This window comes from Ambystoma mexicanum, chromosome 3q (assembly GCF_040938575.1).
Source record: "Ambystoma mexicanum isolate Mex_15411 chromosome 3q, UKY_AmexF1_1, whole genome shotgun sequence".
Lineage (NCBI taxonomy): Eukaryota > Metazoa > Chordata > Amphibia > Caudata > Ambystomatidae > Ambystoma > Ambystoma mexicanum.
This window is the reverse complement of record NC_090926.1, coordinates 1,292,885,372-1,292,956,663: the sequence shown is the minus strand read 5'-3', so window position 1 is coordinate 1,292,956,663 and position 71,292 is coordinate 1,292,885,372. Positions and strand designations below refer to the sequence as shown.

The 71,292-nt window shown below is 51.5% G+C and overlaps 1 protein-coding gene across 1 annotated transcript; it reads right to left on the bottom strand.

Annotated features, from left to right (window-relative positions):
* Positions 1 to 25,338: 25,338 nt before the first annotated feature.
* On the bottom strand, positions 25,339 to 47,149 carry RLN3 (relaxin 3). Its single transcript, XM_069652892.1, has 2 exons — positions 46,706 to 47,149; positions 25,339 to 25,926 (listed from the first exon to the last, which is right to left on the bottom strand). The coding sequence occupies exons 1-2, from the start codon at positions 46,878 to 46,880 to the stop codon at positions 25,631 to 25,633; spliced, it is 471 nt and encodes a 156-aa protein (XP_069508993.1). The 5' UTR covers positions 46,881 to 47,149; the 3' UTR covers positions 25,339 to 25,630.
* Between the last annotated feature and the right edge of the window lie 24,143 nt (positions 47,150 to 71,292).

The window sequence follows — 71,292 nt, the reverse complement described above, 5'->3', positions numbered from 1 at the left end:
AACCTGACTCACGGCCCCCTGGGACAATCTACAATCTGCAAAGTTAACTTTCTCCACTGTATGCCCTTTTCAGCGATGCAGCAGACACCAGACCGGTCCACCATCCAATCGACTTCTTTGTCCATTGCTGGCCACCAATAACAATCACACAATCACCTTTTAGTATGAGTAGACCCTGCATGACCTTCATGTGCCATTTTCACTAATCTTGCACATGCAGCAACCGGATCAACACTCCATCTTCCACAGACAACTCCTCCTGAATCTTTGTATACACTTGCATCTCTTAGTCCGAAAATCGCTCTCTCGACAACCCATTCAACATGTTATGTACCACTCACACCAACACTTCATCATGCTCTAACTTACTCTTCAACTCATCACATGCAATCACGTTCTGTCCATCACTTACAACCGCTACCATCTCCATATCTCCTTCTGCATCATCCTTGCCCACAAACTCCGGTAACGGCAAGCGTGATAAAAAAAATCACCTCTTACATTCCTGTTTCCTGGACCATATTACATAGTATATACATACTCATGCAACTGAGAAGCTTGTCGTGCTCACCTTAGAGTCGTTTTACCTGAACATGCAGCTTCTAAAACTTAATGGTTTATGATCTGTTCTCAATGTAAAACAATACCCCGCACGTAGGACTTGAAATGTTGCACATCCCATACACAAGCAAGAGCTTCACAGTCTATTACAGAGTACTGTAGTTCGGCTTTCGGCAATGTGCGCGAGGCAAATGCCACAGTACACTCCTTCCCTGCATTCACTTGCCCCACCACAGAGCGCAACAGAGTAAAAGATCAATGTTATTGAATACCGAACTAAATGAAGGCTTTTGGCAAAGCTATGACCAGATGAAAAGTTTGTTTGAAATACATATACTGCATATTGAAAGCAAAGCACGAACCGTATGAAATTCAGTAGAAAGCAAGTTTGAAACATTGGGAGAATGTATGAAAGCAATGTGGTGAAGGTACAAGAACACCTCAAAGGGAACTTGGTGCAAATACACATTTTGGCAATGTCAAGAGACTGGCAAAGAAAAGAACACAGTGTGGCAAAGCCAAGGCGCTTGCAGCGAAAAGCCAAGTGAGTGTGAACTATCACACAGGTGCCGATACAGAAGAACCTGTGTGGGCTAAAGCGCCTAGGGTTCCTGGTTGCGTGACCTATAATGGGTGGACCGTGTGGTCTGACAACTGTGTCTAGACCAGGGAAACCCTATTTGGGAAAGCCAAAGAGGTTGCTGATGTGAAAAAAGAGAAAGCAATCTGATTGAACTGTTAAGAAACCAGAAGGAGTGTACAGTATATCTGGAGCTGCTTTTGTTGAACATTGAAAGATTGAGAATAAGTACCATTTGACTGTCTTGAAATGGGGAAGGGAACCCCGGAACCTTGTGGAACTGTGTTGAAGTTGGGGAAGGGAACCCCAGAACTTTGTGGAACTGTCTTGAACTTGGGGAAGGGGAGCTGAAAAGTAAGCCAGGAGCTGGAAGAGGATCAGAACTTTTTTTGGAACACTATTCATTTTATTGCTGACATCCCTACACACTGTTTAGCTTTAGTTGTGAGGGCAAGTACAGGTTTTGGACACAGACAGACTTTTAAGATGAACTTTCGGACTCAAGACCTTTCTTAGTTTCTTTAGGTAGGGAAATACCACCTTGGTAAAGGGCAAATTAGGCCTTTGACTATCCTGGCATTTCAGTTAATAAATCATTTCTGTTTGAACTTTGAATCTGTTGTCTGTGTCTTGCTTCAGGATGCCTTCACAGGGGCTACATCAAATATGGAGGTACACGTGGGTAAAATGCAGCATTGGTCAGTAGGCATTTACATACATAATAGGTTGCACGAACAGCACCCGGCGGCTGGGGGCTAAATCATTTGTTGAAAGTCAGTCAGATTAGAGGTGCTCGGATATAATGAAAAGGATCCGGATGGACATGAAAGCAAGGCAAGTGGTGTGTGGACTCCGAAGTGCGTGTGTTGGTGAAGTGGCTGATCCAAGTTGTTATCCCCAGTAGTGGCTTGTGCAGTGCATGATGGGAGGCATATACAGACGTGGCATGGTAGGTCAAAACAAATCAAACCGAAATAATGCATTGCGCAGTATCGGGGGTAGGGTAGGTCTTACCTTGCCAGTGCCATGGGATGGCAGTTAGAAATGTGACCTTTGTAGTCCCAGCCCCTCTCGGCATGAGGCATGATCTGAATAGGCAGTATTTTTACGGCTTTACTCGCGCAAACAGGCAGTGTGGTGTGCCTTGCTACCATGCCTTGAACACGGGACAGCTTCACCTGCCGGCTCACCAGGGGAAGAGCAGGAGGTTCGGTCTTCAGCCAATGGCAATGCAGTGATGCAGCGGCCTCCAGCCAATCCTGCTGGGTGCCGGGGAGGAAAGAAAGGTAGCGGTCGCCATCCTAGAAGGAAGCAAGTGCGCCTTGATGTTAATTGTAGAGAAATCCAATGTTGGGTTCTGCTGGGTGGAGGGGCTCCCCAAGGCACAGTGTGAGGGTGCCTGTAGGCACACCTTCCTTCTACCAACAGGTGAATATAGGTGCATGTAAGTGTGTACATGTATAAAATGTAATGTGTGTGAATAAGTGAGTGCATGATGTACAGGCGGCTGCCTGGATGTGTGTGTGTGAGTGCATGGTGAAAGGATGCACATGTAAATGTATGGGTGACTGGGTGTGTGTGAGTGTATGGTGACTGCTCTGATTACTTATTGGTAATCTTCATTACTTCTAGTTCCACTGTTCCTCATCACCGTACTTGTGTATGAGGCAAGTCGCCTCATAGTTAGGTACTGGGATGAGGTAGAGGGACATGGAGGTAATGGTGTGTGTTTGTGTTTAATGCCTGGGTTACTTATTGGTAATCTTCATTACTCCTAGCCCTACTCTTCCTTGTCCTAGTACATGTATGTGAGACGTGTTGCCTCTGTTGGGGAGAATTCTCCAGAATGGCTAATTTCCCTTACCTACTGAGTCCCTCAGCAGCTTTGCTGGATTTCTAGGATTTATTCTTTTCACCTGGTAAGAGTGTGAGCCTTTTTTTCCCACTCTTACACGTGTTTTGCTGTGTGTGTTTTAACATTCTTGTGTTCATAGACTGTGGAGCCTCACCTACTCCATAGGCATCATCGTTTTACTGTGTGTTACACAGCACCTTCAGTGCAGTGACACAGGGTTGTCTTTTAGACTTCCCAACTCAGACTCCATTTTCTGGGACTGACTACTGTCTCCCAGAGCATGTAAAGTTGCCATTTACTTTATTAGTCTCTTTAAAATCCACAGACCCAGTGCAAACTATCTTACATAGAGTACTGGAAAGGGTTAATACTTATCCCTTTTTGTCTGTTTCTCTTGGAGCATTGTTTCGCTCCCCTTTCATCAGGAATTGGCTGGTGGCAGTGGTAACTATCCTATTTTTCCTACCGCGTTATCTTAAATAACCTTGGTATTGTTTTAGGCTATCTTGGTAGCCTTGAACTTAAACCCGCTGGACCATATACGTTTTTATACGGTTCCGGCTGGGTTTATTCGCCATTTCTTTTTGAAAATGTCGTTCTCGTGTTTTACTCAGTGCTCCAAACCAGGTTTGGCTCCTTTCTACACCGTCTTTTCACAGGCTTCTCTGCAGAAGCCCTCCTTAGGCGACTGAAAGTCTGGGTAGGCAGGATGTGAGGTAACCCAAGTCGCACTCCTGTGTGATTGGCTAGGTGACTGTTCCACCAGGACAGCCACCCTGCTGTGGGATTGACAGCCAGGCAGTGTGAATGGGGGAAAACTGCATAAAAAGCAGGTCTCTGGGATTGTTAAGCCAGAGTCGGCACTGGAACGAAAGAACTGACAAGGAGCTGACAGAAGAGGACCCCTACAATGACTGAAGCACCCGGTGAAGCCCTGCTGCAGGTCCGAATCTTCAGACTCCAACGACAGAGAAGATCTACCAAGAATCTTCTTCCCCTGAGCTGGTGGGACCAACCAGTATGCCCAAACTGCAAGCCAGGACTCCCTCCTCTGGTCGTATTTGCTGTACAGAGCTACAGTGAACCGGATAGCCAGGAAGGTCGGACCCTGTTTGGGTTTTAAGGAGCGCACCTTTTATTTGTTGCTTTTCTCTGCTGCTGGTTTCTTCCCTGGGCAGTGCAGGACCCTCCAGTCTTCCTACTTCATGTTAGTCCGACAGTCGCTTCAGGAACCGTGAGCCTGCAGGACCTGCCAGGAACGTCTGCCTCAGCTACAGCTTCTTCTCCATTTAAAGGTACTGTGCAAATCCGGTTGTTCATTTCGTCCAGCCGCGGTGAAGGTGTGAAAAACCTTTCGCCAATCCGAGGGCTTGTCCTTCTCTACTCTTTAAACTTTCTGCTGACCAACTTCGTCCGGAACTCTTGGCAAAGACTTAACCGCGAACTACCCTGAACTGTGTGATCTCGAGCAAAAGACTTTTGTCCTATTGACTTTGGCCCTAAGCCTTTTCGATTTGATTCCATCACTGTATTTCCTCTTTCTAGATTGCCCTGTTTACCTACCTGTTGTTGCTGCTCAATTTGTATCTAACTTTGTCTTTCCCTCCCTTTTTAAATTGTTGGAGTGCCATTTTGCTCACACTTCATTTTTGAGCTTAACTTGTCCAGAATCTATTAGGGGTGGTGTGGTGTATTAAGAGTATGATTTTTCGACTGCTTTACTTTAGTGAGATGTTATACAAATGATGTGTAAATAACTGTATATTCTTTTACTCAGAAACCTTGAGTCAGTGTTTGTTTGAATCATAGTAATTGCTGTCCTTTGTGTAACTATTGATACTGCTCACTTGCTCACGAGATAAGTTTGGCTGCTCAGCAATCACTACCACTTTTACTGTGTAGTACAGGCTTGTACCAAAGGTGAATTTGTACTGTCACTTGTAGTCTTAATTGTGTGCGGTGTTCCCAAAGGGTACTGCATATAATTCTGCCTAACAGCCTCATACACTAGTACTGGGACGAGGTAGATGTACGTGGATGTAGTGCCTGTAATCTTCATTGCTCTTAATCCTACTCTTCCTCGTCCTAGTACTTACCTATGAGGCATGATGCTTCATAGGTAAGCACTGCGACGAGGAAGAGGGACATGGAAGTAATTCTGGGCTGAGCAGCTGATTTTGGCAGTTGGGGTGGTAGTTTAGGCCAGCACAGAGTGTCGATCAACCCGTGATTCGTTGCAGAGCGTGAGGGGTCCTCCCCACAAGGCCTGCAGGGCGGGCCCCCAAATTGTGTGCTGTGCCACTGCATGACATCCCTACAACTTAACAATTGTTCCTGAATTCTCTTGTTGCAATGTGCCACAATTCAGTCTCTCAAATGCTGGTCAATTAAATGTCCAAACTCACAATCCACTGTCAATATCGATAGAGCAGCCAAATACTCCTCCACTGACTCCTCTGCACCGTGCTGGCAGATGTAGAAGTGGTGTCTCTCTAGAATAACATCTGTCTGCAACTCATAAGGCATCTTCATGTGGAGAACCGCCACCATATATTCATCCAGTTCATCTGCCACTTGCACCACGGGAACATGGTGAAGCACAGTCTGTCCTTCCAAATGCAGGGCATTAAACAACACAGCCTTCCTTTCTGGTTTATAAGTAGCTCCACCCCGGGCTGCTAGCTAAGTTTCAAAAGTGCTGATCCACATCGCCCATTTCACTGGTGACTTGCCTGGGGTAGATTAAACCGGCGTTGGTGGCTGAGCCTGCTGTGATAAATCTGAGGGTATTCTCCCAAGCTAGCCTGGGAAGGGCTAATGCTCCCAGACCCCAACCCTAGGAGAGAACGAGGGAGAGAGAATCACCTGCATGGGGGAAGCCAGGGTTGTGCTCAGGCAAATACCCCAGGTGAGACCCAGTATTATACCGAGGAAGAAAGAGAGGAGGATGATATCCCTGAGACCTTTGTAGGCTGGACGACATCTGCCTCCCTTCCACCTGTTGACTCTCTCGGGCTCAGATCCAATGACCCCTCCGTAAATAATAAATTCCACAGGATCCCAAACTCTGTTTCACCCAGAAACGATCTCTCCCAGAATTTCTGTTTTCCAGTATCCTCCCTGAATACTCCCAGTCATTTTCCTTCCCGTCCTTCTACTTGTTATTTCCCACACCCTCACTCGGCTCAGACAAAACAATACCGTTTCCACAATTCCCCCTGTTCATTCCATGATAATAATCCTGGTCATTCCCATTTATTTCGCAAATGTTATCAATGTTACCCTTCTCACTTTATCAACACCCCTAGGACGGAGAATATAATTTTCCATGACAACCCCCCCTTCCGGCGAGAAAATGTTTGCATATCACCATATCACGAAAGGATGAAGGACCACCTCCCAAACCATTTAATTAACCCATCCCAACACCACGGACAGGCAAAGTCACGCAATTGACCAGATCCAGCACACACCTGATGGCCCTTTCCCTTCTCTACAGGGATAAAAAGTGGAGCACAAGAGCACAATATGAGCAAGGCAGACCGCACGAAGAGAGAGCCAACTCAACATGGCAGTTCAAGAGGAGGAGAAAGACGGTGCATACCAAGAGGGTGACAAGGAGAGAAGTGACCTTGACCTTCCCGACTAAGGTCTGTGAAACCTCAGCAGAAGGAATCGTAAGACCGCGAACAATAGCCAGCGTGTGTTCCAGTATATGTCAACAGTACACAAACCCCCCCTCTGCTGATAACCAAGCCAGGGAGAAACGCATGTCTCTGTGTTTCCAAACTTGACTCCAAACAGAAAGAAAGCCAATCAGTTCATCACAGCCTGGGAGTCGAGGGGAGAGTCGATAAGAAATCGAACTGTGTTAAAAGAAAAGTAGCAAACGGCTAATTGAACCGTTAACGGTTAAAAGAACTATTGAAGAGAAAAGGGAGAAAACCAGCAACAGAGGCATCCGGCACTACGTGGGTGCTCACTCAGGAAACTCTGGCCGATTACCCAATTGTTGAAACTACCATAACCAGAAGGGCTTGGGAAAGGCGAGACGGGTCAAAGTGGTCAGACAGGGGTCTTGTAAAATCCTCTGCACATTCAAAAGTCTTTGACAGACAGATGATTGTGAAACTAGGGGAAGTGAATCCTGCATCATAAGAGCTGAATGAGAAAGGCACAATTGACAATATTGCCAAGAGTGAGCCAGAAAGAAGGATGCCGATAAAAAGGGGACAAAGTCTAAAGTTCCGAAATACAATGTGTTTACAAGAGGGAGCCGGGCCGAGGCATGTCCACAGTGAAGAACATAAAAAGACATTACAATTAGCAAATGTCACCAACAAAAATTGTATTGAAAGGCATAGTGATCCCGGTTGAGGGAGGTGAACAGTCGAGTTGGATCTGAACCCGGAAGAGGGGGATCGAAGGGTGAGAAGCCAACACCCACTGACCCGTGAATGCAACAAAGCAAAGTACAAGAGGAAAAGCCTTTTGAACGCATGCCATGCCAGAGTGACATCAGAAAAAGAAAAGCTAATATTCAAGAGGGGTCTGAGCCTGGAGGAGGAGCAACCTAGGGGTCAAGAACTGTCACCCAAATAAAACCAGAGAAGGACTCAGGAACTTGTTTGCTGAATCTTTAAAGCAGGATAACATAGCTATTAGAGGTCCTGGTATCATCAAGGAACTTTCTAGGGATCTGCGCCTGGAAGAGCGGGGATGCAAGGGTGAAAGGCATCACCCAACGTGCAAGCAGAAAAAAACCTTTGTATATTATTTTGATACATCACGTCTACGTAAGAGATTTGTTTTGTAGAAAAGAGACTTAACCATCGAAGGCCATGATAGCGGAAAGCGGAACTGTTAGCTCGTGCTGGGAAAGCTCCAGCGTGTTCTGTGCTCCAAAGTCCTACCTTGTCCCGTGCTGAAAAAGTGGGGAAGGGAGACCCCCACTACACATCCTAACTTATTATTTGTGAATGCTTCCTTCTTTCCTATGAACATTATCCCACACTTCTTTTTGTATTTAGCGTAAGGATTGGCAATAGGTTTTTCTTAGTATAGGCCCTTTCATTTGACACAACGTCACTAGGACTGCCTTATTATTATTTGATGGTCAAAGCTTGCTTCCATCTTAGATTTAGGTTTAGATTAGGCGTTTCCCTCACCCATTTATACAGTTTAATAAACACCCTTGAACTGTGATCACTTGTATCTGTCTTTACTGTTGTCACCATGAGTTCCTTACACTGCTGGTCATTGTGCCCGATACATTTTGCTGAATCAAATTTAAAGTCCCTTAATTGGTTTTATGCCACCCTCGTGTTGGCAAAGTCTATATTACATGCACCTTTTGCTTCTCTCCGTTCTCTCTCTCTGCTCACTGTCTCCCAAGCTCTGGTTCTCTCTAGGTTGGACTATTGTAACCTCTTTCTAAATCTACCTGCCTCTACACTCTGCCCTCTACAACTCATCCAGAACAGGACTGCAAGACTTGTTCTTGGCCTCAAGCCCTGGGATCGTATCTCTCCAGCTCTGAAATCTCTCCACTGGCTCCCAGTGCATGCAAGGATTAAATTCAAAACCCTCTGCATTGTCCACAAGGCTATCTGGGGCCTGGGTCCAAAATACCTTCAGCTATCCCTCCGCAAATACCTCCCCTCCCAAGCTCTTCACTCCTCTACCTCTAACTCCCTCAGGGTCAGTCATTTTTCAAAGAAACAAGCTGGGGGTAGATGTCTGTCTTCCTTTGGGTACCTCCCTCTGAAATAGCCTCCCTGCCACTCTAAAACCTGAAGAGAACCATCTCCGGTTCCGGAAGCACCTCAAGACCTTCCTCTTTGCTTCTGCCTTTTTTCCCACTCTCCCCTGCTGATCTGCTCTCTCTTGGCACTGTGCACCTGGCCACCCTCTGTCACATGGGCCCAGGTACCTGCTCACCCTGCCACCCTCCTGCACTGCCTCCTAGCCACCCCTTGCATTGGGGACTGTATCTGTACCCATACAGACCCCCACCCCCTGCTTTTCTTTTTTTTCTGCACTTATCAGACTTACCCAGTCCGCTGCCGTAAACACAGCACTTGCCACTTGCTGGTTGTACTACCACTGTTTATTGCCTCTGTTATCTATTTATTTTTAATTATTGTTATTTATCTGTGTCTCCTCTGTTCTGCCCTCTACCCCTCCCATGTACTTTTCCCCTTTCCCATGCACTTGTGCGTTCTGAATGTCACTGCGCCAAGTAAGATCGTTGTTGTGTTCTCCCCTGCTTCCCCTCCCTTGCCTTGTCGCGCTCTGAAACACTTGTCTATGAGCGCGATACAAATAAAATATCATATCATATCATATCTGTTACCAGGCAACATAATCTTCAAGTAGGCACCTTCATGCACAATGGGAGCCCCTGTGTTGTCGCAATTCAATTTTACTCCTCTCAGGGCCTCTGTTCTTTAAACTGGCATGTGCATTACACCTCTTCCAGAAACCCACACTGCCCCCTTCATCTTACTACAAACACTGCAGAGGAACGGGATCAACAGTGCCTCGCCGTAGCAGCAGTCTCCTGTCACCTTTTGCCGACCAGCCTTCATTCAGTTACTACGGGCACAAACCATGGTCGCTCGTCGCCACTTGGGGAGATGAGGAAACCTACACAAGTAAGTTTAGTAAAACCTTTAATTGGGGCCTGTCGCAGGATACAATTCAGCTGCCACCAATACTCTGCATCAACCATCCCCCAACTCTCAAACTCGCCTCGCCCAACGTTCTATTCCCAGTGCTCCATGGCGCCATGGAACAGAGGATCATGACATTGGCATGCATGCAAGACCTTTATCCACATTGTTGTCTTGTGGGGGTCTGTGAGTGATGCTGGAGCCTCCTAACTTAGCTGTTATAATCAAGCCCTTCTTTCTGATCTGCCACAGTGTGGCTTTAAAAGGGAGAGTCAGCTTGCGTTTGGGATTCCTTGTCTTGATGAGGACTTAGTCTTCAACAGACAGTGATGTAGCTCTGGATTCTGCTATGTACGCTTTCCTTTTGGTTGTACGTGACTTGCTTTCTTCTCACATTCCCACCCTTCATGACTGACCATTGTCGCGTTGCCTGTTCTATGGTCGTCAAGGATACCCTTCTGTTCCACACTGATTCCGCTGGGGATACTCCTGTGGCTGCTGTGAAGGCATCATGAAGCAAGACACGGACACCAGATTCAAAGTTCAAACAAAATACTTGTGTTAACTTAAATATCAGGATGCAATAAGGCCTAACTTGCCCTATGCTTAGGTGGGATTTCCCTGCAAGGCGACAACACAACACAGTTTTCAAATGTCTCGGGTTTCCCTTCCCCAAGACGTCAGCTCTTCCAGCTTGCCAACTCACAACCAATTCAAGTCTCTTCATTCGCAAAGCCAGTTCCAGGTCGGCTTTACAATCCTTCAGGCTCTCGAACAGCTTCTGCAGATTCACAAGAGGAGAATTTTTATCTTTACTTCTCTTGGCTTTTCCAGAAAGGGTATGCTCGGTCTAGGCGCAGTTGCCAGACCACGCACGGGGTCCACCCATTACAGGTCACGCAACAGATAACCCTAGGCTTTCTTGCCCACACAGGTTTCTCTCTCACTACACCTGTGCTGTGCTTTACATTTGCTTTGGTTTCTCCTTGACAGTCTCTTGGCTTTCCCTCAGTGTGTTCTACCACACAACTCACTCCGTGGTGCTCACTCTCTTGCACCACTTTGCTTTCATACTCTTCATAAGTTCTCCTCACTTGCTTCACTTTATTCATAAAGATTCATTCTTTGTCTTTAACTGTTCGTTACGTGAGTTTTACACATGCTGTCGCTTTATTAGTAGACTTATCAAAGCTTTCCTTTCCCCATATTCAAAAACCCCAACTTTGGTTTCACCATAACTTGTACACAATTTCCAGTTCATCCGGCAATAACATATGCCCCGTTGCAGCCCCAGGAACATCCCCAGTGTGAGTGTTCCCTTCAATTCACTCACCGGTCCTTGGCGGCTTCTCCGCGTGTCCTTTTCCTTCTCCTGGCTTCCTTCAGCTGCACGCACACTTTTTCGGAGCTAAGGCGAGCAGCGCTCGCATTCAGCAATATTCGTTTTGGGTTACCGGTAGCTCTGCTCTTCACATGCGGACGCTACCAGTGGCCTGTAGTACTGGCAGAGGAGACGCCAACGGCTTTGCCCCACTCACGGTCTCTCCTCTGCAATAGCCGGCATCCTGACTTCCACGCAGGTCTCTGCTCGGCAGCCTCCTTCTGGGCAGGAATTCTCCCCTGTCAGGCCCGTCTCTCCCAGCCCAGCTTCCCACTTGCTGGTTTTTCTGTCCTTGTTGGCAGCTCAACCTTTTATGCACCTGTGACCTGTTAACAGGTTCTAGGTGCAAGCCCTGAAGTCCAATTGCCTGACCATAATCACTGGTGTTCTCTGGACATGCCTCACCCTCACAATAGTTTCCAGGCTTCTTCCTCGTCCCAGTACCAGAGTGGTGTAACTGCATGTCAGTATGTACAACACCTAGTCGCCTCTTCCTCGTCCCAGTACTAGAGTGGTGTAACTGCATGTCAGTATGTACAACACCTAGTCGCCTCTTCCTCGTCCCAGTACTAGAGTGGTGTAACTGCATGTCAGTATGTACAACACCTAGTCGCCTCTTCCTCGTCCCAGTACTAGAGTGGTATGACTGAGGGGAAATAAGAGGAAATGATTGTCAATGACCTATGAAGGTAGGGGGAGGGTAAGGTTTACTGTCACCAGAGAAAGGGATACCATGTCTCACCTCAAGACATCCTCCCCCCCACCTCAAGGACCCTACAAGCAGTTGATCCACACTCGCATCTCCACCCCCAGGGTCAGGATCCAACAGCGATGACCTTTTCCTGGCCACCTGAGAAGAGGATGCAAGGGGTGTAGATGGGAGAATGCCCTCAGATTTTTCACACTGTGTATGGTGGTGTTCGATATGACATCTAGAAAGATGTTAGGGTGTGCTGGCCAGGTTCATTTCTGTAATGTGCAATCCTGTTTTATTCAAAGTTCTCATAAACCTCTGCACGTACTCCTTAGCATGGAGCCAGGAAGGAGTGATTCTTTCATGGGTTGGAGGTGAGGGGTACAGCAGGCAGGCTGTTAATGTCCCTGCTGGGAGAGCACTACACGGACCCAGGACACAAGCCTGCCCTGTTCATATCCAGCTACCTGCCTTGATGGAGCCAATACTCTGCTTAGAGGGCTTTTCAGAAGGCCCCCACCTCCTACATTAGCATCGCCTTGTTAGACTAAACATGCATACACTTTGGCTGGACTGAAAGGGCTGCTTGTTTGCACTTGCTTAATTAAAAGAGCCAGCGATAGCCTGCAGGAGTAGGTGGTTTGGGGGTCAGAAGTGGGGACAAGAGTGAATGACTGACCAAAGGACAGCTTAATATGAGGAGGGAGGACTTGGCATCCATGTAAGGTATTTTAGCGAGTGACTGGGCTCATTTTCTTGTTTTTGGATTTTTTCAGGGCAATCGAGTGAGTGACTCCATTTCATATGAGCACCACTGGGGTTTCTTTTGAAAATCATTATTTTTTTCTTTTTGAATGTTTTTATTGATTTTCAAGATACCATAAAAAACAAAACAAACAAACAGTCAAGCTGTCTGCGCAGTTGCTTTAGTGGCGACATGTATAGAATTACCTCCAAGAGTACAATCAAGGAGCGCGGCTGCATAATACCCCAAGCGAAGCATTCATGTGGGCATTCTACTGAGAAAGGCCTTCTCCCTCAGTCAGTGGCACCTGGGAGAATAAGGGGGAAGGGCAACGAAAACTTGAGAAACAAGAAAAAGAATAAGTGTGTGTATTTTTGGAGGGCCTCAATTTGCCGCAACTGACGGAGGAGGAAAGATTGTCACTAGAGGCCCCCTTTACGGAGGACGAAACGAGTAAAGCGATAAGCTTGTTAGTCAGAAACAAGGCCCAAGGTCCAGATGGGTTTGGGAACGAATATTATAAAACGTTCCAGGCCATCCTAACGGGGCCCTTGACGAGATTATTTAGCCATATAAGGGACACAGGGGGAGTGTTAGGGACCATGGGCCCCTCCACTACAATATTACTGCTAAAACCAGGAAAGGACCCAACTCGTGTTCCAGTTACCACCCAATCTCCTTGCTAAATGGCAATGCTAAATTGTATACAAAAACCATCTCCCTCCGATTGATGGGGGTACTTCCTAAAATCATCCACCCAGACCAGGCAGGGTTTATAATGGGCAGACGCACTCAACAACCACCGTAGGGCACTGAATGTGGCACTCAACAACCACCGTAGGGCAGTGAATGTGGCACTCAACAACCACCGTAGGGCACTGAATGTGGCACTCAAAACAACCACCGTAGGGCAGTGAATGTGGCACTCAAAACAACCACCGTAGGGCAGTGAATGTGGCAATCAAAACAACCACTGTAGGGCACTGAATGTGGTAGAATGAGGAAGGAGGACGGAACAGCGTTGGATGCTACAAGAGCATTTGAAAGCATGGATTGGAATTACCGTAAACTCACGCTGGCGCGGTTGGTTTGGGGTGTGGGGAAACCTTTGTGTGGATGGTCCTGGCCAACTTTCAGACCCCCTCCATGAAATTCCAAGTGAATGGGAGAAGCTCGGTACCCATACTACTGGAAGGGGCACCAGACAGGGGTGCCCGCTCTCTCCCCTGGCACAGGCAATCAGGGAGGACCCAACAATAAGGGAGTAATGGTGAAAGGAATAGAACAGAAAGTGGCATTATATGCTGAGGACGTATTCATCTTCCTGAGGGATGCTGGGAATACCCTACTGAAGGTGCCGGCTCTCATGGAGAAATGTGCAGGGATTTCTGGATTCCGTGTTGATTCTGCAAAGTCCAGAGCACTTAACGATACGGAGGACAGACCAGGCAGAGATGTTGAGGTGGCAGGGGTCCTACCCACTGATTTGGGAGCCGGAACATCTAAAATATCTGAGGGTGAAACTGACCCCCACGCACAAACGGAACTAGGATGCCAATGTCCCAAGCCTCCTGGGAAGCCTCAGGGGGGACTTAAAGAGATGGGATCTGCAGCAGTTATCCTGGTTCGCAAGAATTATGGTGGTCAAAATTACTCTTCTCCCTAGATTTTTATATGTGGTGGGCGCCCTTCCGCTGTGGATTCCCCCCAACTGATAGCACGACTACAGAAAGAGATATCACTGTTTATTTGGGGAGGCAAGAAACCCCAGGTAGCTAGGAAAATCTTGTTTAGGAGTCCAGAAATGGGGGGCTTGGGGGTCCCGGAGATGACCCTCTACCTAGCAGCAGCTCAATTAGCACCAATGCTACACTGGTCCTCACAGGACACCGTGAATGGGTGGGGCGGGGTGGAACAAAAGGCCACAGACATTCCACTGGGGTGTGTGGGGTTTGTAAAGGTAAATTAAAGTGAGGCTTGGGGGCCTCTGCTAGAAGCCACAAGAACCACTCTCTGCTACTGGAATAAAGTGCTACGGGCTAGGAACATGTGCCCTGGGGGAGGACACCTCAATCCAATGAGATAGAATAAAGAGTTCACACCGGGAACAACTCCGGGCTTCCGGACACATTGGGAGGTGCACATTTCTTTCAGGGCGGAGAACCTTTGCAGTTGGAAGCGTGCAAAGCCACATTTTCGGTCCCGGAAGGTGAACAGTTCCATTATGCGCAAATTAGGCACTGGGTCACATCTAAAGAGTGAAGAGAGGCGGCCAGTAGAACCGCGATGGGTCTGGAACTCACAATGAAGGAAGGGGGCCCTGGGAGGGTCATCTCAAGACTATACCGACTCCTGGATGAGGCGGAGGTAGAGTATAAACTAGAGTACATGGGGAGATGGGATCGGGATCTGGGAATAGCCATCTCAGAAGAGGAACGGGGCAGATTTGGAGGCGGGTGCAGAAAAGCTCTAGATGCTCCATGATAAAGGAGTCGGCATCGAGGTATTCTTGCAATAGTATATGACCCTACAGAGGCTGCACATGGCGAATTCAAACATCTCAAGAGACTACTGGAGGGGATGCGGGCAGGTAGCACATGTGGTGGACATGTCCAAAGGCAAAGTCCTTTTGGAAGGAGAACTTGAGTCACATCAGGGAGATTCTGGGGGTGCAGCTACCAATTTGTGCAAAGGTGATATTGTTGGGGGCAGTGGCGGAGGGCCTGTATAATGCAAGTGCGGCAATGGGCACTTTGATTACCCATATGCTAGCGGCAGCGCGGATAACATTGGCACATAATTGGAAATCGGAGCATGGCCCGATATCAGCAATGTGGTGGGTGAGAACGTGGGGGCTCTTGGCCATGGAAAAAGTGTGTGCGTTGGTAATGGGAAAATACCAAAGCTTTGTTCAGATATGGCTCCCATTCCAAGATTTTTTTTGTCGACAGAGACAATCAATTTCACAAACCAGCCATACTAAGAAACGCCTCGGTTCTGTGAACTTGGGAAAAGGCTGAATCGGACATCAGTAAGGAAATCCTTGGATGGATGAACAATAGACTATGCCGGACCCCTAGAGTGCAATGTGAGAATACTGGACAATGGCTTGTTATCCTACTACCAATGTTAAAGTTTCTTTGGGTGTTGGGAGGAATGGGGGGACGGGGAGTGAAAATGGGCACTAATATGTGATGTCGAGGTAAATGGTTTGTATGTCTCTATTAACTGCTGGTGCACTTTAAAATAAAATAAAATAAAATAAAGATTGTTAAAAAAAATGTTTTGAAAAGAAAGCTGGAAAATATTCCTGAAGGTGAATCTTGGGGAAGGGAACCCTGAGGTTCAAACTGCTTATTGACATGAGAACAGAGTCTCAAGATATTTTGTGTTTGGAACTATGTTTTTATACTTGGGGAAGGGAACTCTGAGTGTTGTTTAACTCTAATTCATTTTGGAATTTATGACAATCCAGAGACTTTGATTGGAACTGCTTTATACTTGGGGAAGGGAGCTGAAAGAAAGTTTCGGGCTGGATAGAGCCCTGAACTTTGTGTTGAACACTGCTTTGTTGGTTGCCGACATCCCTACACATTGTATAAGATAGGTTGTGAAGGCAAGTATAGGTTCTGGACAGAGACAGACTGGACTTTGACTTTCCTTAGTTTTGGTAGGGAAATCCCAGCATGGCACAGGGCAAGATGGGCTTAAGTTAATACAGAATATGTTGTCTGTGTCTTACTCCAAGATGTCTTCACAGTATTTAAGTCATGTTACCTACGTCTTGACGCTTAAATACTGGATTCCAATAAGGCTCAAATTAAGCAGAATCTTAAATTCTAAGATAAAGAGAGGATTCCTATTAACGTGCCAGATATTAAGTCTATCCGACCTTGATTTCTAAAAATCGATAATGTCTCTAGTGATCCCTTTCAACGATTGGTTTTGTAGTGTAATAGTATTATCCAATCGGAGTAACCAATAGAAAGAAAATGCACGTTACACTCATATGAACATAATATTCAATGCCTGTGTAATAAGTACATTTAAATCCTGAGATGAATCAGTGAGTAAACCATTACAAAAAACAAACTGGGTATGTGTCTGTGCTTGAATAAGTTTAATAAAGACAATATGTTGACCCCCAGACCTGCTTCCCCTTTTCCTTCCCACTTACCTTGCGGTGGCACACTTCTGTGTGTGCCACCAGCTCCCAGTTATCCCTGCAGCGTCAGTTCCCTTCCACTAACATGGGTCGGAGCTGGCGCCGCAGGGTCTGTTTTCCTTTTTTACTTTTTTGTCCCCCGCTATCAATGTAATGGAAGCGAAAGACACCCCTGCAACTAACTCCCGAGCCCATTACACAGACCAAGTGGAGCCGGGGACACCGCCGCAATCCCCACTCCCCCGATACGGTGCCATGGGATTCTGTCTTCTTTTTGCTGCCGAATGCGCAGTAATTGCGCATTCCGCATTTTTGAGTCAGCCGTTTGGGCCGATACCTAGCCAGTCTAGATATACTTTCTTTCTGTTTCATGCCACCCTTTACTGGCATAGAGGCCTTCTAGGGGAATCTTGGCATATGCTGTGGCAAGCATGGACATGTATAGACACAGCAAGCGTGAACCAGCAAGCGTGAACAGATTTTATATACTAGCAGATAGTACGGGAAAAGGCATCCTGAAATTGTGTTGTAGAATGGTCCAGTGCGCTGTTGGCGACTTGCATCTTTTGGTTTTTTCCATGTGCTACCATACAAAACTGACTCCGAAATGTGCCCTTTTACCCACTTTTTCACAGAAAGAGCTGTAAAATGCACCTTGTAACTGAATTTTGCTCAGTCGCTCCCGCATTTTAGGCGCATAGATTTACGCCCCTCGAGTTCATGCATTCACCAGCCCCCACTGTCTAATGGGGTTAAGGGTCCCACGGCTGGATCGTGTACCCACATCCAATGGAGCAAGGACACAATTGCTTTGGCATATTCCCTTTGGAGGGTCACCCTGCCCAGGAAGGTGGTGGGTCTCTCTACGAGGGGGGGGGGGGGGGGCATCTTGGGCCGAGGCCAGGGGTGCCTTATTACTGTTGGAGATATGTAGGGCAGCGACCTGGGCGTCTCCCAATACCTTCCCCATGATTATAGACTGGCCATTCGGGGGTTTGCCTCAATGTGTTGCAGGCACTTAGTCCTTAAAGTTGGGTTTTTGATTAAAGGTACACTGGGTGTTGCAGTATCCTGGCTCCGCCTTGTTCTTCCATGCGGTGTCCGGTCTGATGAGGGGTACCCTTTAAAGAGTAAGGACTGGGACGAGGAAGAGCAGACACGAGGCCTGATGAATAACCCCTGCATTCCTGGAGTGTAGATTATGCAGCTCAGGCTGATACTGCAGGCCTGGCTGTGGCAGAAGCGGAAGGAAGAGATGATAGAAGATTGCCCTATTATAATGGCATGTCGGCGCTTCATAGCTGGTGCCTTTCTTTGCTGGTAACCGAGTATTGCAGGCACTGGTCTGTGAAGAATTCGGAAGTCTCACTGCACGTGCAGCTGGGATTCTGCAAGTGGTCACCTGATCATTTCCTCAAAACCAGGGAAGGGGTTTTAAATTAAAAAAAACTCTTGGAGCAGGAAAATGGGGTCCGATTCCGAGCATGAGGTACAATTAGCATAAAAAGGCGGCACTGCCCCCTCCAGTTTTCAGCACTGCCATTCTGAAGTGGGTGGAAAGGTTGCAGGGGAGATGTCGAGTGTTTCTAAAATATCTGGCACTTTTCTCATTTACGGATGGTTCCTTGATCCTTAACTAAATAAGAGAAGCGGTGCTGCAGACTGAGAAATGGCTTCATTATAAATTAACAGAGGTGCCGTATTTTAACTACCTTTTTTCTGCAAATAAAACCAGGGCTTTTGGAAGGAGAAACCTCTCACAGTGGCACCCCTGCATTCCTGATGGCTGCTAGGCCTGTTGTGAAGTAGTACATCAGGCACATGCAAAAGTCATGACTTTCGTGACAGGCTACCACATTATCACTTTAACAGAATATGCTGCTTGTAAGGAAAGTGTTCTTCCTGCTTGGAAGAACACTATCCCATGTTTGCATGTGCCTCAGAATTAGGTCATCAGATGCCAGGCCCACTTTTGACAGAATTTGGTTCTTCCTTCATGGAATTGCATTGCTTAACGCTTGCCTTTGGTACTGGAACAGAGCAGTCGTGATGGAGTGTCCATGTGAGCTTGTCCCACTGTTGCCATACGAGTCCTTACATATTGATGTGAACCTCTTGCATCGGACGCTGGCCCATACACACAACCAATGAACTCTGGAGAGATAATACCATGTCTAGGGGTGCTGGTGGCAATCCTGACCACAGTATTCAACGCGACCTGTCGCCGACATCAGAACCTTTGGGAGACTCAGGAACAGTACATGACAGTAGGCCAGTCTCGCACATGCCATCGCTCCTGCAATGAATGCTCAGTTGGTCAATGTTTTTGCGTCCAGTGGCGCTTTAAAGTATACACCCTCCTCTGCACCCCTTTCCATTGTCTGTCTCGTTTCTCTCCTACTCCCACTTCTCTTATCTTCTCTTCTCATGCTTTCCGCACTTCCTTTCCACTACAGCCCATGGTCCAGTCAACCCCAGATGGGGTTTAGAAATGACAGGCCAGTCCTTGGCACGCACGATCACCACACTGGTGATGGGCGCAGTATAAAAGCGTTTAACATAACATAACAAAGACTATTATCAAATGATCTACCGAGCAGTAAAACATGATCCACATCACTGTAACCATGTGGTACATCCGGGTAGATGTGAAGGGGCCTCACATCAATATGGGACGACCTAAAAACAAATGCAGACTCGGACAACAGCACCGCCCTGATTCTCCTTGATCTGCCTGCAGCTTTCGACACTGTCAACCACACCATCCTCAAAGAGATTAGAAGCACTAGGGATAACAGACACTGCCCTACTATGGATCAAATCCTTCCTAACAAACAGAACAGAAACAATATGGATGAAACCTTGTAAATCCAAACCCAGAGTCGCCACGTGCGGAGTACCACAAGGATCATCCTTCTCCCCGCTGCTATTCAACATCTACATGTACCTATTAATCAAACTCATCAAAACACACGGCCTCACATGCTACAACTACGCCGACGATACTCAAATAATCTCCAACATACAAGATACCCGAGAAGAAAACACCACACTAGAGAATTGCCTTTGTGACATATTCAACTGGATGAACCTCAACCATCTCAAAATCAACCCAGGCAAAACAGAGATAATGATCGTTTCAAAAAAGGGAGGAGACATCAACTACATCCCCTGGCCAAGAGAGCTTGGCACCACACCAGAACCATCATCAACTGTAAAAAACATAGGGGTCCTGATGGATAACAATCTCACTCTAGAGCCACAAGTAAACTCTGTAATCAAGAAATGTTTCTTCCTCCTGCGAGCAGCAAAAAGGATCTTACCGTTCCTGTTGTTCACCAAAACACTCACCATCATCGCTCTGATCATGTCCAGAGTAGACTATGCCAACAGCCTATACCTGGGCATGCCCGAAAGACTTCTAAAAAAACTGCATACAAAATGCAGCAGCCAGACTCCTCCTCAAGCTACCCCGAAGAGAACACATCACACCCGCGCTAAAAATACTACACTGGCTACCACTAAAACAACAAATAAAGTTCAAGTCCATCTGCATCACGCACAGAGCAATACACAAACAAGGCGCAGAATTCCTAAGTGACAAACTACGCCTACATCAACCGACAAGAACACTAAGATCAAGCACCGACATATGCCTGGAACCAAAACCCTACAACAGAAAAAAACTTGGAGGATCCTCTTTCTCCCACCAGGCACCCAAAACCTGGAATGACCCATCTAAGAATATACGGAACACAACAAACCACCTAGCATTCAGGAAACTCCTCAAATCATGGCTCTTCACAGGGTAACCACAACAGAGACGCACCAGAATGCGCAGACGTTAAAACAACGATGAAAATAACTCCAATCCCGGCCACTCCCAATCTGGACAAACACTCAAACCAAAGAACTAACCACCCAACAGAGCATAAAATATCATGGAAAATAGCCACAAAAGGAAGGCTCCAGAGACTGAACACATACTTAGACACAGACGAAAGCCCTCAAGTGACTCGCCCATTCGCACGTACCGGACGCACCATATCCTGACCGGCAGACGCATTTAGATAGAATTGAGAATATTAGCATGGCCACACTTGGATGGAGTTGTGTACATTGGCCTGCGTTGCATCTAGAGGGGACTCTGAATGCTAGCATGCCCGCCCTTAGCTGGAGTTGTGAATGTTAACATGTCTACATTTGGACAGAATTGAGAATGTCAGCCTGCATCGCATCTAGATAGGACCATGAGTGTTGGCATGCCCGCACCTAGGTGAAAGCCGAATGCCAACATACCCAGACCTAGATAGATTTGTGAAATATAAGCATGCGTCACATCTAGATAGGACTTCCAGCGTTAGCATGTCCGCACCTATGCGAAACCTGAAGACTAGCACAGGCCACACCTAGAATTGTGGACACTGGCCTGCGTTGCATCTAGATGGGATTGATTGAAGGATAGCAAGCCCGCGCCTAGATGAAACTTGAATGTTGGCGTGTGCCACACTTGAATTGTGAACACCAGCCTGCACAGCATCCAGATGGGGTTGCGAATGATAGCATGCCCACACCTGGACAGATTTCTGGACGCTAGCTTGCGCCGCATCTGGACGGGACTGTGAATGTTGCCTTGCCCACACCCAGATAGAATTCTGGACATTGGCCCGCGCCGCATCCAGAGTTGTGGGGGTCAACTGGTGCCACACTGGGACAGAACTGCAAAGGCTAGCATGCCAAAGATCAGGTAACCCACTAACCAATATAAGCTCAAACTCTGCATACTTATCTTACTCAAACTCACACAACCATCTCTCGCACAACAAGCCGCACACACTTCACAACACTGCAACAACACATAAACCGGACCAACAGCACACGCGGCCTATCACAGACCCGATACCCGCACCAAAGCTCAGCATCTGGCGTATACCGAGTTGAAGCTTCCAACAGAACACCACTCCTCTCACTATCCTACTCCCTCTTCACCTTACTAACCCACCCCACCCCACCTTATCATTTATAGATCCGCCAGAGCGCCTGGGGACAAATTCCGTTGGTGACGGTGCACGGTACAAATACCTTTAAGAGGACACGGAGTATGCTGAACCGGTTCCAACATGGCTGCCTCGGAAACCTGTAACATATGATAAGAGGCGAGGGAAACTGACTACAGGAGCATACTCAGATGCCATCTGATGATCTAGGTAGAAAACGCTATCCTTCGTGGAAAAATGGATCAGACCAGCTGCTGGAGCAGACATCACTACGCCTACGCAAGCAGGCCGCGCGACCGAGCCACAAGGACCACACAGCACAGTCAGTGGATGCACATAACACAAGGGACAACATCAGCTAAATTGATACCCGGCATTGCCATGGAGGGAGGCATCACAGGGTTGGCCTTGCCCATAGATTACACATAGTGCACTTCTGATCAGAGAAGTAATATTGATATGTTGATATCTTTCCACAGAGCTGTGACCTTAGTTCCATCGCCAGGAGGATGCATGCATTGAGTACAAAGTTATGGAAACAAAGAAGGCGACAAGTTTGAAGAAGAGGAGCATTTGTCACCTCAGCATCACCTACAGCATTGAGGTGGGTGCATCAACATTATTCTTAGGTCCTAATAATGGGCATTCCCCTTAGGCAGGACTACCCGAGAGGAATGTTTATTGAGGCGAAACGTGTTGCATACGGAGGGGAAAGCCTTAAGTCCTCTGAGAAGGTAATTAAATATGCACTAATGAGAAATTGGCTGATCGGAACCCGTGCAATTTCCATCTTACTGTGAGTGACACCCATTATATTTTTGCTCGACATTCAAAGGTGGGCCCATCAGCATGCAAATATGAAACAGGAAAATGTATCTCCTGAAGAAGGTCCCCCACTTGACTGGGACTGAAACATGTAGTGCAAACTGTTTCACACAATCGTTTGGAGCACACAGAAGAGGTTTTTATATGCTAAATCTCTGCAAAGAATGTATTGTACTTCCTTTGTATAGTAAATGAGAATATTGATGTATTGAGGTGAGAATAACAGGGTAAGATAGAGTTAAGTTGACAAATACATAAGTCATCCATCTTTAGACTATTAATGGAGCACATATAATAATAGCACGAGGCACTCTGTGCATCTAACAGCACAATGCAAGGGAATCTATTGGAAAGGGGATCTCTTTTCTTGTATTCTATGTGTTGCCTGGGCCATCCCCTGACGATAAGCCAGGTTCCTCTTAAAGATACATGTGAGGCATCCTGGAGATCACTACCATCCGAGGAAAATAAGACTAACCTCAGCTCCATAACTGCTCTCTATAAAAGTGAAATACTTCTAGCCAAATGTGAAACTTATAACTCCAGAATATCACTGGCCAAATCAAGCCTAAAGAAACTCTCTATTATCCTGAAAGAGCTAGAAGCCCCCATCTCAGTGCCGGACACTGCATACAAGTTAAACCATGGTGCTCTAACATACAGCAAGCACCAGCCAATAAAGTTATGACTTTACAATCAAAAATTGCCAAGAAAAAAGTCTCACTAATAGTACCTCTCCCCCCATAATCGCCCCTGTACCATTTACTAACATTACTGATCCCCCTTTTTTTTTTAAAGTTCTCTAAAGTCACCATAATTGAAACTGAAATAATCATATTATCGCTTAAACCCTCTAACTTTCAGGGTGATCAATGCCCTGCCCAACTCATAAAGGATGCTGCCAGAGACCTGGCCCCATTCAACAAGAAACTCATTCATGCCTCATTCTCATCAGGCATTATCCCATCTAACCTCAAGGAATCGTGGGTGCTCCCATTACTGAAAAAACAGACCTTAGACCCATCGATACCAACCAATTACCGGCTGATTACTACTGTGCCATTTCTTCTGAAAATCATAGACAAAATGGCCTATTCACAAATACAAAAACATCTTGAATCCAACCTTTTATTAGGATCACAACAGTCTGGTTTTGAGCCTCAGCATGGGAATGAAACAGCTCCGATAGAACTGAAGGCCCAGATTGACAAACTTAGGGATAAAAGGAAATTCGGTCCTCCTTCTCCTGGACGTTTCGGCTGCATTCGACATGGTCGACCACGGGGTCTTATGCAGCCATCTGGACTCTGCCACTCACTTCTCAGCAGAGGCCATACCTGGATACAATCCTTTCTAAGTAACCGGACTATAAGAGTCTTCTCCCCCATTGCAGCTGCAGGCCCCATCCCATTCACTTGTGGAGTGCCTCAGGGATCCTGCGTCTCACCTTTCCTATACAATATCTTCACAAAGCCCCTTTTCGATGATCTCGATCATCTGGGTATCACCTACACCAACTATGCAGACGATACTCAGATTCTCTTACCACTTACTGGGGATTATGACAAGGATTTGGCCTTGGTGAGCAGGGTATACCTCATCATCCAGGCATGGATGGCCACTCATGGACTATGCCTGAATGATAATAAGACTGAGATCATCATCCTGGGCATGACCTCAACCCTTAAAGAAATGGAGTCCCAAATACTCTGCTTTTAATATCGACAATATCATCATCATTGCCAGGGAGGTGTAAACCTTGGGTTTCTACGTGGACTCTACCCTATCCTTCAACAAGCAGGTCAATGCCATGGTCTCGGCCACGGCATATACTTGTAAATTGATTAGAGCAGGTAAACCCTTCCTGTCTAATAATAGTTGTATTACCCTTGCCAGGGCACTCATTCTGTCAAAGTTAGACTACTCTAACATGCTGTATATAGGGGCTAATAAACAAACTATTAAGAAAATCTAATTCCTCCACAATAATGCCCTTAGAGCAGCACTTTGAATTGCCAGTAGAGAACATATCTCCGAGATTAGAAGATCTAATAACTGGCTCTCAACACATGACAAAATTAAGCTAAAAGTCGCTTTGCCTACTTATAAATGCCTGAACAAAGCATATCTCGCTATCTGAGAGAAAGACTCACCAAGAAATCCTCAACAAGAACTACCAGAGTATCCAACACTAACTGCCTCTCAGTGCCGAGATTCAAGCTATCAAGAGTTGGGGGTAGTAGCTTCCCGGTCAAGGCTGCCCAATTGTGGAACTCCAACCGAGGGCAGATCAATCTTACTATAACTTCCGCCTGAACAAAGACTCTGTCAACTAGGCCTGCTCCTTACACTCACAACTAACCCACTCTGCTTCAATGTATCCATGTAACTAATGTTAGTTATTTTAGTTATCAGCTATATTATTGACTGTCCTGTACATGTCCTCATGTTGGACTATGCCATGCCTATGTTTCCACATTAGCTCTTTGCTTGAACTTTGTCTCTGTTCTGTATATTTCAGATGTATTGTATGACCTTGAAGTGTTACTAAGCTGTGAATTATCTTATGCTCTGCGCCCTGATACCCACGTGTCTGGTGTGCAATACAAATAATAAAACAAACAAACAAACATGGCCTGTGCCAGTAAAGATAGAGCCTTGTGACAGGTGTTGTGTGGGTAAAGCGCTTGTATCGAGCTCAATGCATGCAGACAGTCTAATGAACCCAAGCAGCACATCCAGGAGCTGCCTGTCCATACCGGCATACACTTGTGTATTTCAAAGTAACATGGGGAGTGCAGCTGGTGTTATGGCCAGACCGTGGCAGCAGCATCAACACACACACACACTTTGTTTATTGAAATATTTTTTATTTCAGCTTCTAGAATGTTCAGCAGGAGACCTTTCACATCAGGACAGTTTAGTTTCATAGACTAGAGGTAGGTCCTGGAGCCGGGGCAGGTGATTGCCACCCACGGTGGCCAGAGGTCTCCGGGATCATAGAGAGCAAGGGAGGCAATCGCCCCCCCATAGTGGATGGGATCTCCTGGATCCTTATGAGCACGGTTATTCATCATCCAATGGTGGATGAGATCTTCAGGATCTTAGGGACAGGGACAGACGGTCGCCACCGCGGGGGCGGCAAGGGTCCTCTTAGCATAGGGAGCTGATCTCGCTCTTGCTGCATCCCCACTTGCAGCACGTGTTGGAAAGACCCACAACAACATCACGGCCTCTGCGCTCTGAAGGCCGAAGGGACCCCAGCCCCTCGACCGAGACGCCGCCGGCACCTTGGCTCTGCCGGGCTTGACCCGCCAGTAGCTCTCTCCAGGCTGGCAGGCTCCCATAGTCAGCCAGGTCCTTGTTGGAGAAGGCAGCCATGTTCCAGTCGATGGACAGCCCTTCTTCTGAGTCAGCAGCACCTGGACCACCAAGACCCTCAAGGAGATCTGCTGGGAGAGAGAGAGAGAAAGAGAAAGAGAAGGGCAATTATCTGATATTGCTGATCAACATGTGCCAATGAGAGAGGGGAGGCAGACCGAGAGGGGGAAGGGAGTGCAATTATCATATATTGGGTTTCCCCAAATGTGACAAAGAGAGAGAGAGAGAGAGAGAGAGAGAGAGAGAGAGAAAATGATCAGGCATTCAGTATCAATAATCAATATTAGGACAAAGGGCGGGAGGGCGGCGGGTAAGGGGGGAGAGAAAAAGAGAAGGGGAAAGTGCAATGATCAGATATTGCGTTACAGAAATGTGCCAAAGAGAGCGAGAGAATGAAAAACAGTGAAAAAAAAGAGATTGTATGTGGTGGAGAGAAACAACCTTTGAGGGCAGAAGGAAAAGAAAGAGGGTGAAGAGATCGATGTAAGAAGAGAGTGAGGAAAAGAAAGACGAGGGGCACATTGTCAAAGAAAAAGGGATGAAGGCTAGAGAGGACAGACCAGAGAGAGGAGAAGCTACAGGAGAGAGAAAGGGGAACCAATGAGAGAGGAGCAAATACAGGTAACGCGTTTCATGGATTTATCGGGGAGTAGGAAGATTTCAGCGGTCAGTCTTTTTTTGTGGCCCACCTGCAAGTAAGGGACCATCAGCCTCAAACACTTCAGGACCTAGACTTCCAGTACAAAACATGCACTCCAGTCCTCCGAGCTGAAAGCTTTCAGAAGCCAAGGTGCAGTGTGTGTCTGAGCACTCCCACAAGGAACGTACTGCACATTGACCCACGTGCAATGGTCCGAGATGCTCTGCTAGTCCTACCATTTTAGCTTATGTCCACCTGTATTCTTGTGCAGTACTTGTGATTGTATTCTCCCACTATCAATAGAGGACTACAGATACCAGAATGCAAAGGGAGCTACAGGATTTTGAAAAAAGGCCTGTTTCCAGCGACCTCGCCTTTCTCTCCATAATGGTGGTGCTGGTCCACAGGCATCTCTTGCTTGAAGGGATGCTTCGCAGGTGCGGGCTGCCAGGGGAGATTAGTGAGCCTCGGCAGGTCCCACCTCAGAACGAGATTTCTGAGCCTGCCGGGACCCTAGCCCCAGCCCACTTAAAGTCCTGGAAATGGTTCTGTATGCTGTTCTTTGCGTTATACCAGGTTGTCATTCGTATTTTGATACAGGTGCACAACCAGTTATTCAGGTTGTGAACGGAATTTGTATACTAAAAAACACTGCGTACTGCACGGAAAATTATGCTTGAAATAATTCAGCCTATTTTGTTTTGTTTACTTGGACGAGCATGGGGCTCTGTAGGATTTGGCTTTAGGAAGCTTATTTGTCAATCCCACGGCTAATTAATAAGGCAATACACACGGACTCGAGAGGCGCGGCCTGCTGGTAATGGCCTCCATGTCGAGTTAAAAGGCCTAAATGTAGTCAGACGGGCCTTTATTGAGAGCAATGGCACTGATCCGACAGCGCGTCCAGAGCGCTAAAAATTGGCAAAATGGCCGCCGGGAAAATATGAGAGCTCTTTTGAAAGAGGAAAAAGCCCTCTTTTTATTTCCAATGCACCTCGAGTATCGGCATGGAAGCGAAGGAGCTCTGAAAAGTGACCGAAAGTTCGTTTATATTTCAATCTAAACAGGAACAGGTGTGGGAGGAAGAAGCTGTGAGACCGCCAGAACATGGGCATGTACCAGTAGATGATGCCCCCGCTCTGAGCTTTCTCATTGGCTGAAACAACAGGCTTAGGAGCCAATGGCGCACTCAGTGCGGTTTGTCTTAAAAAAGAAAGGTTCAAAACAAGGCATAAACCCCAGTTCTACTTTTTGGGGGATAAACAATTTTTATATTACTCTAAAAATAAACAGCATGAAGAAAGACTCCTTGAATCCACATCAGGGAGTAAAATAAGTGCTTCCCATCCCAGCTCAATTCTATGCAACATTTATATGACTGACTTGGCAGTCGTTTTAGAAGAGCCACTGGCACCCAAACTGGCCCTAGGGGCCACAAAGATTAGCTGGTCACTGTGTGCTGAGGACCTCCAGTCTTCTGCTGCTGGCGGAAGGCGGCCTGTAGCAAAGCCTGAGCACGTCCGAAGAATACTGAAAATGATGGGGAGCTGGGCATTCACAACACCAAGACCAAAGAGATTAAGGCCCAGAGCCAACAATACCATTCAAGTTAGCCGGGGAAATCATTGAACGAATGTACAAAGAGCCCAGGCAAGGACCAACATTCAAGGCTACAGGAAGGTCACCGAAGCCATGAAACTCCTGTAAGAAAAGGCCAGGCGTGCTCTCTTTGCCATAAAATCCAAGCTTCTTGGCTTGAACCCTCCACCACGTGCCCCTGGAAAGCTTGGATGAATGTATGTGTCTATAATCCTATATGGTGGTCAAACCCACCACCTAGTCCACCAGAAGACATGATGTACCTGATGTCCTGCAAACAGAGACTCGGGGGGCCACAGGACTACTCCCAGCAAAGCTTGCTGAGCAGAACTAGGGCAGCACCCGGTACTGGCTGAGATGGAGGCCACAGATAAATCCTAAAAAACAGCAATAACTCTTTCCAGACCAAAATCTCTCCAAACCACCCGACAAAAGCCACTAACTCTGGAGACACAGACACAGCTCTGTGAAGCATTGTGCAACTGTTATTCTAGATCCCACTATCACCACTGTCGTGCTCTCCTGGAGCCACAGACACAGCTATGTGCAGCATTGTGTGAGCAGGTATTCTAGATCCCGCTATCACCACTTTCCTGCTCTCCTGGAGACCCAGACACAGCTCTGTGCAGCATTGTGCGAGCTGGTATTCTAGATCCCGCTATCACCACTGTCGTGCTCTTACAGCTCTGTGCAGCATTGTGCGAGCTGTTATTCTAGATCTCGCTATCACCACTGTCCTGCTCTCCTGGAGACACAAACACAGCTCTGTGCAGCATTGTGCGAGCTGGTATTCTAGATCCCGCTATCACCACTGTCGTGCTCTCCTGGAGACACAGACACAGCGCTGTGAAGCATTGTGCGAGCTGTTATTCTAGATCCCGCTATCACCACTGTCGTGCTCTCCTGCAGACACAGCTCTGTGCAGCATTGTGCGAGCTGTTATTCTAGATCCCGCTATCACCACGGTCGTGCTCTCCTGGACACCCAGACACAGCTCTGTACAGCATTGTGCGAGCTGTTATTTTAGATCCCGCTATCACCACTGTCGTGCTCTCCTGGAGACCCACACACAGCTCTGTGCAGCATTGTGCGAGCTGTTATTCTAGATCCCGCTATCACCACTGTCCTGCTCTCCTAGAGACACAGACACAGCTCTGTGCAGCATTGTGCGAGCTGGTATTCTAGATCCCGCTATCACCACTGTCCTGCTCTCCTGGAGACCCAGACACAGCTCTGTGCAGCATTGTGCGAGCTGGTATTCTAGATCCCGCTATCACCACTGTCCTGCTCTCCTGGAGACCCAGACACAGCTCTGTGCAGCATTGTGCGAGCTGGTATTCTAGATCCCGCTATCACCACTGTCCTGCTCTCCTGGAGACACAGACACAGCTCTGTGCAGCATTGTGCGAGTTGGTATTCTAGATCTCGCTATCACCACTGTCGTGCTCTTCTGGTGACACAGACACAGCTATGTGCAGCATTGTGCGAGCTGGTATTCTAGATCCCGCTATCACCACTGTCGTGCTCTCCTGGAGACACAGACACAGCTCTGTGCAGCATTGTGCGAGTTGGTATTCTAGATCTCGCTATCACCACTGTCGTGCTCTTCTGGTGACACAGACACAGCTATGTGCAGCATTGTGCGAGCTGGCATTCTAGATCCCGCTATCACCACTGTCGTGCTCTCCTGGAGACACAGACACAGCTATGTGCAGCATTGTGCGAGCTGGTATTCTAGATCCTGCTATCACCACTGTCGTGCCCTCCTGGAGACACAGCTCTGTGCAGCATTGTGCAAGCTGGTATTCTAGATCCCACTATGACCATGGTCGTGCTCTCCTGGTGCTAGAGCAGGAACCATTAGTTCTTTTTATTATAATAGATGTCGAGAGAGAAAGTCGGAGAGAGAGAGACGAGGAGACAGAGGGAGACAGAGGGAGATCGAGAGAGGCGGGCCAAGATAGAGATTGAGAGAGAGTGAGAAACAGGCAGAAAGAGAGGGGCAGAGAGAGAGGAGGGAGGGGCAGGGTGACAGAGAGACGCAGATCGACAACTCTGGAGTTAAAGAGATAGGGAGCGGGGTGCAAAGAGAGAAGCAGAGAGTGAGAGGCAGAAATTAGGAGCGTGTGGCAAAGAGAGAGAGCGTGGCAGAGGATGAGACAGAGAGAGAGAGGCAAGGAGAATGAGATATATATATATTTACACACATACATATATACATACATATATATATAGAGAGAGAGAGAGAGATACAGGGAGAGAGTGAAAGAGAGGGAGATGAGAGAGAGGTAGAGAGGAAGGGAGGGGCACAGAGAGCGAGGGAGAAAAAGAGAGCTAGAATGAGAGTGTGGCAGAGAAAGATATGGAGAGAGAGGTGGTGAGACAGACATACAGAGAGAGGGCAGAGGGAAGAGAGGTATTAGGCAAAGTTTGAATGCAGTACCCTCTAGGAACACTACAAGCAACTCTGACTACAGGTGTAGGCAACCCAACCTTTGGTATAAGCTTGTACTACACAGTTTTTATAGCGTGTTGAGTAACCAGGCTTATCTCAAGAGGGGAAATGTGAACTGTAGTGGAGTTACACAAATATTCACAGTTACAGGTATTCAAATAAAATCTTACACTCAAAGTTTCTTGCATAAACAATTTATTTATCAGTCTGTTATAAAGCCTTCTTCAGAAGGGAGCAATAGAATAGTAACACAAATATACTTCAATACTGTACACTCTGAGTTTCTGAATCAGACAAGGCCCTTTTGGGATGCCCACAGACACAACCTACACCCACAGGTGACTTCAGTAACAACAGTGCTGGGGACATTAATACCTTACGTTGGCATACAGAATACTCTCAATTGTTTGTAAAAGGCAAAGGTTATTAGAACACAAGAAATTACAAATCTTCATAAGCAAGGCAAATACTTTCAGATAGCAAGAGAAGAGTCATTCAATTCAATAGGCTAAGCCAAAGTCATGGGCAAAAGTCTTTGTATAGGATGCAGCACTTCAGGTAAGTAAATGGAAAAGTCTTTGCACAGGTTCTTAGGAGTCTTTGACAAAAAGAAGAATCACATGTACGGCCACAAGCTGATTAGACGTGCGAGTGGTAGAAGTTACAAGCACTTCCACAGTAAGAGGTAAGTTCTCTTAGACTTGTTTTACAGTACCTTGGTAAAGGAGAAACGATGCAGCTGAAGACTTCTGTTCCTGTGCAGCTCTCACTGTTCCTGGGCCTCAGTCATGGGGCCAAGAGGGAGGACGTCGGGGGACTCCTGCACTGCACTGGCACCGTCAAAGCTGGCAACCGGTAAACTTTACTTTCAGTGGCTGTTTCGCATTTCTGGTCCTTGCGGTGCAGTAAATAGCAATAAGCGCGGCTCCTGGCCGTCAAGGTGGACTTTCCTCACATCAGACATCCTGCATTCGACTGAGGGGAGTCAGGCTTGGTCAGTCCTGCTTCCTGGGAGTTCGGAGGATCTTCCAAAAGCTTGAGGCCAGCTTACAAGCAACGCACACAATCTGGTGTCCCTCTCCCTGGCTCTACGGTTTCCAGCAGCAACTCTGAGGAAATTCAACCAGCTCCCAGATGGGTGCCCAGGTGGCTTACTTGGGAGTTGTTTGGTCCCACCAACTCAAAGGGAGAAGTCGTCCTTGCAGGGCTTCTCTGTCGATGCGAACTTGGCGATTCAGACCTGCAGCAGGGCTTCACCGGGCAAACCAACAGTCCAGGAGTTGCAGCAGCCGATCTCTTGAAGCGCTTTTTCAGTTCCTTCGTCCAGTGGTCGACTCTGCCTTCCAAGCCAAAACACTTGCCTTTTATTCAGTTCTCTCCCATTCATTCCAGCATAGCTGTCACTCACCCAGCAGGGTCGCTTTCCTTGCCGGACAGTCAGCCAGCCAATCACCACAGAGTGCATTTGGGTCTCCTAGAGACTAAGAACAGGGAGTTTCTGGCACCTCCATCGCTTCCTACCTACCCCAGACACTTGGAGCCAGAGGTGGGTTTCACTCCTGAAGCCCGCCAAAGGCAAATGAACAAAGAGACCAAACCGGGTTTGACGCGCAGAGAAAAACTTGAGAAGGACCTTTCCACAAAGAAATGGCGAAAAAAGAAGACCGGGGACCATTTTAACAAAGGAGGCTCAGCGCCATTTTGAAAAACATGGCTCCCGCGATTTAATGTTACCAGAGCTGCGAACAGTTTGCGGTCGGCGTAAATCATGGTAGTTCATTACAAAACCACTGCCACCAGCCATTCTGAGAGGAAAGGGTAACATAAATGCTACATGAGTAACTAGACACAGGGGATATTAAGTAACCCCTCCAGCACTCTATTGTAAGATAGGGCGTGCTGGGTCTAGAAATGTACAGGACTAAGTGAATTCAATTTCACTCCACTGCTCTGGGAAACAGTAGTTGATTCCAGAAAAGGTATTTAAACCTTGGGAAGTCTGAACGACTTCCCTGTGCCACTGCACTAAAGGTGCTTTGGACCCAATTTAGAAAAGATGATGCCTATGGAGTTGGCTAGACTCCATAACCAAAAGAAACACAGTGTATAAAATCACATTAAAATACACGAGAGAGTGGAAAAAAGGGTCACACTCTCCCCAGGTTAAAAAAAATCAAGTCCTCAAAATCCAGCAAAGTTGCTGGGGGTCTCTAAGGTGGAGGGAATTAACACATTTTTAAGAAATCTCCCTAACACTCATCGACCCCCTCCACCCCGATTAAGGAACAGGAGGATTTAATCCACCCCTGGATGAATCTCCTTTTTCCAGTCGGTCATACTTCCTGGAGAGACCATCAGCATTTTTGTGATTTCACCCTGACCTGTGTTCAATGGTAAAATCAAACCCCTGTAGGCTGATTGACCATCTTAACAATTTAGGATTTTCCCCCTTTATCTGCAGTAACCATCTCAAGGGTTGATGGTCTGTTTGAATCACAAAAGTAGATCCATACAAGTATGGTCTAGACTTTTTCAAAGACCACACAATGGCAAAACACTCACGTTCTATGGTTGCCCACCTTGTTTCAGGTTCCTTCGGCTTCCTGCTGATGAAGCAGATGGGGTTTTCCCTGCCTTTCTCATCCAGCTGACTCAGAACTGCACCTATGCCTGTATTAGAAGCATCTGTCTGTACAATAAAGGATTGGCTGTAGTCAGGAGCTCTTAAGACTGGAGTTTGACAAAGGGCTTGTTTAAGTCCGTCAAATGCCTTAGTGTACTCCTCATTCCACCTGACCTTCTTTGGGAATCTGGGTGAGGAGATCACATTTAGGAATCTGGGTGAGGAGATCACATTTAAGGGAGAAGCTATGGTCCCATAGTGCTCAATGAAGTTCCTAGTGTAACCAGTGAGGCCTAGGAAGGTTCTCACTTGGGTTTGAGTAGTAGGGGTGGCCCAGTCTTGTACAGCCTGTACTTTGCTAGGTAATGGCCTTATTTCACCTCCTCCTACCTCATGTCCAAGGTACTTTACTCTGACCAATATGACATTTACTTGCCTTTATGGTCAGATTGGCCTGCTCAAGAGCCTGCAATACATATCCTAGGTGTTCTTTCTAAGTAGGGCTGAACACTGCAATGTCATCCAAGTATGCCATGCAGAGGTCCTCCATCCCATTCAGAACCGGATTCACCATCCTTTGGAAAGTAGCAGGTGCATTCTTTAATCCAAGAGGCATAACCTTAAACTGGTAGAGGCCTGCTGGGGTTGAAAAGGTGCCAATAGCCTGCGTTTAGGTCAAATGTACTGAACCAAGTTTGTCCACCAGCTCATCTATCCTAGGTAAAGGATAGGCATCAGTCTTGGTGACTGCATTAAGGGCTCTATAGTCCACACAGAATCTCAATTCTTTGGATCCTGCCTTTGGTACTAGCACAACTGGACTAGACCAAGGACTTGTAGACAGATCTATTACCCAGATATCAAGCATCTTGTTGACCTCTTCCTTTATGTGGGTCCTTGCAGGGTCCGACATCCTGTAACCTCTGCTTTTAACAGGTAAACAGTCACCAGTGAGAATCTCATGCTGGCCCCAAGGGGTCAAGCCTGGTGATAGTGAAAACAGAGGGGCAAACTGATTTAACAGAGTTTTGCACTCCTCCTGTTGTTCCAGTGTCAGATCGGAAGAGAGATTAACTCCTACCTTCGCATCTAAAGGTTGTCCCCTGAGAAGGTCAGGTAGAGGCTCACTCTCCTCCTCCTGATCAAATGCTAGAAGCAAAGCTCCCAGGTCTGGTTTAGAGACATAGGCCTTTAGTCGGTTGGTGTGAAAGACCCTGGGGTCTCCTTAGGATTGCCCAAGTCCACCAAATAATTGACCTCTCCAAGTTTTCCCACAACCTTGAAGGGTCCAATCAATTTGTCCTGCAAGGCCCTCTGCCTTGTAGGTACCATAACTAGAACTAGCTGGTCTTGCGTAAACTCAACCATGTTGCCGTTCTGGTCATGCCAATGCTTCACCAGAGCCTGACCTGCTTTCAGGTTTTCTGAAGCTTTTGTCATCATTTGTGTCATTCTCCTTCGGAGACCTAACACAGTCAGTGACTCTCACTGGCTTGTAGGAAGGAGCACTCTCCAACCCCTCGTTGATTAGGACCAATGGATCTCTAACTGGATGATCATAGAGAAGCACAAAGGGACTGAATCCAACCCCTTCCTGAGGGACTTCTCTATAAGCAAAGAGAAGGCATGGCAGTAGAAGGTCCCACTTTCTTCTAAGAGGTTCTTCTAAAGCACCTATCATGCAGCTCTTCATAGTTCTATTAAAGCTCTCTACCAACCCATTCGTCTGGGGATGGTAGGCAGTTGAGAACTTGTAGGTCACTCCACAGTTTTTCCACATGGCCTGCATGTAGTGGGACATAAAATGTGATCGCCTGTCAGAGATAACCTACTTAGGAAAACCTACTCTGGTAAAAAAAAAAAATCAAGTAGGGCCTTAGCAACTGCCTGAGCAGTAACAGTCCTCATAGGTATAGCTTCATGATACCTGGTAGCATGGTCTACCACAACCAATACAAATTGGTTGCCTGAAGATGTGGGAGGGTCTAAGGCACCAACAATATCGATTCTTACCCTCTCAAAAGGAACTCTCACCACTGGAAGGGGCACCAAATGGGCAAGAGAGGCAGGAGAGGAGAAAGGGAGCAAGAGAGACAGGAGAGGAGAAAGCGAGTAAGAGAGGCAGAAGAATAGAAAGTGAGCAAGAGAGGCAGGAGAGGAGAAAGTGAGCAAGAGAGACAGGAGAGGAGCAAGACCGACAGGAGAGGAGAAAGTGCAAGAGAGACAGGAGAGGAGAAAGTGCAAGAGAGACATGAGAGGAGAAAGTGAGCATGAGGGCAGGAGAGGAGAACGTGAGCAATGGAGGCAGGAGAGGAGAAAGTGAGCAAGAGAGACAGGAGAGGAGAAAGTGAGCAAGGGAGGCAGGAGAGGAGAAAGTGCAAGAGAGACAGGAGAGGAGAAAGTGCAAGAGAGATAGGAGAGGAGAAAGTGAGCATGAGGGGCAGGAGAGGAGAACGTGAGCAATGGAGGCAGGAGAGGAGAAAGTAAACAAGAGAGACAGGAGAGGAGAAAGTGAGCAAGCGAGGCAGGAGAGGAGAAAGTGCAAGAGAGACAGGAGAGGAGAAAGTGAGCATGAGGGGCAGGAGAGGAGAACGTGAGCAATGGAAGCAGGAGAGGAGAAAGTGAACAAGAGAGGCAAGAGAGGAGAAAGAGCAAGAGAGGCAAGAGAGGAGACACTGGGCAAGAGAGACAGGAGAGGAGAAACTGGGCAAGAGAGACAGGAGAGGAGAAACTGGGCAAGAGAGACAGGAGAGGAGAAACTGGGCAAGAGATAGGAGAGGCGAAATAGCAAGGGAGGCAGGAGAGGAGAAAAAGCAAGGGAGGCAGGAGAGGAGAAATAGCAAGGGAGGCAGGAGAGGAGAAATAGCAAGGGAGGCAGGAGAGGAGAAATAGCAAGGGAGGCAGGAGAGGAGAAATAGCAAGGGAGGTAGTAGAGGAGAAATAGCAAGGGAGACAGGAGAGGAGAAAGCGAGCAAGACAGGCGTGAGAGGAGAAAGCGAGCAAGAGAGGCAGGAGAGGAGAAAGTGAACAAGAGAGACAGGAGAGGGGAAGGTAAGAGAGGCAGGAGAGGAGAGAAAGCAAGAGAGACAGGAGAGGAGAAAGAGAGCATGACAGGCAGAAGAGGAGAAAGTGAGCAAGAGAGGCAGGAGAGGAGAACGTGAGCAAGGGAGGCAGAAGAGGAGCAAGAGATGCAGGAGAGGACAAAGAGAGCAAGAGCGGCAGAAGAATAGAAAGTGAGCAAGAGAGGCAGGAGAGGAGAAAGAGAGCAAGAGGCAGAAGAAGAGACTGAGCAAGAGAGGCGGGAGAGGAGAAAGAGCAGGAGCGGAAAAAGGCAGGAGAGGAGAAAGAGCAAGAGAGGCAGGAGAGGAGAAAGTGAACAAGAGAGGCAGGAGAGGAGAAGATGAGTAAGAGGCAGCAGAGGAGAAAGAGCAGGAGAGGAGAAAGTGAGCAAGAGAGGCAGGAGAGGAGAAAGTGAACAAGAGAGGCAGGAGAGGAGAAAGTGAGCAAGAGACAGGAGAGGAGAAAGCAAACAAGAGACAGGAGAGGAGAAAGCGAACAAGAGGCAGGAGAGGAGAAAGCAAACAAGAGACAGGAGAGGAGAAAGCGAACAAGAGGCAGGAGAGGAGAAAGCGAACAAGAGGCAGGAGAGGAGAAAGTGAGCAAGGGAAGCAGAAGAGGAGAAAGTGAGCAAGAGAGGCAGGAGAGGAGAAAGAGCAAGAGAGACAGAAGAGGAGCAATACCGACAGGAGAGGAGAAAGAGAGCAAGAGAGACAGGAGAGGAGAAAGAGAGTTAGAGAGGCAGGAGGGTAGGAAGTGAGCAAGAGAGGTAGGAGAGATGGAAGAGCAAGAGAGACAGGAGAGGAGAAAGAGCAAGAGGCAGAAGAAGAGAAAGTGAGCAAGAGAGGCAGGAGAGGAGAAAGAGCAAGAGAGACATGAGAGGAGAAAGAGCAAGAGAGACAGGAGAGGAGAAAGAGCAAGAGAGACAGGAGAGGAGGAAGAGCAAGAGAGACAGGAGAGGAGGAAGAGCAAGAGAGACAGGGGAGGAGGAAGAGCAAGAGAGACAGGAGAGGAGAAAGCGAGCAGGAGAGGAGAAAGTGAGCAAGAGAGGCAGGAGAGGAGAATGTGAGCAAGAGAGGCAGGAGAGGAGAACGTGAGCAAGAGAGGCAGGAGAGGAGAATGTGAGCAAGAGAGGCAGGAGAGGAGAAAGTGAGCAAGGGAAGCAGAAGAGGAGAAAATGAGCGGAACAGGCAGGAGAGGGGAAGGTGAGGAAGAGAGACAGGAGAGGAGCAAGACAGACCGGAGAGGAGAAAGAGAGCAAGAGAGACAGGAGAGGAGAAAGAGAGCTAGAGAGGCAGGAGGGTAGAAAGTGAGAAAGAGAGGCAGGAGAGGAGAACGTGAGTAAAAGGCAGGCAGAAGAGGAGAAAGAGCAAGAGAGGCAGGAGAGGAGAAGGTGAACAAGAGAGGCAGGAGAGGAGAAGGTGAACAAGAGAGGCAGGAGAGGAGAAGGTGAACAAGAGAGGCAGGAGAGGAGAAGGTGAACAAGAGAGGCAGGAGAGGAGCAAGACCGACAGGAGAGGAGAAAGTGCAAGAGAGACAGGAGAGGAGAAAGTGCAAGAGAGACAGGAGAGGAGAAAGTGAGCATGAGGGGCAGGAGAGGAGAACGTGAGCAATGGAGGCAGGAGAGGAGAAAGTGAGCAAGCGAGGCAGGAGAGGAGAAAGTGAGCAAGCGAGGCAGGAGAGGAGAAAGTGAGCATGAGGGGCAGGAGAGGAGAACGTGAGCAATGGAGGCAGGAGAGGAGAAAGTGAACAAGAGAGGCAAGAGAGGAGAAAGAGCAAGAGAGGCAAGAGAGGAGACACTGGGCAAGAGAGACAGGAGAGGAGAAACTGGGCAAGAGAGACAGGAGAGGAGAAACTGGGCAAGAGAGACAGGAGAGGTGAAACTGGGCAAGAGAGACAGGAGAGGCGAAATAGCAAGGGAGGCAGGAGAGGAGAAAAAGCAAGGGAGGTAGGAGAGGAGAAATAGCAAGGGAGGCAGGAGAGGAGAAATAGCAAGGGAGGCAGGAGAGGAGAAATAGCAAGGGAGGTAGTAGAGGAGAAATAGCAAGGGAGGCAGGAGAGTAGAAAGCGAGCAAGACAGGCGTGAGAGGAGAAAGCGAGCAAGAGAGGCAGGAGAGGAGAAAGTGAACAAGAGAGGCAGGAGAGGGGAAGATAAGAGAGGCAGGAGAGGAGAGAAAGCAAGAGAGACAGGAGAGGAGAAAGAGAGCATGACAGGCAGAAGAGGAGAAAGTGAGCAAGAGAGGCAGGAGAGGAGAACGTGAGCAAGGGAGGCAGAAGAGGAGCAAGAGATGCAGGAGAGGACAAAGAGAGCAAGGGCGGCAGAAGAATAGAAAGTGAGCAAGAGAGGCAGGAGAGGAGAAAGAGAGCTAGAGAGGCAGGAGGGTAGAAAGTGAGCAAGAGAGGTAGGAGAGATGAAAGAGCAAGAGAGACAGGAGAGGAGAAAGAGAGCAAGAGGCAGAAGAAGAGAGTGAGCAAGAGAGGCAGGAGAGGAGAAAGAGCAAGAGAGGCAGGAGAGGAGAAAGTGAACAAGAGAGGCAGGAGAGGAGAAGATGAGTAAGAGGCAGCAGAGGAGAAAGAGCAGGAGAGGAGAAAGTGAGCAAGAGAGGCAGGAGAGGAGAAGATGAGTAAGAGGCAGCAGAGGAGAAAGAGCAGGAGAGGAGAAAGTGAGCAAGAGAGGCAGGAGAGGAGAAAGTGAGCAAGAGACAGGAGAGGAGAAAGCGAACAAGAGACAGGAGAGGAGCAATACCGACAGGAGAGGAGAAATAGAGCAAGAGAGACAGGAGAGGAGAAAGAGAGATAGAGAGGCAGGAGGGTAGGAAGTGAGCAAGAGAGGTAGGAGAGATGAAAGAGCAATACCGACAGGAGAGGAGAAAGAGAGCAAGAGAGACAGGAGAGGAGAAAGAGAGCTAGAGAGGCAGGAGGGTAGGAAGTGAGCAAGAGAGGTAGGAGAGATGAAAGAGCAAGAGAGGCAGGAGAGGAGAAAGAGCAAGAAAGACAGGAGAGGAGGAAGAGCAAGAGAGACAGGAGAGGAGGAAGAGCAAGAGAGACAGGAGAGGAGGAAGAGCAAGAGAGACAGGAGAGGAGAAAGAGCAAGAGAGACAGGAGAGGAGAACGTGAGCAAGAGAGGCAGGAGAGGAGAAAGTGAGCAAGAGAGGCAGAAGGAGAAAATGAGCGAGACAGGCAGGAGAGGGGAAGGTGAGGAAGAGATACAAGAGAGGAGCAAGGCAGACCGGAGAGGAGAAAGAGAGCTAGAGAGGCAGGAGGGTAGAAAGTGAGAAAGAGAGGCAGGAGAGGAGAACGTGAGCAAGGGAGGCAGAAGAGGAGAAGGTGAGTAAAAGGCAGCAGAGGAGAAAGAGCAAGAGAGGCAGACGAGTAGAAAGTGGGCAAGAGAGGCAGGAGAGGAGAAAGTGGGCAAGAGAGGCAGGAGAGGAGAAAGTGGGCAAGAGAGGCAGGAGAGGAGAAAGTGAGCAAGAGAGGCAGGAGAGGGGAAGGTAAGAGAGGCAGGAGAGGAGAGAAAGCAAGAGAGACAGGAGAGGAGAAAGAGAGCATGACAGGCAGAAGAGGAGAAAGTGAGCAAGAGAGGCAGGAGAGGAGAACGTGAGCAAGGGAGGCAGAAGAGGAGCAAGAGATGCAGGAGAGGACAAAGAGAGCAAGGGCGGCAGAAGAATAGAAAGTGAGCAAGAGAGGCAGGAGAGGAGAAAGAGAGCTAGAGAGGCAGGAGGGTAGAAAGTGAGCAAGAGAGGTAGGAGAGATGGAAGAGCAAGAGAGGCAGGAGAGGAGAAAGAGCAAGAAAGACAGGAGAGGAGGAAGAGCAAGAGAGGCAGGAGAGGAGAAGATGAGTAAGAGGCAGCAGAGGAGAAAGAGCAGGAGAGGAGAAAGTGAGCAAGAGAGGCAGGAGAGGAGAAGATGAGTAAGAGGCAGCAGAGGAGAAAGAGCAGGAGAGGAGAAAGTGAGCAAGAGAGGCAGGAGAGGAGAAAGTGAGCAAGAGACAGGAGAGGAGAAAGCAAACAAGAGACAGGAGAGGAGAAAGCGAACAAGAGACAGGAGAGGAGAAAGCGAACAAGAGGCAGGAGAGGAGAAAGTGAGCAAGGGAAGCAGAAGAGGAGAAAGTGAGCAAGAGAGGCAGGAGAGGAGAAAGAGCAAGAGAGACAGGAGAGGAGCAATACCGACAGGAGAGGAGAAATAGAGCAAGAGAGACAGGAGAGGAGAAAGAGAGATAGAGAGGCAGGAGGGTAGGAAGTGAGCAAGAGAGGTAGGAGAGATGAAAGAGCAATACCGACAGGATAGGAGAAAGAGAGCAAGAGAGACAGGAGAGGAGAAAGAGAGCTAGAGAGGCAGGAGGGTAGGAAGTGAGCAAGAGAGGTAGGAGAGATGAAAGAGCAAGAGAGGCAGGAGAGGAGAAAGAGCAAGAAAGACAGGAGAGGAGGAAGAGCAAGAGAGACAGGAGAGGAGGAAGAGCAAGAGAGACAGGAGAGGAGGAAGAGCAAGAGAGACAGGAGAGGAGAAAGAGCAAGAGAGACAGGAGAGGAGAAAGAGCAAGAGAGACAGGAGAGGAGGAAGAGCAAGAGAGACAGGAGAGGAGGAAGAGCAAGAGAGACAGGAGAGGAGAAAGCGAGCAGGAGAGGAGAAAGTGAGCAAGAGAGGCAGGAGAGGAGAACGTGAGCAAGAGAGGCAGGAGAGGAGAACGTGAGCAAGAGAGGCAGGAGAGGAGAAAGTGAGCAAGAGAGGCAGAAGGAGAAAATGAGCGAGACAGGCAGGAGAGGGGAAGGTGAGGAAGAGAGACAAGAGAGGAGCAAGGCAGACCGGAGAGGAGAAAGAGAGCTAGAGAGGCAGGAGGGTAGAAAGTGAGAAAGAGAGGCAGGAGAGGAGAACGTGAGCAAGGGAGGCAGAAGAGGAGAAAGAGCAAGAGAGGCAGGAGAGGAGAAGGTGAGTAAAAGGCAGCAGAGGAGAAAGAGCAAGAGAGGCAGACGAGTAGAAAGTGGGCAAGAGAGGCAGGAGAGGAGAAAGTGGGCAAGAGAGGCAGGAGAGGAGAAAGTGGGCAAGAGAGGCAGGAGAGGAGAAAGTGAGCAAGAGAGGCAGGAGAGGAGAAAGTGAACAAGAGAGGCAGGAGAGGAGATGGTGAACAAGAGACGGGAGAGGAGAAAGCAAACAAGAGACGGGAGAGGAGACAGCAAACAAGAGACAGGAGAGGAGAAAGCGAGCAAGAGAGGCAGGAGAGGAGAACGTGAGCAAGGGAGGCAGAAGAGGAGAAAGAGAGCAAGAGAGGCAGGAGAGGAGAAACTGGGCAAGAGAGACAGGAGAGGAGAAAGAGCAAGAGAGACAGGAGAGGAGAAAGAGCAAGAGAGACAGGAGAGGAGAAAGAGCAAGAGAGACAGGAGAGGAGGAAGAGCAAGAGAGACAGGAGAGGAGAAAGAGCAAGAGAGACAGGAGAGGAGGAAGAGCAAGAGAGACAGGAGAGGAGAAAGAGCAAGAGAGACAGGAGAGGAGAAAGTGAGCAAGAGAGGCAGGAGAGGAGAACGTGAGCAAGAGAGGCAGGAGAGGAGAAAGTGAGCAAGAGAGGCAGAAGGAGAAAATGAGCGAGACAGGCAGGAGAGGGGAAGGTGACGAAGAGAGACAAGAGAGGAGCAAGGCAGACCGGAGAGGAGAAAGAGAGCTAGAGAGGCAGGAGGGTAGAAAGTGAGAAAGAGAGGCAGGAGAGGAGAACGTGAGCAAGAGAGGCAGGAGAGGAGAAAGTGGGCAAGAGAGGCAGGAGAGGAGAAAGTGAGCAAGAGAGGCAGGAGAGGAGAAAGTGAACAAGAGAGGCAGGAGAGGAGATGGTGAACAAGAGAGACAGAAGAGGAGAAAGCGAACAAGAGAGACAGGAGAGGAGAAAGCGAACAAGAGACGGGAGAGGAGAAAGCAAACAAGAGACGGGAGAGGAGACAGCAAACAAGAGACAGGAGAGGAGAAAGCGAGCAAGAGAGGCAGGAGAGGAGAACGTGAGCAAGGGAGGCAGAAGAGGAGAAAGAGAGCAAGAGAGGCAGGAGAGGAGAAACTGGGCAAGAGAGACAGGAGAGGAGAAAGTGGGCAAGAGAGGCAGGAGAGGAGGAAAGTGAACAAGAGAGGCAGAAGGAGAAAATGAACAAGGGACACAGAAGAGGAGAAAGTGAACAAGAGACACAGTAGAGGAGAAAGCAAGCAAGAGAGGCAGGAGAGGAGAAAGTGAGCAAGAGAGGCAGGAGAGGAGAAAGCGAGCAAGAGAGGCAGGAGAGGAGAAAGCCAGCAAGAGAGGCAGGAGAGGAGAAAGTGAGCAAGAGAGGCAGGAGAGGGGAAGGTGAGGAAGAGAGACAGGAGAGGAGCAAGGCAGACCGGAGAGGAGAAAGAGAGCTAGAGAGGCAGGAGGGTAGAAAGTGAGAAAGAGAGGCAGGAGAGGAGAACGTGAGCAAGGGAGGCAGAAGAGGAGAACGAGCAAGAGAGGCAGGAGAGGAGAAGGTGAGTAAAAGGCAGCAGAGGAGAAAGAGCAAGAGAGGCAGACGAGTAGAAAGTGGGCAAGAGAGGCAGGAGAGGAGAAAGTGAGCAAGAGAGGCAGGAGAGGAGAAAGCGAACAAGAGACGGGAGAGGAGAAAGCGAACAAGAGACGGGAGAGGAGACAGCAAACAAGAGACAGGAGAGGAGAAAGCGAGCAAGAGAGGCAGGAGAGGAGAACGTGAGCAAGGGAGGCAGAAGAGGAGAAAGAGAGCAAGAGAGGCAGGAGAGGAGAAAGTGAGCAAGGGAAGCAGAAGAGGAGAAAGTGAGCAAGAGAGGCAGGAGAGGAGAAAGTGAGCAAGGGAGGAAGAAGAGGGGCAAGAGAGGCAGGAGAGGACAAAGAGCAAGAGAGGCAGAACAGTAGAAAGCGAGCAAGACAGGCAGGAGAGGAGAAAGTGAACAAGAGAGGCAGAAGAGGAGAAAGTGAACAAGAGAGGCAGAAGAGGAGAAAGCGAGCAAGACAGGCAGGAGAGGAGAAAGTGAACAAGAGAGGCAGGAGAGCAGAAAGAGCAAGAGAGACAGGAGAGGAGAAACTGGGCAAGAGAGACAGGAGAGGAGAAAGTGGGCAAGAGAGGCAGGAGAGGAGAAGGTGAACAAGAGAGGCAGGAGAGGAGGAAAGTGAACAAGAGTGGCAGAAGGAGAAATGAACAAGGGACACAGAAGAGGAGAAAGTGAACAAGAGACACAGTAGAGGAGAAAGCGAGCAAGAGAGGCAGGAGAGGAGAAAGCGAGCAAGAGAGGCAGGAGAGGAGAAAGCGAGCGAGAGAGGCAGGAGAGGAGAAAGTGAGCAAGAGAGGCAGGAGAGGGGAAGGTGAGGAAGAGAGACAGGAGAGGAGAAAGTGAGCAAGAGAGGCAGGAGAGGAGAAAGTGAACAAGAGAGGCAGGAGAGGAAAAAGGCACGATAGGAGAACGTGAGCAATGGAGGCAGGAGAGGAGAAAGTGGAACCTCTGTTGGTGCAGTCTCTTTTCCCTCTCTAGCTGAGTCACCTGGAGTGTGTGGCCGTGTGAAAACTCTGTTGGTGAAGTCTTATTTCCCTCTCTATTGCTGTGGAGGAGGGCTAATCTCATCATATAGAATTGGTAAACAACAGACCACATCAAGGCCTCCCAGCGCACGTGTTCTGATTTCGAAACTCCAAGTACCACTTGGCCTATCTGAGGTTTAGATGGAACCTGCTAGGCAGTGCCCGGTGAGACGGGCAGAAAGGAAGAAAGGCGCATGAAAACTGCTTAGAGACACTCGAGCAATGGGGCTCTGGAGGTCCAGCCACACCAGACATGAGCTTAAGAGATTTGTAACAAAAGCTGAAGACTCGGATAGTGATTGGTTGGGGAACCGGCTGGTGGGTGACTTGGATAGTGATTGGTTGGGGAAGAGGCGGGTGGGGAACTTGGCTAGTGATTGGTTGGGGGAACAGGCTGGTGGGTAGTGATTGGTTGGGGAACAGGCTGGTGGGTGACTCGGATAGTGATTGGTTGGGGAAGAGGCGGGTGGGGGACTTGGCTAGTGATTGGATGGGGGAACAGGCTGGTGGGTAGTGATTGGTTGGGGAACAGGCTGGTGGGTGACTCGGATAGTGATTGGTTGGGGAAGAGGCGGGTGGGGGACTTGGATAGTGATTGTTTGGGGAACAGGCTGGTGGGTGACTTGGATAGTGATTGGTTGGGGAAGAGGCGGGTGGGGGACTTGGCTAGTGATTGGTTGGGGGAACAGGCTGGTGGGTAGTGATTGGTTGGGGAACAGGCTGGTGGGTGACGGTAGTGGTTGGTTGGGGAAAAGGCTGGTGGGTGACTCGGATAGTGATTGGTTGGGGAAGAGGCGGGTGGGGAACTTGGCTAGTGATTGGTTGGGGGAACAGGCTGGTGGGTGACTTGGATAGTGATTGGTTGGGGAACAGGCTGGTGGGTGACCCAGATAGTGATTGGTTGGGGAACAGGCTGGTGGGTGACTTGGATAGTGATTGGTTGGGGAACAGGCTGGTGGGTGACTCGGATAGTGATTGGTTGGGGAACAGGCTGGTGGGTAGTGATTGGTTGGGGAACAGGCTGGTGGATAGTGATTGGTTGGGGAACAGGCTGGTGGGTGACTCGGATAGTGATTGGTTGGGGAAGAGGCGGGTGGGAGACTTGGCTAGTGATTGGTTGGGGGAACAGGCTGGTGGGTGACTTGGATAGTGATTGGTTGGGGAACAGGCTGGTGGGTGACTCGGATAGTGATTGGTTGGGGAACAGGCTGGTGGGTAGTGGTTGGTTGGGGAAAAGGCTGGTGGGTGACTCGGATAGTGATTGGTTGGGGAAGAGGCGGGTGGGGGACTTGGCTAGTGATTGGTTGGGGGAACAGGCTGGTGGGTGACTTGGATATGATTAGTTGGGGAACAGGCTGGTGGGTGACTCGGATAGTGATTGGTTGGGGAACAGGCTGGTGGGTAGTGGTTGGTTGGGGAAAAGGCTGGTGGGTGACTCGGATAGTGATTGGTTGGGGAAGAGGCGGGTGGGGGACTTGGCTAGTGATTGGTTGGGGGAACAGGCTGGTGGGTGACTTGGATAGTGATTGGTTGGGGAACAGGCTGGTGGGTGACCCAGATAGTGATTGGTTGGGGAACAGGCTGGTGGGTGACTTGGATAGTGATTGGTTGGGGAACAGGCTGGTGGGTGACTTGGATAGTGATTGGTTGGGGAACAGGCTGGTGGGTAGTGATTTGTTGGGGAACAGGCTGGTGGATAGTGATTGGTTGGGGAACAGGCTGGTGGGTGACTAGGATAGTGATTGGTTGGGGAACAGGCTGGTGGGTGACTCGGATAGTGATTGGTTGGGGAACAGGCTGGTGGGTGACTCGGATAGTGATTGGTTGGGGAACAGGCTGGTGGATAGTGATTGGCTGGGAACAGGCTGGTGGCTAGTGATTGGTTGGGGAACGTATAGCTGTGATAAAGGTGTTCGTTATCATCCACAATGAATTGGATGAAGTGCTTTATATGAATTGCTGAGGAGGACAATATACCTTAAGACATTTTAAACTCTATTTGATCACAGTAGGACCTTATAGGAGTGAATTGATCTTTTATGCAGGATATTAGAGTGTTAATGCCCTGTAAATAAGCAGGAATTAATGTGCACGTTTTGAGGACTGCGTACGTGTTAAGGTTTTAAAAACTAGAAACACAATACAAACATTTTTTGTTTTAAATAATTGTGAAATGGACCGTGGATTAGGCTTCCAGCTTTCCATAAGGAATGAATACTGGGACAGTGTCTGGGGTGTGGCTGGGCCGCAAAGCAAGGGTGCATATAGGTGCATGGCCCCATTGTAGGGGCAGGGTCTGCGTGGAAGGGCAGTTAGTGACACTGGTACCCCCGGGATTAGGGTATTGCACGTGTCTACTGTGTAGCTCCGTCGTGGGAACACCCTGGGAGGACTGAAGTCCAGAGTGTTGGAGGTCATGGTGCGATTGGTGGAGGTGAGTGGCACTGCTTCCCTGGGGCGGGTGCTATTAAGGGACATCAGTATAAGAAGGTGGGTAGATTCCCCCCAGTGACTCCAGTCCACAGGACCCTCGGGCATGAGGACCCTCAGGCATGAGGCCTAGTAAGGGTGAAACCAGGTGCATAGGTGTCAGCAGCCTGGAGAAATGCCGGCCCTGGGGACAGAAGGCTGCATCTGAGCTCATTTGCATACCCACAATGCCTTGCTGACGCGGCGCTGAACTAGAGGGGAACTTCCGGTGATGGTTATGAGGCGGTGTGGTGGCATGCGTGACTTGACTCAAATGGAATATTGCGCACACACACACTATCATCACACAAACACACACTAAGCAAACCACAGTGGGGTCACACAAGGGTACACAAAGATTCAAACACAATGAAACACCGCATGCACAACCCACCCACACAGACGAAAAGACACACGCTGCATGCCACCCCAGACGCATTCCAGACACACACACACACCGTCCAGCCGGGTGTACCTGTCAGCGTGCTGCCAGACCTCCTCCACCTGGACCCGCCACACGTGAAGATGACGGCTCGGATGAACTCCCGCCCGCAGAGCTTGACGCCGTAGGGGGCGCTGCGCACCTCGGCGTGCACCCCCGTGTCTGCGGCCAGCACCCAGAGGGCTGCCACCAGCAGGAGCTTGAGCATGGCGCTGGTCGGGTACCGTCTGCACCAGGGAGCGCTGTGCTGCAGTCGCTTGAGTGGAGTGTGGGCCTCTCTGCTCACCCGTGCACTGTGCTGCAGTCGGCGAGTGTGGGCCTCTCTGCTCACCCGTGCACTGTGCTGCAGTCGCTTGAGTGGAGTGTGGGCCTCTCTGCTCACCCGTGCACTGTGCTGCAGTCGCTTGAGTGGAGTGTGGGCCTCTCTGCTCACCCGTGCACTGTGCTGCAGTCGGCGAGTGTGGGCCTCTCTGCTCACCCGTGCACTGTGCTGCAGGTAGCGAGTGTGGGCCTCTCTGCTCACCCGTGCACTGTGCTGCAGGTAGCGAGTGTGGGCCTCTCTGCTCACCTGCGCCCGCTCTTTTATACTGTGCACCCCCTTCTCTCCGTGGCCTCGCAGTAGATAACAGCTGCGGGTGACCTTTCTGGCTTAGGAATCTTAATGACCGTACCCGAGTACTTCTGCAATGCCGGCGCCCCTTTCTCCCTTCCTAGCCCCCCCCTTACAGGGGCCTCACCTACCTCCCCCACCCCGCAAACAGCTGCGCGTGGGACTCGCGGAAGATAAGAGGCGCCCGTGCCCTTTCAGGCCCAGAGCTGCCAATGGCCAGGCCCGGGTCGCCCGCGCCCCTGACGCGCAGCCCGGGCCAGATAAGGTGGCCTTTCTGAGGCTGGGGGCTAATCTATTCCTGCGGATAGCAAGACGCGCCCCACGTGCCCGCCCTGACGCCGTGGGCATCTGGCAGAAGTGCCCTCCCCACCCCCACGTGCTGGCAGGCACCTACAAGGCGCGCAGATACGGTGCCCTTTCTATTCCCGCCGATAACACCGCCAGGCGCGCTGAATGCGTGATCTTTCGGATGCGAAGCGTGCGTGAGTGGGTCACGCACATGGCGGGCGTGAGATTAAAGGGACTCGCCGGCCAGATAACCTTTCTGCGCAGCGTAGCCACTGCCCTTTGCCTGCCCGCCAGTGCCGAGACTCGTGGAAACTCGAAGGGACGGCGCAGGAGAGCGGCATCGTGCCCACAGGTGGGTGGAGGGGAAGGTGGCCAGCAGAGAGCAGTACCTTCAGCTGGGGGAATGGGAGAGGGGTGGGGAGGGCTGTGCACATCTCGTGCTAACAGATGGGACTGTGCCAAGAGCTGGCGAAGGGGCCAACAGGGGGACACGTCTGATACCAAGGATGGGACTGGGCCAAGAGCTGGGCAGAGGTGCCAGAGGGCACACGTCTGATACTAAGGATGGGACTGGGCCAACCAAGGAAGGAACTGTGCCAAGAGATGGGCAGAGGTTCCAGAGGGAACACGTCTGACACTAAGGATGGGACTGGGCCAAGAGCTGGGCAGAGGTGCCGGAGGGCACACATCTGATAAGGATGGGACAGTGCCAAGAGCTGGGCACAGGTGCCAGAGGGAACACGTCTGATACTAAGGATGGGACTGTGCCAAGAGCTGGGCAGAGGTGCCAGAGGGCACACGTCTGATACCAAGGATGGGACTGTGCCAAGAGCTGGGCAGAGGTGCCAGAGGGCACACGTCTGATACCAAGGATGGGACTGTGCCAAGAGCGGGGCAGAGGTGCAAGAGAGCACACGACCGATACCAAGGATGGGACAGTGCCAAGAGCTGGGCAGAGGTGCCAGAGGGCAAACGTCTGATAATAAGGATGGGACTGTGCCAAGAGCTTGGCAGAGGTGCCAGAGGGCACACGTCTGATACTAAAGATGGGATTGTGCCAAGAGCGGGGCAGAGGTGCCAGAGGGCACACGTCTGATAAGGATGGGACAGTGCCAAGAGCGGGGCAGAGGTGCCAGAGGGCACACGTCCGATACTAAGGATGGGACTGTGCCAAGAGCTTGGCAGAGGTGCCAGAGGGCACACGACCAATACTAAGGATGGGACTATGCCAAGAGCGGGGCAGAGGTGCCAGAGGGCACACCTCTGATACTAAGGATGGGACTGTGCCAAGAGCTGGGCAGAGGTGTAAGAGGACACACAACCAATACTAAGGATGGGACTGTGCCAAGAGCTGGGCACAGGTGCCAGAGGGCACACGTCTGATACCAAGGATGGGACTATGCCAAGAGCGGGGCAGAGGTGCAAGAGGGCACACGACCAATACTAAGGATGGGACTGTGCCAAGAGCTGGGCAGAGGTGCCAGAGGGCACACGACCGATACTAAGGATGGGACTGTGCCAAGAGCGGGGCAGAGGTGCAAGAAGGCACACAACCAATACTAAGGATGGGTCTGTGCCAAGAGCTGGGCAGAGGTGCCAGAGGCCACACGTCTGATACCAAGGATGGGACTGTGCCAAGAGGGGGGCAGAGGTGCAAGAGGGCACACGACCGATACTAAGGATGGGACTGTGCCAAGAGCTGGGCAGAGGTGCCTGCCAGAGGGCACACGTCTGATACTAAGGATGGGACTGTGCCAAGAGTTGGGCAGAGGTGCCAGAGGGCACACGTCTGATAATAAGGATGGGACTCTGCCAAGAGCTGGGACTGTGCCAAGAGCTGGGCAGCGGTGCCAGAGGGCACACGTCTGATACGAAGGATGGGACTGTGCCAAGAGCTGGGCAGAGGTGCCAGAGGGCACACGTCTAATAAGGATGGGACAGTGCCAAGAGCTGGGCAGAGGTGCCAGAGGGCAAACGTCCGATAATAAGGATGGGACTGTGCCAAGAGCTTGGCAGAGGTGCCAGAGGGCACACGTCTGATAATAAGGATGGGACTGTGCCAAGAGCTTGGCAGAGGTGCCAGAGGGCACACGTCTGATAATAAGGATGGGACTGTGCCAAGAGCTTGGCAGAGGTGCCAGAGGGCACACGTCTGATACTAAAGATGGGACTGTGCCAAGAGCTGGGCAGAGGTGCCAGAGGGCACAGGTGTGACACTAAGGATGGGACTGTGCCAAGAGCTGGGCAGAGGTGCCAGAGGGCACACGTCTGATAAGGATGGGACAGTGCCAAGAGCTGGGCAGAGGTGCCAGAGGGCAAACGTCTGATAATAAGGATGGGACTGTGCCAAGAGCTTGGCAGAGGTGCCAGAGGGCACACGTCTGATACTAAAGATGGGACTGTGCCAAGAGCTGGGCAGAGGTGCCAGAGGGCACACGTCTGATACTAAGGATGGGACTGTGCCAAGAGTTGGGCAGAGGTGCCAGAGGGCACATGTCTGATACTAAAGATGGGACTGTGCCAAGAGCTGGGCAGAGGTGCCAGAGGGCACACGTCTGATACTAAGGATGGGACTTTGCCAAGAGTTGGGCAGAGGTGCCAGAGGGCACACGCCTGAGGTGCCAGAGGGCACACGTCTGATAAGGATGGGACAGTGCCAAGAGCTGGGCAGAGTTGCCAGAGGGCAAACGTCTGATAATAAGGATGGGACTGTGCCAAGAGCTTGGCAGAGGTGCCAGAGGGCACACGTCTGATACTAAAGATTGGACTGTGCCAAGAGCTGGGCAGAGGTGCCAGAGGGCACACGTCTGATACTAAGGATGGAACTGTGCCAAGAGCTGGGCAGAGGTGCCAGAGGGCACACATCTGATACTAAGGATGGGACTGTGCCAAGAGCTGGGCAGAGGTGCCACAGGGCACACGTCTGATACTAAGGATGGGACTGTGCCAATAGCTGGGCAGAGGTGCCAGAGGGCACAGGTGTGACACTAAGGATGGGACTGTGCCAATAGCTGGGCAGAGGTGCCAGAGGGCACACGCCTGAGGTGCCAGAGGGCACACGTCTGATAAGGATGGGACAGTGCCAAGAGCTGGGCAGAGGTGCCAGAGGGCAAACGTCTGATAATAAGGATGGGACTGTGCCAAGAGCTTGGCAGAGGTGCCAGAGGGCACACGTCTGATACTAAAGATTGGACTGTGCCAAGAGCTGGGCAGAGGTGCAAGTGGGCACACGACCGATACTAAGGATGGGACTGTGCCAAGAGCTGGGCAGAGGTGCCTGCCAGAGGGCACACATCTGATACTAAGGATGGGACTGTGCCAAGATTTGGGCAGAGGTGCCAGAGGGCACACGTCTGATAATAAGGATCGGACTCTGCCAAGAGCTGGGACTGTGCCAAGAGCTGGGCAGAGGTGCCAGAGGGCACACGTATGATACGAAGGATGGGACTGTGCCAATAGCTGGGCAGAGGTGCCAGAGGGCACAGATGTGACACTAAGGATGGGACTGTGCCAAGAGCTGGGCAGAGGTGCCAGAGGGCACACGTCTGATAAGGATGGGACAGTGCCAAGAGCTGGGCAGAGGTGCCAGAGGGCAAACGTCTGATAATAAGGATGGGACTGTGCCAAGAGCTTGGCAGAGGTGCCAGAGGGCACACATCTGATACTAAAGATGGGACTGTGCCAAGAGCTGGGCAGAGGTGCCAGAGGGCACACGTCTGATACTAAGGATGGGACTGTGCCAAGAGTTGGGCAGAGGTGCCAGAGGGCACATGTCTGATACTAAAGATGGGACTGTGCCAAGAGCTGGGCAGACGTCCCAGAGGGCACACGTCTGATACTAAGGATGGGAAAGTGCCAAGAGCTGGGCAGAGGTGCCAGAGGGAACACCTCTGATACTAAGGATGGGACTGTGCCAAGAGCTGGGCAGAGGTGCCAGAGGGCACACATCTGATACTGAGGATGGTACTGTGCCAAGAGCTGGGCAGAGGTGCCAGAGGGCACATGTCTGATACTAAAGATGGGACTGTGCCAAGAGCTGGGACTGTGCCAAGAGCTGGGCAGATGTCCCAGAGGGCACACGTATGATACTAAGGATGGGACTGTGCCAAGAGCTGAGTAGAGGTGCCAGAGGGCGCACGTCTGATACGAAGGATGGGACTGTGCCAAGAGCTGGACAGATGGGCAGGAGGGTGCATGACTGATACAAAGGATGGGACTGTGCCAAGAGCTGGGCAGAGCTGCAAGATGGCACACATCTGATAAGGATGGGACTGTGCCAAGAGCTGGGCAGAGGTGCCAGAGGGCAGATGTCTGATAATAAGGATGGGACTGTGCCAAGAGCTGGGCAGAGGTGCAAGAGGGCAGATGTCTGATAAGGATGGGACTGGGCCAAGAGCTGGGTAGAGGTGCCAGAGGGCGCACACCTGATAATAAGGATGGGACTGTGCCAAGAGCTGGGCAGAGGTGCCAGAGGGCACATGTCTAATAAGGATGGGACTGTGTCAAGAGCTGGGCAGAGGTGCCAGAGGGCACATGTCTGATAATAAGGATGGGACTGTGCCAAGAGCTGGGCAGAGGTGCCAGAGGGTAGACTTCTGATAATAGGGATGGGACTGTGCCAAGAGCTGGGCAGAGGGGCAAGAGGGTGCACAACGAATACTAAGGATGGGACTGTGTCAAGAGCTGGGCAGAGGTGCCAGAGGGCGCACGTCTGATATTAAGGATGGGACTGTGCCAAGAGCTGGGCAGAGGGGCAAGAGGGTGCACGACTGATACTAAGGATGGGACTGTGCCAAGAGCTGGGCAGAGGTGCGAGAGGCCACACGTCCGATACGAAGGATGGGTCTGTTCCAAGAGCTGGGCAGAGGTGCAAGAGGGCACACGTCTGATAATATGCACAGGACTGTGCAAAGAGCTGGGCAGAGGTGCCAGAGGGCACACGTCGGATAATAAAGATGGGACTGCGCCAAGAGCTGGGCAGAGGTGCCAGAGGGCACACATCTGATAATAAGGATGGGCAGAAGTGCCAGAGGGCACACGTCGGATAATAAAGATGGGACTGTGCCAAGAGCTGCGCAGAGGTGCCAGAGGGCACACGTCTGATACGAAGGATGGGACTGTGCCAAGAGCTGGCCAGAGGTGCCAGAGGGCGCACGTCTGATAAGGATGGGACTCTGCCAAGAGGTGGGCAGAGGTGCAAGATGGCACATCTGATAAGAAGGATGAGACTGTGCCAAGAGCTGGGCAGCGGTGCAGGAGGGCACCCAACTCCTGGTACTAAAGAGGGGCAGTGCCAAGAGCTGTGCAGGGAAGCGCCCAACTCCAGGTGCTAAAGAAGGACGGTGCCAAGAGCTTTGCAGGGGTGCAAGAGGGAAACCAACTCCTTATACTAAAGAGGGTCTGTGCCAAGAGCTGGGCAAGGGTGCCAGAGGGCACACACCTGATAATAAGGATGGGACTGTGCCAAGAGCTGGGCAGAGGTGCCAGAGGGCACACGTCTGAGAATAAGGATGGGACTGTGCCAGCTGGGCAGAGGTGCCAGAGGGCACACGTCTGATAATAAGGATGGGACTGTGCCAAGAGCTGGGCAGAGGTGCCAGAGGGTAGATGTCTTATAATAGGGATGGGACTGTGCCAAGAACTGGGCAGAGGTGCCAGAGTGCGCACACCTGATAATGAGGATGGGACTGTGCCAAGAGCTGGGCAGAGGTGCCAGAGGGCGTACGTCTGATACTAAGGATGGGACTGTGCCAAGAGCTGGGCAGAGGTGCCAGAGGGTGCACGTCTGATACTAAGGATGGGACTGTGCCAAGAGCTGGGCAGTGGTGCGAGAGGGCACACGTCTGATAATAAGGATGAGACTGTGCCAAGAGCTGGACATCGGTGCAGGAGGGTGCCCAACTCCTGGTACTAAAGAGGGGCAGTGCCAAGAGCTGTGCAGGGGTGCGCCCAACTCCGGGTGCTAAAGAGGGACAGTGCCAAGGGCTTTGCAGGGGTGCAAGAGGGAAACCAACTCCTTGTACTAAAGAGGGTCTGTGCCAAGAGCTGGGCAGAGGGGCAAGAGGGTGCACAACTAATACTAAGGATGGACTGTCCCAAGAGCTGGGCAGAGGTGACAGAGGGTGCACGTCTGATACTAAGGATGGGACTGTGCCAAGAGCTGGGCAGTGGTGCGAGAGGGCACACGTCTGATAATAAGGATGAGACTGTGCCAAGAGCTGGACATCGGTGCAGGAGGGTGCCCAACTCCTGGTACTAAAGAGGGGCAGTGCCAAGAGCTGTGCAGGGGTGCGCCCAACTCCGGGTGCTAAAGAGGGACAGTGCCAAGGGCTTTGCAGGGGTGCAAGAGGGAAACCAACTCCTTGTACTAAAGAGGGTCTGTGCCAAGAGCTGGTCAAGAGTGGCAGAGGGCACACGTCTGATAAGGATGGGACTGTGCCAAGAGCTGGGCAGAGGTCCCAGATGGCACACATCTGATACTAAGGATGGGAATGTGCCAAGAGCGGGGCAGAGGTGCCAGAGGGCGCACGTCTAATACTAAGGATGGGACTGTGCCAAGAGCTGGGCAGAGGGGCAGGATGGTGCACGACTAATACTAAGGATGGACTGTGCCAAGAGCTGGGCTGAGGTGCCAGAGGGCGCATGTCTAATACTAAGGATGGACTGTGCCAAGAGCTGGGCAAAGGGGCAAGAGGGCACACATCTGATAAGGATGGGGGTGTGCCAAGAGCTGTGCAAAGGTGCCAGAGGGCACACTTCTGATAATAAAGATGAGACTGTGCCAAGAGCTGCACAGGGGTGCCAGAGGGCACACGTCTGATAAGGATGAGACTCTGCCAAGAGCTGGGCAGAGGTGCCAGAGGGCACACGTCTGATACTAAGGTTGGGACTGTGCCAAGAGCTGGGCAGAAGTGCTAGAGGGCACACGTCGGATAATAAAGATGGGACTGTGCCAAGAGCTGCAGAGTTGCCAGAGGGCACACGTCTGATAAGGATGGGACTGTGCCAAGAGCTGGGCAGAGGTGCCAGAGGGTAGACGTCTGATAAGAGGGATGGGACTGTGCCAAGAGCTGGGCAGAGGTGCCAGAAGGTGCACGTCTGATACTAAGGATGGGACTGTGCCAAGAGCTGGGCAGAGGTGCCAGAGGGCGCACGTCTGATAATAAGGATGGGACTGTGCCAAAAGCTGGAGCTGGGCAGAGGTGCCAGAGGGCGCACGTCTGATAATAAGGATGGGACTGTGCCAAGAGCTGGGCAGAGGTGCCAGAGGGTGCACAACTAATACTAAGGATGGACTGTGCCAAGAGCTGGGCAGAGGTGCCCGAGGGCGCACGTCTGATACTAAGGATGGGACTGTGCCAAGAAGTGGGCGGAGGTGCCAGAGGGTGCACGTCTGATACTAAGGATGGGACTGTGCCAGGAGCTGGGCAGAGGTGCCAGAGGGCAAACGTCTGATACTAAGGATGGGACTGTGCCAAGAGCTAGGACTGTGCCAAGAGCTGGGCAGATGTCCCAGAGGGCACACGTATGATATTAAGGATGGGACTGTGCCAAGAGCTGGGTAGAGATTCCAGAGGGCGCACGTCTGATACGAAGGATGGGACTGTCCCAAGAGCTGGGCAGAGGTGAGAGGGCGCACGTCTGATACTAATGATGGGACTGTGCCAAGAGCTGGGCAGAGGTGCAAGATGGCACACATCTGATAGGGATGGGACTGTGCCAAGAGCTGGGCAGAGGTGCCAGAGGGCACATGTCTGATAATAAGGATGGGACTGTGCTAAGAGTTGGGCAAAGGTGCACGAGGGCAGATGTCTGAGAAGGATGGGACTGGGCCAAGAGCTGGGCAAAGGTGCCAGAGGGCACACGTCTGATAATAAGGATAGGACTCTGCCAAGAGCTGGGCAGAGTTCCCAGAGGGCACACGTCTGATACTAAGGATGGGACAGTGCCAAGAGCTGGGCAGAGGTGCCAGAGGGAACACCTCTGATACTAAGGATGAGACTGTGCCAAGAGCTGGGCAGAGGTGCCAGAGGGCACACATCTGATACTGAGGATGGGACTGTGCCAAGAGCTGGGCTGAGGTGCCAGAGGGCACATGTCTGATACTAAGGATGGGACTGTGCCAAGAGCTGGGACTGTGCCAAGAGCTGGGCAGATGTCCCAGAGGGCGCACGTATGATACTAAGGATGGGACTGTGCTAAGAGCTGAGTAGAGGTGCCAGAGGGCGCACGTCTGATACGAAGGATGGGACTGTGCCAAGAGCTGGACAGAGGGGCAGGAGGGTGCATGACTGATACAAAGGATGGGACTGTGCCAAGAGCTGGGCAGAGCTGCAAGATGGCACACATCTGATAAGGATGGGACTGTGCCAAGAACTGGGCAGAGGTGCCAGAGGGCAGATGTCTGATAATAAGGATGGGACTGTGCCAAGAGCTGGGCAGAGGTGCAAGAGGGCAGATGTCTGATAAGGATGAGACTGGGCCAAGAGCTGGGCAGAGGTGCCAGAGGGCGCACACCTGATAATAAGGATGGGACTGTACCAAGAGCTGGGCAGAGGTGCCAGAGGGCACACGTCTGATAATAAGGATGGGACTGTGCCAAGAACTGGGCAGAGGTGCCAGAGTGCGCACACCTGATAATAGGGATGGGACTGTGCCAAGAACTGGGCAGAGGTGACAGAGGGCGCAGTCTGATACTAAGGATGGGACTGTGCCAAGAGCTGGGCAGAGGTGCCAGAGGGTGCACGTCTGATACTAAGGATGGAACTGTGCCGAGAGCTGGGCAGAGGGGCAAGAGGGTGCACAACTAATACTAAGGATGGACTGTGCCAAGAGCTGGGCAGAGGGGCAAGAGGGTGCACGTCTGATAATAAGGATGGGACTGTACCAAGAGCTGGGCAGAGGTGCCAGAGGGCACACGTCTGATAATAAGGATGGGACTGTGCCAAGAACTGGGCAGAGGTGCCAGAGTGCGCACACCTGATAATAGGGATGGGACTGTGCCAAGAACTGGGCAGAGGTGCCAGAGGGCGCACGTCTGATACTAAGGATGGGACTGTGCCAAGAGCTGGGCAGAGGTGCCAGAGGGTGCACGTCTGATACTAAGGATGGAACTGTACCGAGAGCTGGGCAGAGGTGCCAGAGGGCACACGTCTAATAAGGATGGGACAGTGCCAAGAGCTGGGCAGAGGTGCCAGAGAGCAAACGTCTGATAATAAGGATGGGACTGTGCCAAGAGCTTGGCAGAGGTGCCAGAGGGCACACGTCTGATACTAAAGATGGGACTGTGCCAAGAGCTGGGCAGAGGTGCTAGAGGGCACACGTCTGATACTAAGGATGGGACTGTGCCAAGAGTTGGGCAGAGGTGCCAGAGGGCACACGTCTGATAATAAGGATGGGACTCTGCCAAGAGCTGGGACTGTGCCAAGAGCTGGGCAGAGGTGCCAGAGGGCACACGTCTGATACGAAGGATGGGACTGTGCCAATAGCTGGGAAGAGGTGCCAGAGGGCACAGGTGTGACACTAAGGATGGGACTGTGCCAAGAGCTGGGCAGAGGTGCCAGAGGGCACATGTCTGATACTAAAGATGGGACTGTGCCAAAAGCTGGGCAGAGGGGCAAGAGGGCGCACAACTGATACTAAGGATGGGACTGTGCCACGTGCTAGGCAGAGGTGCCAGAGGGCACACATCTGATACTAAAGATGGGACTGTGCCAAGAGCTGGGCAGAGGTGCCAGAGGGCACACGTCTGATAAGGATGGGACAGTGCCAAGAGCTGGGCAGAGGTGCCAGAGGGCAAACCTCTGATAAGGATGGGACTGTGCCAAGAGCTTGGCAGAGGTGCCAGAGGGCACACGTCTGATAATAAGGATGGGACTGTGCTAAGAGCTTGGCAGAGGTGCCAGAGGGCACACGTCCGATACTAAAGATGGGACTGTGCCAAGAGCTGGGCAGAGGTACCAGAGGGAACACGTCTGATACAAAGGATGGGACTGTGCCAAGAGTTGGGCAGAGGTGTCAGAGGGCACATGTCTGATACTAAGGATGGGACTGTGCCAATAGCTTGGCAGAGGTGCCAGAGGGCACAGGTGTGACACTAAGGATGGGACTGTGCCAAGAGCTGGGCAGAGGTGCCAGAGGGCACACGTCTGATAAGGATGGGACAGTTCCAAGAGCTGGGCAGAGGTGCCAGAGGGCAAACGTCTGATACTAAAGATGGGACTGTGCCAAGAGCTGGGCAGAGGTGCCAGAGGGCACACGTCTGATACTAAGGATGGGACTGCGCCAAGAGTTGGGCAGAGGTGCCAGAGGGCACACGTCTGATACTAAAGATGGGACTGTGCCAAGAGCTGGGCAGAGGTGCCAGAGGGCACACGTCTGATACGAAGGATGGGACTGTGCCAAGAGTTGGGCAGAGGTGCCAGAGGGCACACGCCTGATAATAAGGATGGGACTGTGCCAAGAGCTGGGCAGAGGTGCCTGCCAGAGGGCACACGTCTGATACTAAGGATGGGAATGTGCCAAGAGTTGGGCAGAGGTGCCAGAGGGCACATGTCTGATAATAAGGATCGGACTCTGCCAAGAGCTGGGACTGTGCCAAGAGCTGGGCAGAGGTGCCAGAGGGCACACGTCTGATACGAAGGATGGGACTGTGCCAATAGCTGGGCAGAGGTGCCAGAGGGCACAGGTGTGACACTAAGGGTGGGACTGTGCCAAAGCTGGGCAGAGGTGCCAGAGGGCACACGTCTGATAAGGATGGGACAGTGCCAAGAGCTGGGCAGAGGTGCCAGAGGGCAAACGTCTGATAATAAGGATGGGACAGTGCCAAGAGCTGGGCAGAGGTGCCAGAGGGCACACATCTGATACTAAAGATGGGACTGTGCCAAGAGCTGGGCAGAGGTGCCAGAGGGCACACGTCTGATAAGGATGGGACAGTGCCAAGAGCTGGGCAGAGGTGCCAGAGGGCAAACGTCTGATAATAGGGATGGGACTGTGCCAAGAGCTTGGCAGAGGTGCCAGAGGGCACACGTCTGATACTTAAGATGGGACTGTGCCAAGAGATGGGCAGAGGTGCCAGAGGGCACACGTCTGATACTAAGGATGGGACTGTGCCAAGAGTTGGACAGAGGGGCCAGAGGGCACACGTCTGATACTAAAGATGGGACTGTGCCAAGAGCTGGGCAGAGGTGCCAGAGGGCACACGTCTGATACTAAGGATGGGACTGCGCCAAGAGTTGGGCAGAGGTGCCAGAGGGCACACGTCTGATACTAAAGATGGGACTGTGCCAAGAGCTGGGCAGAGGTGCCAGAGGGCACATGTCTGATACGAAGGATGGGACTGTGCCAAGAGTTGGGCAGAGGTGCCAGAGGGCACACGCCTGATAATAAGGATGGGACTGTGCCAAGAGCTGGGCAGAGGTGCCTGCCAGAGGGCACACGTCTGATACTAAGGATGGGAATGTGCCAAGAGTTGGGCAGAGGTGCCAGAGGGCACATGTCTGATAATAAGGATCGGACTCTGCCAAGAGCTGGGACTGTGCCAAGAGCTGGGCAGAGGTGCCAGAGGGCACACGTCTGATACGAAGGATGGGACTGTGCCAATAGCTGGGCAGAGGTGCCAGAGGGCACAGGTGTGACACTAAGGGTGGGACTGTGCCAAAGCTGGGCAGAGGTGCCAGAGGGCACACGTCTGATAAGGATGGGACAGTGCCAAGAGCTGGGCAGAGGTGCCAGAGGGCAAACGTCTGATAATAAGGATGGGACAGTGCCAAGAGCTGGGCAGAGGTGCCAGAGGGCACACATCTGATACTAAAGATGGGACTGTGCCAAGAGCTGGGCAGAGGTGCCAGAGGGCACACGTCTGATAAGGATGGGACAGTGCCAAGAGCTGGGCAGAGGTGCCAGAGGGCAAACGTCTGATAATAGGGATGGGACTGTGCCAAGAGCTTGGCAGAGGTGCCAGAGGGCACACGTCTGATACTTAAGATGGGACTGTGCCAAGAGATGGGCAGAGGTGCCAGAGGGCACACGTCTGATACTAAGGATGGGACTGTGCCAAGAGTTGGACAGAGGGGCCAGAGGGCACACGTCTGATAATAAAGATGGGACTGTGCCAAGAGCTGGGCAGGGGTGCCAGAGGAAACACGTCTGATACTAAGGATGGGACTGTGTCCAAGAGTTGGGCAGAGGTGCCAGAGGGCACACGTCTGATAATAAGGATGGGACTCTGCCAAGAGCTGGGACTGTGCCAAGAGCTGGGCAGAGGTGCCAGAGGGCACACGTCTGATACGAAGGATGGGACTGTGCCAATAGCTGGGCAGAGGTGCCAGAGGGCACAGGTGTGACACTAAGGATGGGACTGTGCCAAGACCTGGGCAGAGGTGCCAGAGGGCACACGTCTGATAAGGATGGGACAGTGCCAAGAGCTGGGCAGAGGTGCCAGAGGGCAAACGTCTGATAATAAGGATGGGACTGTGCCAAGAGCTTGGCAGAGGTGCCAAGGGCACACGTCTGATAATAAGGATGGGACTGTGCCAAGAGCTGGGCAGAGGAGCCAGTGGGCACATGTCTGATACCAAGGATGGGACGCTGCAAAGAGCTGGGCAGAGGTGCCAGAGGGCACACATCTGAGAGTAAGGATGGGACTGTGCCAATAGCTGGGCAGAGGTGCCAGAGGGTACACATCCGATACTAAGGATGGGACTGTGCCAAGAGCTGGGCAGAGGTGCCAGAGGGCATACGTCGGATAATAAAGATGGGACTGTGGCAAAGGTTGGGCAGAGGTGTCAGAGGGCACACGTCTGATAATATACACAGGACTGAGCCAAAAGCTGGGCAGAGGTGCCAGAGGGCACACATCTGATACCAAGCATGGGACAGTGGGAAGAGCTGGGCAGAGGTGCCAGAGGACACACGTCTGATAAGGATGGGACTGTGCCAAGAGCTGGGCAGAGGTGCCAGAGGACACACGTCTGATAAGGATGGGACTGTGCCAAGAGCTGGGCAGGGGTGCCAGAGGGCAGACGTCTGATAAGGATGGGACAGTGCCAAGAGCTGGGCAGAGGTGCCAGAGGGTACACGTCTGATACTAAAGATGGGACTGTGCCAAGAGCTGGGCAGAGGTGCCAGAGGGCACACGTCTGATACTAAGGATGGGACTGTGCCAAGAGTTGGGCAGAGGTGCTAGAGGGCACCCATCTGATACTAAGGATGGGACTGTGCCAATAACTGGGCAGAGGTGCCAGAGGGCACAGGTGTGACACTAAGGATGGGACTGTGCCAAGAGCTGGGCAGAGGTGCCAGAGGGCACACGTCTGATAAGGATGGGACAGTGCCAAGAGCTGGGCAGAGGTGCCAGAGGGCAAACGTCTGATAATAAGGATGGGACTGTGCCAAGAGTTGGGCAGAGGTGCCAGAGGGCACACGTCTGATACTAAGGATGGGTCTGTGCCAAGAGTTGGGCAGAGGTGCCAGAGGGAAAACGTCTGATAATAAGGATCGGACTCTGCCAAGAGCTGGGACTGTGCCAAGAGCTGGGCAGAGGTGCCAGAGGGCACAGGTGTGACACTAAGGATGGGACTGTGCCAAGAGCTGGGCAGAGGTGCCAGAGGGCACACGTCTGATAAGGATGGGACAGTGCCAAGAGCTGGGCAGAAGTGCCAGAGGGCAAACGTCTGATATTAAGGATGGGACAGTGCCAAGAGCTGGGCAGAGGTGCCAGAGGGCACACGTCTGATACTAAAGATGGGACTGTGCCAAGAGCTGGGCACAGGTGCCAGAGGGCACACGTCTGATAAGGATGGGATAGTGCCAAGAGCTGGGCAGAGGTGCCAGAGGGCAAACGTCTGATAATAAGGATGGGACTGTGCCAAGAGCTTGGCAGAGGTGCCAGAGGGCACACGTCTGATACTAAAGATGGGACTGTGCCAAGAGCTTGGCAGAGGTGCCAGAGGGCACACGTCTGATACTAAAGATGGGACTGTGCCAAGAGCTGGGCAGAGGTGCCAGAGGGCACACGTCTGATACTAAGGATGGGACTGTGCCAAGAGTTGGGCAGAGGTGCCAGAGGGCACACGTCTGATAATAAGGATGGGACTCTGCCAAGAGCTGGGACTGTGCCAAGAGCTGGGCAGAGGTGCCAGAGGGCACACGTCTGATACGAAGGATGGGACTGTGCCAATAGCTGGGAAGAGGTGCCAGAGGGCACAGGTGTGACACTAAGGATGGGACTGTGCCAAGAGCTGGGCAGAGGTGCCAGAGGGCACATGTCTGATACTAAAGATGGGACTGTGCCAAAAGCTGGGCAGAGGGGCAAGAGGGCGCACAACTGATACTAAGGATGGGACTGTGCCACGTGCTAGGCAGAGGTGCCAGAGGGCACACATCTGATACTAAAGATGGGACTGTGCCAAGAGCTGGGCAGAGGTGCCAGAGGGCACACGTCTGATAAGGATGGGACAGTGCCAAGAGCTGGGCAGAGGTGCCAGAGGGCAAACCTCTGATAAGGATGGGACTGTGCCAAGAGCTTGGCAGAGGTGCCAGAGGGCACACGTCTGATAATAAGGATGGGACTGTGCTAAGAGCTTGGCAGAGGTGCCAGAGGGCACACGTCCGATACTAAAGATGGGACTGTGCCAAGAGCTGGGCAGAGGTACCAGAGGGAACACGTCTGATACAAAGGATGGGACTGTGCCAAGAGTTGGGCAGAGGTGTCAGAGGGCACATGTCTGATACTAAGGATGGGACTGTGCCAATAGCTTGGCAGAGGTGCCAGAGGGCACAGGTGTGACACTAAGGATGGGACTGTGCCAAGAGCTGGGCAGAGGTGCCAGAGGGCACACGTCTGATAAGGATGGGACAGTTCCAAGAGCTGGGCAGAGGTGCCAGAGGGCAAACGTCTGATACTAAAGATGGGACTGTGCCAAGAGCTGGGCAGAGGTGCCAGAGGGCACACGTCTGATACTAAGGATGGGACTGCGCCAAGAGTTGGGCAGAGGTGCCAGAGGGCACACGTCTGATACTAAAGATGGGACTGTGCCAAGAGCTGGGCAGAGGTGCCAGAGGGCACACGTCTGATACGAAGGATGGGACTGTGCCAAGAGTTGGGCAGAGGTGCCAGAGGGCACACGCCTGATAATAAGGATGGGACTGTGCCAAGAGCTGGGCAGAGGTGCCTGCCAGAGGGCACACGTCTGATACTAAGGATGGGAATGTGCCAAGAGTTGGGCAGAGGTGCCAGAGGGCACATGTCTGATAATAAGGATCGGACTCTGCCAAGAGCTGGGACTGTGCCAAGAGCTGGGCAGAGGTGCCAGAGGGCACACGTCTGATACGAAGGATGGGACTGTGCCAATAGCTGGGCAGAGGTGCCAGAGGGCACAGGTGTGACACTAAGGGTGGGACTGTGCCAAAGCTGGGCAGAGGTGCCAGAGGGCACACGTCTGATAAGGATGGGACAGTGCCAAGAGCTGGGCAGAGGTGCCAGAGGGCAAACGTCTGATAATAAGGATGGGACAGTGCCAAGAGCTGGGCAGAGGTGCCAGAGGGCACACATCTGATACTAAAGATGGGACTGTGCCAAGAGCTGGGCAGAGGTGCCAGAGGGCACACGTCTGATAAGGATGGGACAGTGCCAAGAGCTGGGCAGAGGTGCCAGAGGGCAAACGTCTGATAATAGGGATGGGACTGTGCCAAGAGCTTGGCAGAGGTGCCAGAGGGCACACGTCTGATACTTAAGATGGGACTGTGCCAAGAGATGGGCAGAGGTGCCAGAGGGCACACGTCTGATACTAAGGATGGGACTGTGCCAAGAGTTGGACAGAGGGGCCAGAGGGCACACGTCTGATACTAAAGATGGGACTGTGCCAAGAGCTGGGCAGAGGTGCCAGAGGGCACACGTCTGATACTAAGGATGGGACTGCGCCAAGAGTTGGGCAGAGGTGCCAGAGGGCACACGTCTGATACTAAAGATGGGACTGTGCCAAGAGCTGGGCAGAGGTGCCAGAGGGCACACGTCTGATACGAAGGATGGGACTGTGCCAAGAGTTGGGCAGAGGTGCCAGAGGGCACACGCCTGATAATAAGGATGGGACTGTGCCAAGAGCTGGGCAGAGGTGCCTGCCAGAGGGCACACGTCTGATACTAAGGATGGGAATGTGCCAAGAGTTGGGCAGAGGTGCCAGAGGGCACATGTCTGATAATAAGGATCGGACTCTGCCAAGAGCTGGGACTGTGCCAAGAGCTGGGCAGAGGTGCCAGAGGGCACACGTCTGATACGAAGGATGGGACTGTGCCAATAGCTGGGCAGAGGTGCCAGAGGGCACAGGTGTGACACTAAGGGTGGGACTGTGCCAAAGCTGGGCAGAGGTGCCAGAGGGCACACGTCTGATAAGGATGGGACAGTGCCAAGAGCTGGGCAGAGGTGCCAGAGGGCAAACGTCTGATAATAAGGATGGGACAGTGCCAAGAGCTGGGCAGAGGTGCCAGAGGGCACACATCTGATACTAAAGATGGGACTGTGCCAAGAGCTGGGCAGAGGTGCCAGAGGGCACACGTCTGATAAGGATGGGACAGTGCCAAGAGCTGGGCAGAGGTGCCAGAGGGCAAACGTCTGATAATAGGGATGGGACTGTGCCAAGAGCTTGGCAGAGGTGCCAGAGGGCACACGTCTGATACTTAAGATGGGACTGTGCCAAGAGATGGGCAGAGGTGCCAGAGGGCACACGTCTGATACTAAGGATGGGACTGTGCCAAGAGTTGGACAGAGGGGCCAGAGGGCACACGTCTGATAATAAAGATGGGACTGTGCCAAGAGCTGGGCAGGGGTGCCAGAGGAAACACGTCTGATACTAAGGATGGGACTGTGTCCAAGAGTTGGGCAGAGGTGCCAGAGGGCACACGTCTGATAATAAGGATGGGACTCTGCCAAGAGCTGGGACTGTGCCAAGAGCTGGGCAGAGGTGCCAGAGGGCACACGTCTGATACGAAGGATGGGACTGTGCCAATAGCTGGGCAGAGGTGCCAGAGGGCACAGGTGTGACACTAAGGATGGGACTGTGCCAAGACCTGGGCAGAGGTGCCAGAGGGCACACGTCTGATAAGGATGGGACAGTGCCAAGAGCTGGGCAGAGGTGCCAGAGGGCAAACGTCTGATAATAAGGATGGGACTGTGCCAAGAGCTTGGCAGAGGTGCCAAGGGCACACGTCTGATAATAAGGATGGGACTGTGCCAAGAGCTGGGCAGAGGAGCCAGTGGGCACATGTCTGATACCAAGGATGGGACGCTGCAAAGAGCTGGGCAGAGGTGCCAGAGGGCACACATCTGAGAGTAAGGATGGGACTGTGCCAATAGCTGGGCAGAGGTGCCAGAGGGTACACATCCGATACTAAGGATGGGACTGTGCCAAGAGCTGGGCAGAGGTGCCAGAGGGCATACGTCGGATAATAAAGATGGGACTGTGGCAAAGGTTGGGCAGAGGTGTCAGAGGGCACACGTCTGATAATATACACAGGACTGAGCCAAAAGCTGGGCAGAGGTGCCAGAGGGCACACATCTGATACCAAGCATGGGACAGTGGGAAGAGCTGGGCAGAGGTGCCAGAGGACACACGTCTGATAAGGATGGGACTGTGCCAAGAGCTGGGCAGAGGTGCCAGAGGACACACGTCTGATAAGGATGGGACTGTGCCAAGAGCTGGGCAGGGGTGCCAGAGGGCAGACGTCTGATAAGGATGGGACAGTGCCAAGAGCTGGGCAGAGGTGCCAGAGGGTACACGTCTGATACTAAAGATGGGACTGTGCCAAGAGCTGGGCAGAGGTGCCAGAGGGCACACGTCTGATACTAAGGATGGGACTGTGCCAAGAGTTGGGCAGAGGTGCTAGAGGGCACCCATCTGATACTAAGGATGGGACTGTGCCAATAACTGGGCAGAGGTGCCAGAGGGCACAGGTGTGACACTAAGGATGGGACTGTGCCAAGAGCTGGGCAGAGGTGCCAGAGGGCACACGTCTGATAAGGATGGGACAGTGCCAAGAGCTGGGCAGAGGTGCCAGAGGGCAAACGTCTGATAATAAGGATGGGACTGTGCCAAGAGTTGGGCAGAGGTGCCAGAGGGCACACGTCTGATACTAAGGATGGGTCTGTGCCAAGAGTTGGGCAGAGGTGCCAGAGGGAAAACGTCTGATAATAAGGATCGGACTCTGCCAAGAGCTGGGACTGTGCCAAGAGCTGGGCAGAGGTGCCAGAGGGCACAGGTGTGACACTAAGGATGGGACTGTGCCAAGAGCTGGGCAGAGGTGCCAGAGGGCACACGTCTGATAAGGATGGGACAGTGCCAAGAGCTGGGCAGAAGTGCCAGAGGGCAAACGTCTGATATTAAGGATGGGACAGTGCCAAGAGCTGGGCAGAGGTGCCAGAGGGCACACGTCTGATACTAAAGATGGGACTGTGCCAAGAGCTGGGCACAGGTGCCAGAGGGCACACGTCTGATAAGGATGGGATAGTGCCAAGAGCTGGGCAGAGGTGCCAGAGGGCAAACGTCTGATAATAAGGATGGGACTGTGCCAAGAGCTTGGCAGAGGTGCCAGAGGGCACACGTCTGATACTAAAGATGGGACTGTGCCAAGAGCTTGGCAGAGGTGCCAGAGGGCACACGTCTGATACTAAAGATGGGACTGTGCCAAGAGCTGGGCAGAGGTGCCAGAGGGCACACGTCTGATAAGGATGGGACAGTGCCAAGAGCTGGGCAGAGGTGCCAGAGGGCAAACGTCTGATAATAAGGATAGCACTGTGCCAAGAGCTTGGCAGAGGTGCCAGAGGGCACACGTCTGATACTAAAGATGGGACTGTGCCAAGAGCTGGGCAGAGGTGCCAGAGGGCACACGTCTGATACGAAGGATGGGACTGTGCCAAGAGTTGGGCAGAGGTGCCAGAGGGCACACGTCTGATACTAAAGATGGGACTGTGCCAAGAGCTGGGCAGAGGTGCCAGAGGGCACACGTCTGATACTAAGGATGGGACTGTGCCAAGAGTTGGGCAGAGGTGCCAGAGGGCACACATCTGATAATAAGGATGGGACTCTGCCAAGAGCTGGGACTGTGCCAAGAGCTGGGCAGAGGTGCCAGAGGGCACACGTCTGATACGAAGGATGGGACTGTGCCAATAGCTGGGCAGAGGTGCCAGAGGGCACAGGTGTGACACTAAGGATGGGACTGTGCCAAGAGCTGGGCAGAGGTGCCAGAGGGCACACGTCTGATACTAAGGATGGGACTGTGCCAAGAGCTGGGCAGAGGTGCCAGAGGGCACACGTCTGATAATAAGGATGGGACTGTGCCAAGAGCTGGGCAGAGGAGCCAGTGGGCACATCTCTGATACCAAGGATGGGACGCTGCAAAGAGGTGGGCAGAGGTGCCAGAGGGCACACATCTGATACCAAGCATGGGACAGTGGGAAGAGCTGGGCAGAGGTGCCAGACGGCACACATCTGATAATAAGGATGGGACTGTGCCAAGAGCTGGGCAGAGGTGCCAGAGGACACACGTCTGATAAGGATGGGACTGTGCCAAGAGCTGGGCAGCGGTGCCAAAGGGCAGACATCTGATACTAAGGATGGGACTGTGCCAAGAGCTGGGCAGAGGGGCAAGAGGGTGCATGACTGATACTAAGGATGGGACTGTGCCAAGAGCTGGGGAGAGGTGCTATATGGCACACATCTGATAAGGATGGGACTGTGCCAAGAGCTGGGCAGAGGTGCCAGAGGGCACACATCTGATACTGAGGATGGGACTGTGCCAAGAGCTGGGCAGAGGTGCCAGAGGGCACATGTCTGATACTAAAGATGGGACTGTGCCAAGAGCTGGGACTGTGCCAAGAGCTGGGCAGATGTCCCAGAGGGCGCACGTATGATACTAAGGATGGGACTGTGCCAAGAGCTGAGTAGAGGTGCCAGAGGGCGCATGTCTGATACGAAGGATGGGACTGTGCCAAGAGCTGGGCAGAGGTGCCAGAGGGGACATGTCTGATACTAAGGCTGGGACTATGCCAAGAGCTGGGCAGACGTGCCAGAGGGCACACATCTGATACTAAGGATGGGACTGTGCCAAGAGCTGGGCAGAGGCGCCAGAGGGCACACGTCTGATACTAAGGATGGGACTGTGCCAAGAGCTAGGACTGTGCCAAGAGCTGGGCAGATGTCCCAGAGGGCGCACGTATGATATTAAGGATGGGACTGTGCCAAGAGCTGGGTAGAGGTTCCAGAGGGCGCACGTCTGATACGAAGGATGGGACTGTGCCAAGAGCTGGGCAGAGGTGAGAGGGCGCACGTCTGATACTAATGATGGGACTGTGCCAAGAGCTGGGCAGAGGTGCAAGATGGCACACATCTGATAAGGATGGGACTGTGCCAAGAGCTGGGCAGAGGTGCCAGAGGGCAGATGTCTGATAATAAGGATGGGACTGTGCTAAGAGTTGGGCAGAGGTGCATGAGGGCAGATGTCTGAGAAGGATGGGACTGGGCCAAGAGCTGGGCAAATGTGCCAGAGGGCACACGTCTGATAATACGGATGGGACTCTGCCAAGAGCTGGGCAGAGATCCCAGAGGGCACACGTCTGATACTAAGGATGGGACAGTGCCAAGAGCTGGGCAGAGGTGCCAGAGGGAACACCTCTGATACTAAGGATGGGACTTTGCCAAGAGCTGGGCAGAGGTGTCAGAGGGCACACATCTGATACTGAGGATGGGACTGTGCCAAGAGCTGGGCAGAGGTGCCAGAGGGCACATGTCTGATACTAAGGATGGGACTGTGCCAAGAGCTGGGACTGTGCCAAGAGCTGGGCAGATGTCCCAGAGGGCGCACGTATGATACTAAGGATGGGACTGTGCCAAGAGCTGAGTAGAGGTGCCAGAGGGCGCACGTCTGATACGAAGGATGGGACTGTGCCAAGAGCTGGACAGAGGGGCAGGAGGGTGCATGACTGATACAAAGGATGGGACTGTGCCAAGAGCTGGGCAGAGCTGCAAGATGGCACACATCTGATAAGGATGGGACTGTGCCAAGAACTGGGCAGAGGTGCCAGAGGGCAGATGTCTGATAATAAGGATGGGACTGTGCCAAGAGCTGGGCAGAGGTGCAAGAGGGCAGATGTCTGGTAAGGATGGGACTGGGCCAAGAGCTGGGCAGAGGTGCCAGAGGGCGCACACCTGATAATAAGGATGGGACTGTACCAAGAGCTGGGCAGAGGTGCCAGAGGGCACACGTCTGATAATAAGGATGGGACTGTGCCAAGAACTGGGTAGAGGTGCCAGAGTGTGCACACCTGATAATAGGGATGGGACTGTGCCAAGAACTGGGCAGAGGTGCCAGAGGGCGCACGTCTGATACTAAGGATGGGACTGTGCCAAGAGCTGGGCAGAGGTGCCAGAGGGTGCACGTCTGATACTAAGGATGGAACTGTGCCGAGAGCTGGGCAGAGGGGCAAGAGGGTGCACAACTAATACTAAGGATGGACTGTGCCAAGAGCTGGGCACAGGGGCAAGAGGGTGCACGTCTGATAATAAGGATGGGACTTTGCCAAGAGCTGAGCAGAGGTGCCAGAGGGCACACATCTGATAAGGATGGGACTGTGCCAAGAGCTGGGCAGAGGTCCCAGAGGGTGCACGTCTGATACTGAGGATGGGACTGTGCCAAGAGCTGGGCAGAGGTGCCAGAGGGGACATGTCTGATACTAAGGCTGGGACTATGCCAAGAGCTGGGCAGACGTGCCAGAGGGCACACATCTGATACTAAGGATGGGACTGTGCCAAGAGCTGGGCAGAGGTGCCAGAGGGCACACGTCTGATACTAAGGATGGGACTGTGCCAAGAGCTAGGACTGTGCCAAGAGCTGGGCAGATGTCCCAGAGGGCGCACGTATGATATTAAGGATGGGACTGTGCCAAGAGCTGTGTAGAGGTACCAGAGGGCGCACGTCTGATACGAAGGATGGGACTGGGCCAAGAGCTGGGCAGAGGTGCCAGAGGGCGCACGTCTGATACTAAGGATGGGACTGTGCCAAGAGCTGGGCAGAGGTGCAAGATGGCACACATCTGATAAGGATGGGACTGTGCCAAGAGCTGGGCAGAGGTGCCAGAGGGCAGATGTCTGATACTAAAGATGGGACTGTGCCAAGAGCTGGGCAGAGGTGCCAGAGGGCACACGTCTGATACGAAGGATGGGACTGTGCCAAGAGTTGGGCAGAGGTGTCAGAGGGCACACATCTGATACTGAGGATGGGACTGTGCCAAGAGCTGGGCAGAGGTGCCAGAGGGCACATGTCTGATACTAAGGATGGGACTGTGCCAAGAGCTGGGACTGTGCCAAGAGCTGGGCAGATGTCCCAGAGGGCGCACGTATGATACTAAGGATGGGACTGTGCCAAGAGCTGAGTAGAGGTGCCAGAGGGCGCACGTCTGATACGAAGGATGGGACTGTGCCAAGAGCTGGACAGAGGGGCAGGAGGGTGCATGACTGATACAAAGGATGGGACTGTGCCAAGAGCTGGGCAGAGCTGCAAGATGGCACACATCTGATAAGGATGGGACTGTGCCAAGAACTGGGCAGAGGTGCCAGAGGGCAGATGTCTGATAATAAGGATGGGACTGTGCCAAGAGCTGGGCAGAGGTGCAAGAGGGCAGATGTCTGGTAAGGATGGGACTGGGCCAAGAGCTGGGCAGAGGTGCCAGAGGGCGCACACCTGATAATAAGGATGGGACTGTACCAAGAGCTGGGCAGAGGTGCCAGAGGGCACACGTCTGATAATAAGGATGGGACTGTGCCAAGAACTGGGTAGAGGTGCCAGAGTGTGCACACCTGATAATAGGGATGGGACTGTGCCAAGAACTGGGCAGAGGTGCCAGAGGGCGCACGTCTGATACTAAGGATGGGACTGTGCCAAGAGCTGGGCAGAGGTGCCAGAGGGTGCACGTCTGATACTAAGGATGGAACTGTGCCGAGAGCTGGGCAGAGGGGCAAGAGGGTGCACAACTAATACTAAGGATGGACTGTGCCAAGAGCTGGGCACAGGGGCAAGAGGGTGCACGTCTGATAATAAGGATGGGACTTTGCCAAGAGCTGAGCAGAGGTGCCAGAGGGCACACATCTGATAAGGATGGGACTGTGCCAAGAGCTGGGCAGAGGTCCCAGAGGGTGCACGTCTGATACTGAGGATGGGACTGTGCCAAGAGCTGGGCAGAGGTGCCAGAGGGGATCATGTCTGATACTAAGGCTGGGACTATGCCAAGAGCTGGGCAGACGTGCCAGAGGGCACACATCTGATACTAAGGATGGGACTGTTCCAAGAGCTGGGCAGAGGTGCCAGAGGGCACACGTCTGATACTAAGGATGGGACTGTGCCAAGAGCTAGGACTGTGCCAAGAGCTGGGCAGATGTCCCAGAGGGCGCACGTATGATATTAAGGATGGGACTGTGCCAAGAGCTGTGTAGAGGTACCAGAGGGCGCACGTCTGATACGAAGGATGGGACTGGGCCAAGAGCTGGGCAGAGGTGCCAGAGGGCGCACGTCTGATACTAAGGATGGGACTGTGCCAAGAGCTGGGCAGAGGTGCAAGATGGCACACATCTAATAAGGATGGGACTGTGCCAAGAGCTGGGCAGAGGTGCCAGAGGGCAGATGTCTGATAATAAGGATGGGACTGTGCTAAGAGTTGGGCAGAGGTGCACTAGGGCAG

Bases quoted from the DNA above. Each gene is read 5' to 3' on its own strand.
- RLN3 (XM_069652892.1), bottom strand. From the start codon at position 46,880: ATGCTCAAGCTCCTGCTGGTGGCAGCCCTCTGGGTGCTGGCCGCAGAC. The intron at 25,927-46,705 runs GTACACCCGGCT...CTCTCCCAGCAG, and splicing joins GTCTGGCAGCACGCTGACAG to ATCTCCTTGAGGGTCTTGGT.